This window comes from Chionomys nivalis, chromosome 8 (assembly GCF_950005125.1).
Source record: "Chionomys nivalis chromosome 8, mChiNiv1.1, whole genome shotgun sequence".
Classification (NCBI taxonomy): domain Eukaryota; kingdom Metazoa; phylum Chordata; class Mammalia; order Rodentia; family Cricetidae; genus Chionomys; species Chionomys nivalis.
This window is the reverse complement of record NC_080093.1, coordinates 77715660-77787748: the sequence shown is the minus strand read 5'-3', so window position 1 is coordinate 77787748 and position 72089 is coordinate 77715660. Positions and strand designations below refer to the sequence as shown.

The 72089-nt window shown below is 44.4% G+C and overlaps 1 protein-coding gene across 1 annotated transcript; it reads right to left on the bottom strand.

Annotated features, from left to right (window-relative positions):
- Nucleotides 1-18510: 18510 nt before the first annotated feature.
- Nucleotides 18511-56691, bottom strand: Gpr139 (G protein-coupled receptor 139). The gene is made up of 2 exons (XM_057779927.1): nucleotides 56568-56691; nucleotides 18511-19445 (listed from the first exon to the last, which is right to left on the bottom strand). Exons 1-2 carry the CDS (start codon nucleotides 56668-56670, stop codon nucleotides 18511-18513), a joined length of 1038 nt encoding a protein of 345 aa, XP_057635910.1. The 5' UTR covers nucleotides 56671-56691.
- Between the last annotated feature and the right edge of the window lie 15398 nt (nucleotides 56692-72089).

The following is a 72089-nucleotide window of genomic DNA, read 5'->3' as shown; positions in this document are numbered from 1 at the left end:
TTTCTAAGTTGGGTAATTATCTGAACAGTCTCTGAAAAGCAAAAGGTGTTTAACATCTACAATAAAGGTAAAATGTTAAATCCATTAGTGTGAGAAACATTGCTATTTTAACCAAGGGAATTATTAGTAGCTCAATCAACAGTGTCAACTGTATTGGGATGTTAGGAGAAAGCAAAAGTTTCCCATTTATTGTCCTTAATGGAGACATTTCTGTCACTGAGACGAATTCTTCATGAATTAAGGGGAACTTGAAACCTTTCACCGGCAGAGTTTAAGTCTGAAAACTAGCAAAGGAGATGAAATTGAGACTAGCAAAAATCGCCACAGAGTCCATTAAGTCATTCTGTAGAATGGTATGTAGCAAATAGCATAAACATCCCCTGGCATTACAAAAAGTGCACAACCATAGAGTAGTAGGGTGTGCATTTCTAGGTCAAGTCATGTGAAAAATCTATGCCTTTTGGCATTAGTACTCTCTTATGGATTGCCATGCTCTCACTGAGAGATGCATGGGGATCAGGATGAATCCATCCATTGTAGTGGCAATCTGTTCTCTCTCTCTCTACTGACCCAAATGTCATAAGAACATGACCTTCACAATATATAAGAAGCATAAGCAGACTAGTGAGTGTTTTTAGTAAAACACAGCTATTACTGAAAGACCAACGAGTGATGGATCCAACAAATGTACATTGTGTAAAAGAGCCAGTACACAGCAATTACTGATTTTTCATGACTTCTTTTGAGTCTATTACTTGTTCAGGTACATCTCTGAGAGTTTTGGTATTTGAAAGTGGGGTGCTAGTAAATTAATTAGCTAACAACCCCTCCCAAAAAGCCAAAAACAAAACAAACCCAAACAAACATACAAAAGCACTCTGGAAAATTTAATTTAATTAAAAGTATCTAAATGAATCTGAAATTATCTCCCCCTGATTACATCCTGTCTGCCTTCTTATTTCACTCCAGAGAGTCAGAATAAATAGCAATGAAATTGTCAGGTTGGGAAAAGCATCAGTGCTTGGGGTTTGTGTGGGAATATACAAATTCTTTGAGGAATGACTGCTTATTTTCAGAAAAAGACACTGAAGGAAACGATGAAGTAGCAGGGACTGCTATTATCCAGGGGGAGAGGAAAAATAGACTAGGTGCTGGGTTGAGAGCACCTTGTTAAGCAGGATTTAAATGCTCATCCCACTTTCGTCTTCCCACCGAGTGATGCTGGGGTGTTGCTTTAGCTGGGAGTGAGAAGGAGAGATCCCCTCTGTAAGTTCTGAGAGAAAACTGAACATTGACCCTAAAACCATCTGTAAAACTTATAACTCCAGGTTGCAACAGCTCTAAAAAGATACAAATACTTGGGTAACCTCCATTTTGATCTGACTGCCCTCTTGGGTAAGAGTACCCATGTGGGCTAGTATTCTTTGACTTATTAAAATATTCCTTTTAATCTTCTTAAACTTGCTAGCATTGGTAAGCTGTAACTAATTGGGTAAAGTATATGTCTAAATTTAACTTATATGTCTAGTTTAAATATAACTAACAGGTAGTGGTACCCAATTCTCAAGTGCCTTTAAAGATCTAAGAGTATGGCATTTAACAGAAGAGCTTCTAACACAGAGACATGCCAGCTCCTGCAGCTTCCTATAGCTCCTCCAAGAAGATACATGGTTTCAAAAGATCTTCTGTCTCAAGGCTTGCCTTTGAATATGGCAAAGCCATCCATACATCAAAAAGTGGTCTTCCACCTCATAAGCTTCCTGGATGCTACACTGGGGATCAATCTTCTCATCCTGCTAAGACAGGCAGACTAAATCCTTCCCACCACAGAAAAATCGTCAGGCCTCTTGTACTCAGAAGCTAACAGCAAGCACTGCTTCTAAGCACTGCAAAGATTATGGAGAGACTTGGGATTGCCTGTGTAGCTAAAAATGTGATCTTGTTTCTGCTCATTTATCCCTGCTAGATCTGTCTAATGGCATTTGATGCCTTAAGGTACGGGTAGCTCATTACTTCATTTGTTAAGTTTCCTGCTAAAAATACAAACAGGTGTACCTCTTTCACAGGCTTCATAGTCCAGAATTAACAGGTTTCTTGGTGTATTTTCAGAGATCCCAAATCCTCAATTCCCTTTAATTGTCTTCTAGAATGTTCCTGTTCCAGCTGTCTTACAGAGACCTACAGGTTCTTAAAGGTTCTGCTGCTTTATCAAGAAATCTGGTCTGGCAAAAACTAATAGTCTCCAAAGCCTATTATAACCCTACCTATTTCCAAGCATATTTTACAGGTCAATCCTGCTGTCTGGGTCAAGACCAACTTGCAAAGGGCTCTCCAGACAATACCACCTGTACCAGCTCCTGGGGCTTTACCATTGGTATCAACTCTCCTGGCTCAAGGACACCTACCGACTAAAATCTGGTTTTAAAATGGCATATCTGGCCTGGCGGTGGTGGCGCACACCTTTAATCCCAGCACTCGGGAGGCAGAGGCAGGCGGATTTCTGTGAGTTTGAGGCCAGCCTGGTCTACAAGAGCTAGTGCCAGGACAGAACCAAAAGCTATGGAAAAACCCTGTCTCGAAAAATCAAAAAGTAAAATAAAATAAAATGGCATATCTGTTCTTATGTCTCACATATTCACCTGAGCCTCACCTGTACAGCCAGAGCACTTCTCTGTCCCATTCTTTCTGGCAGTTAATGATTTCCAATGGCTAACACCATTCATAGGGCCAATAATAACAATATATTTTTTTTCTCCTAGTCACCTGCCTTCTCATGTCCCTCAAGGAACAGCTGCCTGAGGGCTCCAGGATGGCAATAAACCAGATGCCTCTCCAGCCACACCTCTTGCTGAACATGAGCCCACCCACTCCCTGCTCTCCCTTATCCCATGTCACCCCATGCCTGCGGGAAGTAGCCAGACTTGAGCTGGCACCCCTTTATCAAAGGAATCTAAAATGTTTGGTTGAGGGGCTTCACCTCAACTTACTGGCACCCCTTTATCCAAAGAGCCTAAAATGTTTGGCTGGGGGCTTCACCCCTGCCCTCTGGCATCCATATATACAAGGAATCTAAAAATATTTAGTTAAAAGCATCCCCTCAGCCCCTACATCCTTATCAAAAAAAAAGCCTGGAATGTTTTGCTGGGGGCTTCACGCCAGCTCCTGGCATAAGTCATCTCCCCTGGGAATTGCCTCAGTCCAAATTCCACCTCCAAGAAAGCCTGCTAAATGATGACCCCTCCCCAGGAAGGGTCAAGAAGTTCACCAAACGGTCACCCCTCTCCAGGGAAGGCCCCTCAGAGAATGAACACATGGTCTCCCAATTTTCTGTGGTATTCCCAGTTCTCTATCCCCTCTCTATGTTTTCCCAGGGAGTACCCGGGAGTGTTGGCATTCATTAAACCTGGGCATCTTCTAATTTGGTATGATTTGGTCTGATTGGGATTATTGTGTTGGCAGTGAGATTTGTTGGTCAAAGAAAAATACTTAACACCATCCATCCCAACGATGCTATTAAGACAAGGGAGATGGGGGCTGGAGAGATGGCTCAGAGGTTAAGAGCATTGCCTGCTCTTCCAAAGGTCCTGAGTTCAATTCCCAGCAACCACATGGTGGCTCACAACCATCTGTAATGGGGTCTGGTGCCCTCTTCTGGCCTGCAGGCATAACACAGACAGAATATTGTATACATAATGAATAAATAAATATTTTTTTTTAAAAAAAAAAAAAGACAAGGGAGATGAAAGTGTGTCTCTTCTTCAATCCACAGAGCACCCAGTGATTCCCAAGAGAGGCTGGTCGGTTTTGAAGTGCGAGAACCAAGGGAGGTAGAGATGGCTTATCCATCCTGGGAATATTTAAAGCCTCAGTCAGATAATCTCTTCACTCCTGAGTAGATAAAAGCTTTGCAGCTGAGTGTGGCTACACACAGAGCCTATTTGCGAGGAATAAGTGATGCCCCATGAGTTGGAATCCCATGCTGGAATCATTTTACCTTTCAGGTCTCACTTCTGACCCCTGCTGGCCTTGGCTGGAGGTACACTCACTGAACATTTCCTCCCCATTGAGACTGGATGGGATATTAGAACAAAACAAGACTCTTTTGGTCTGAGATCGTGGCAGACAAACAAGAGTGAGCTTTCAGAAGGATGCACCCACTTAGTTGTCTGAGAGGAGAGAACCTCAATTTAAAAAAACACCTCCATCTTCTGTAGCCAGGCATGGCCTCCAGGGAGGGGACTTGGGCACCAACCCAGTCAGAAAACCTTTGACCTACAATTTTCCCTTCCTACAAGATGTGCTGAGGTAAAGGTGGCTAACCAATGACTGGTCCAACTTGAGACCAATGCCACTGTCACGAGTGGGAGCCCATGCCTGACACTGCCTTGAGGGTCAAGAACCAGGGGCTGGACAGCCCAGAGATAGAACCAAACACGACTAACAAAAAAGTCAGTGTGATTTCTAGTGATATGATGAACAGCAAATGGAAGTGTAAGCCAAATAACATCCCCACCCCCAAATAAAAAGCAGAGTGACCTCTCTAGGTAGGCTTATCTCCTTAGTGGATTCCAGGAAGACCAGCCTGCCTGAATGTAAATTGTAAACTCTACCTTTACCATCTTCTCAGGAATGCTCATGTTGACAGTCAGGCTAACCAGATCAGGACAAAGAAGACTGGATCCCCTGCTGTCTCTCAGGTCCGTTTCCACTTTTCTTGTCTGATGACCACATTTCCTTGTGACTGCTGGTTCTATGATGACCTCACTGTTTGGGGAAGACCCTGCTCTTTTCTCTCATAGTTGTGGCCTGTCCCTTCTCATAGAGGAGCATTGTACCCCAGACAATCAGTTACACTAAGAGGCACATACACATAGCATCTGGGAGCCATTTCCTGGTAGCCTCCTGGAAATCAGATATTTATAAGACTAACTTATAATAATGTGAAACCCTTGTCTCCTGCTGGGGGATATTTGTGTTCCATCTCAGAGCCTTAGAGACGCACTTGACATAGTGTGACATGGATAGACGACCTGTGTCAAAACTCACTTGCCAATAGGACTACTAACATTTATGTCGTCACTGGAACTCAGTGATAACAAGCCCAATGAGAGAGGCCAGCAGCCTTCATCTAATGGTGACTACTTCACACTAATGTTTAAGCTTCTACTCTAGCTATGAGCAGTGGATGAGAGCTGCTTGAAAGAGCTAGTTTGGAACTGCAGCTGCATCATGACATTGGATAGATCCTGCAGTGATGGATGGCTTGCCTTCTTCCTTCCAAATCCTTGATGCTCTGTCTTTTTCAAAGACTGTCACTGGATGATAGCAATGAATGATATACTTTCTCTGCTTTGGAAGAGGTGGAGATCTGGGACACAGTATAGCTAAATCCTTTATCTTGGAAGTGACATCATTAACTCAAAGTGGACCCAGGTGCTGAGACAAGGCTCTGCACATTCAGTATTCTTGTAGAGGGAAATAAAATATGATGCATTTTAAACATGTCTGTTAATAGTTTCTAGCAATTTCCGACATCATAAATATAATCCAGCTATTTCTATTTGGAGTCAGTAGTGTTGTTATTCCCATCTTATAGATAACAAAGCAGGAATTAAGGGGCCAGAAAGGCTCATTTGACATCCCTCAGTTACATAGTGAAGGAGCCAGGATTCAAACCCGAATCTTCATGGCTCTTTTACAGGTGTCTTATGCTTGCATGAGTTTCAGGGTTCCATGTGTTTGGCTTGGGCCCTGAATTTGTTCACTCCTAAAAGCCATATTTGGTGTTAGTCAAAGTCATTTCAAATTGATTTGATTCAGAGCTTTTAGGAACTTCTGTGAGAACTTGAAGAGGTGAGAAAACCAAGGTCAAGGAATTTCTGTTCCCAAAGAGAACATTTCTTTAGAAATGTCCTTACAGACAAACAATGCTTTGAGGAGAGAGAACCGGGATATTTTCTTCTTTAAGCATCTTTGCAGTATAGGCACCTGACTGCTTCTCTGAGTTGTGAAATTCCTGGACCCATATTTTGTTAGATTCTCTAGACCAGGAGGCACGAGTATGGGATGACCAGGTTCTCCTGCAATTGGTTCTATATTAGCACATTGCAGGAACTATTTGTCATACTCATGAGTTATTTAGAAGTCAATTTATCTCCATCCTGCTCTTTCTCTACAACCTCAGTGGAGAAGGAAGGCCACCCATCACTCCACATTCAATTCAACACTGATGTCCAGGAAGAACCTCGGCAAAAATACCACTTTCCAGGGTTGGGGTGTGGGAATCAGAAAAATAAGTAAAAAGGGTGAAGACATGAATAAAACAATAAAACAGAAAAATAGGATAGCATTAGAAGGGAGTTCCAGTGAATACTGAAATTGCCCTTACAATTACTTTTATACTCCAATACAAAAGAGGGGAGAAGGCAGCAAAAGACTTCTTTAACATGATACAAAGAACAACTGAACAGTTAATTGCTTTAACACTTTGAGACATTAAGCCACTAACATTCTGTTGTTTAAGCAGTGAAGCTACCCTAGACCAAATATCCTGAAGGCAGCCACTCCCCAGGTAACCTACTACAAAAGAAGGAGCAGAAGTACACTTACATATCCTTACCATCTGTCAGGGTGAATGGATCTACCTGTTTGAGCCTTCTTAATGTCAAAAGAACCAAGTCGCCACATCCTGAGTCAGGGTGTGTAACCCTGATTATTGTCATCAAATTTGAGCAAGCTCCAAACTCTCTGACCAACAGACACGTGGAAATAGGCTCACATTTTTGGGCCTCCACACACCATGAAATGTGACTCCCTGTGCCACTCCTGATTGATCTGTACAATTTAGAGAAGGGATGCCATGTGTGTGGGTCAACCCTATTCACTCTCTGTTTCTCAGGCTAGCTTGTCCACCAGAGGGAAGAGTTCATCCTACATTCTTTTTTTTTTTTTACTATTTATTTTTTTTATTAAATTAATTTATTTAATTATTAAAGATTTCTGCCTCTTCCCCGCCACCACCTCCCATTCCCTCCCCCTCCCCCAATCAAGTCTTCCTTCCTCCTCAGCCCAAAGAGCAAGCAGGTTGCTCTGCCCTGTGGGAGGTCCAAGGACCACCCACCTCCATCCAGGTCTATTAAGGTGAGCATCCAAACTACCTGGGCTCCCACAAAGCCATTACGTGCAATAGGATCAAGAACCCATTGCCATTGTTCTTCAGTTCTCAGTAGTCCTCATTGTCCATTATGTTCAGTGAGACCGGTTTTGTCCCATGCTTTTTCAGACCCCGGCCAGCTGGCCTTGGTGAGTTCCCGATAGAACATCCCCATTGCCTCAGTGTGTGGGTGCACCCCTCGCAGTCCTGAGTTCCTTGATCGTGCTCACTCTCCTTCTGCTCCTCCTTTGGATCGTGAGACTTCAGTCCAGTGCTCCAATGTTGGTCTCTGTCTCTGTCTTCTTTCATCGCCTGATGAAGGTTAATATTCAGGGGGATGCTTATATGTTTTTCTTTGGGTTCACCTTCTTATTTAGCTTCTCTAGATTCACGAATTATAGTCTCAATGTCCTTTATTTATGGCTAGAAACCAAATATGAGTGAGTACATCCCATGTTCCTCTTTTTGGGTCTGGCTTACCTCACTCAGGATAGTGTTTTCTATTTCCGTCCATTTGTATGCAAAATTCAAGAAGTCATTGTTTTTTACTACTGAGTAGTACTCTAATATGTATATATTCCATACTTTCTTCATCCATTCTTCCATTGAAGGACATCTAGGTTGTTTCCAGGTTCTGGCTATTACAAACAATGCTGCTATGAACATAGTTGAGCATATACTCTTCCCTTCGGGACACTAACTGTGATATGCTCCAAAGTCAGGCTTCACAAAGATAGTCTGAAGTCTCATCTCTGAATGTCTTCAGTTGACATCAGTCTGGGAGACAGAAAGTCTATGTGCAGTCATCACAACAACTGTTTTCTAGGAAAGCCCAGTCTGTCTGGGTGTTGGATCCAACATCTGGGTTAGTCAGATGGTATTCGATTGACCTTGGGTTCAACCAAGGTCCTCTAATCCATCTTTCCAGAAACAAAGCCCGCCCTCAGCCCCTATCAGTCCATCCTGGACCTAGTTCAAAGCTTGTTATAGATCCAGAATGGGTGCTAGAGAGCTACCAGCTGTGTAATCTGCCCTTGAGCTTCATCTGTGAGATGTACACATATGGTGAAATCTCAGTCAAACACGGAGTATGAGTTGGTAAGAAAACACACAGCAGACTGTTGGGGAGAGTTGCTATAAGCTCTCATGGCTGGCAAAATGTCACTAAGTAGGCAAGAGTACCTCAGTCTTGGCTGGGTATCGGAAAACTTGGGCAAGATCTTGAAGACTCTGATGCCTTGGGTTCTTTTAGAAAGTTTGGATTGATCACATATGGGCTTGGTATCTGGAAGTATGTTTTTAACAGCACCAGGTGAATCTTAAGTGCAGCTGAGGCTTGGGACTCACTAAATATAAACTATGTAAAATCTCCCTGTAATAGATTTCCTAAAGGGTGATTCTTGCTTCCTAGTAGGTGTAGAAGTAGGCAAAGAAGCATGGAGTTGGCTTTCTGACCCTGAACTGCATTGTGAAAGAGCTCCCATACAGTTTCTTATTAGCCATGGTTAGGTGAGGGAAAGTCTCAACATGGTGACAGCAGGCCTTTTCCTCCCAACTTTTGTTTCTTAACTAAAGGTACCAGATATCTGGTTTAGACAATGGTATTTGTTGGGAATTGTCAGCAGCCTTTGTGCATCTGTTCTAGTGATCTCTGTATATGCTGGATAATGCAAACTTTCCTTTTACACCATGACTATAACATTTTGCCTGCAGAAATCATTCTGTTTACAGTAAAAACATTTGAAGAGTTTTAAAGAATACTGATCTCTGTAGCTTGTTCTGGAATTGGGATCTACAAAGCTTCTCAAGGGTGAAGGACCATTGGTTTAAAATGTGCCAGTGCAAGGCCATGTAAGGCCACTCAAGGCCACTGCAGCTTTAGTGCATGGAGGAATCACATGGGGTGTTATTAAAATCCAGATGTTTCATCACTTGGTGTTGGGTCTGTAGTTATAGTCCTTTCTTTCTTTCTTTCTTTCTTTCTTTCTTTCTTTCTTTCTTTCTTTCTTTCTTCCTTCCTTCCTTCCTTCCTTCCTTCCTTCCTTCCTTCTTTCTTTCTTTCTTTCTTTCTTTCTTTCTTTCTTTCTTTCTTTCTTTCTTTCATTATTCCTTTCTTTTTTGGTTTCTCAAGACTGGGTTTCTCTGTAGCTTTGGAGTCTGTGCTGGAACTAGCTTTTGTAGACCAGGCTGGCCTCGAGCTCACAGAGATCTGCCTGCCTCTGCCTCCCAAGCACTGGGATTAAAGGTGTATGCCACCAGCGCCTGGCTAGTTCTACACTTCTTAAAAGGTTACAGGTAATGTAGATGTTGCTGACAAGTACAGTCTCAGTGGAAACGAATTCTATATATATAAAAAATTACATCTTAACTCTTCTGACAAAATTAAATCATGATTAGATCTGGGTAGACAGCTCAGTTTAAACATCTTGATAGAAGTTCAAACTCCAGGAGCCATGTAAAAAGCTGGGTATAGGGGCATGCATTTGTGAACCCAATGCAGGGAGCTGGGGCCAGCAGTATCACTGAGACTCACTGACCAGTCAGCCTAGTAAAGTCAGTCAAGACCCAATGTGAGATTCCCTGTCTCAAAAAACAAAGTGGACAGCTCCTAAAAATGACAGGAGCAATTGACCTCAGATCTTGATATACTCAGGTACACACACACACACACACACACACACGAGAGAGAGAGAGAGAGAGAGAGAGAGAGAGAGAGAGAGAGAGAGAGGTGATGATGATGCTATTCCAGGTTTGTTTTTTTAAATGGGGAGAGGGAAGACAACTTTCTATTTTCATATCTAGAATTTTCTCAGACACTTGCTCTGTCATGGACATTTTCAGAACCTCGGACAGGGACACATCTGCTAGTCTTAAAGGAGAAAGGCCAACTGGTAAAACTGTGTGGAAGCCTTTGTAAAATGATGATATCAAAAATATTATTTCTCAGGATGATTCAAGGAAAATGTAAAACTCTATACTTGCTTTTGTCTTCCTCATTTCTTATTGTTATCTTATTTGCAGTGCTGAGATTTGGTTCTGCCAGATTACATCAAACACACAAATTGGATCGTGAAGAGAAACCACAGGGTATTATGCCTGGATGATTTTTGGCTTCTCATTAATGGAATTTGAGGATGACTGTAGCCTAAATATCAAGTTTGGATGAGGAAAAGGCTAATGGGACCAAAGTGCTAATTCAGGACCAGGAACATCGGATGTCAATGACAACATGTCAAGGTGGCCTGCTGAAGGGGCTCTTGGAAGCAGGCAGGCCTGGATTTAAATACCAACTCATGAGTTACTCATTGTTATTTTGGGGTAAATTTAATTTAATTTAATTTCCATGAGAATCTTTTTTTTTTTGGAAAATAGAGATGAGTTTGTTCCCCTTCAAGATTCATGAGGACAGAGGTGAAATGACCACATCCGTCCCTTGCTTTAGATACCCAGTGGTTTCCCTTCAGGATCTTGACCAGGGCACAAAGCTCTGCATGCTTTGACTCCTGCCACCTTGCCCTGCTGTATTTCATAACATCCCTTTGCTATGTCATGATGCCTCAGCAGTTCCAGTCTTCTGGCCTCCCACTGGTGCTCAAGGTCATTTCCATTTCAAGGCCTTTCCCTTTGCTGGTCCCTATGCCCTGGCTGCTTTTTCTTTTGTCTGGGCTCCAGCTCTTTGGCTACCTACTCCAACAGAGCTTTCTTGAATGAGTTATCGCACATTGTTTCTGCCTGACCTGGGTTACTTACTTCTGTTTTTCTCAGCACTCATCGCTGTCTGCTTTAATCTAACCTGCTTTCTCCAGTCCCATCTCTCTCCATGGAGAATACCGGCCATTAGGGGCTTATATGTCTTGTTCACTAACAAATTACTGACTAGAATAGATTTTGGCACATGATACATCTTAATAAGTATCAGTCAAATGAATAAATGACTAAAGGAATGCCCAGGGCCCAGTGGCTTAACAATGAATGACTGCATTCTATCCTTAGACATATTTAAGTTGATAGTCTGGTCACTGGAAATTATGAGGACTGATAGGAGAAATCTATGATCATGAAAGTTTGAAACAAGCTTTGAAAGGTATATGATGTATTTTGTGTTTTTTGTAAAATGTGTAGAAAGGTTACTGGAATTGTGTTTACTAACATGTAGGTTTTATGCTCTTGAGTAAGGGGAGATTTCTTAGGTCTTAGGTTTTCTTTTTTTTTATCTTTGGATGATATAATCTCAGAAAGCCTCACTGTCCCTTGAAAAACTCAATGACAGTAAAAATAAAACTCCAAACTTTGTTGTTTATTCTTCAGTTGTTTCCTGTCTCACTCTCTTCATTACTTGCTGCATGGGGGGTGGGGTCTGGTCACTGCAAATGAACCAGCTGCCCTCCCTCCCTCATCAACTTCTGTTTGAGTGTTAGGAGTGGAAGGCATCTATATAAACATCAGAGGGAAAGGAAGGATTCTGGGGGACCATTACTTTGTCTCTGGCATCCTACGTCTGACAACAGTATGGAAAAGCCCCTTCCTGGAAAGCCCCTTTTCCAAAATGCCAGCTCACAAGCAACTGCAATTTCATTCTTTTATTCAATGTCAGAGCAGAGGGGGAGGGGCTTCCCGTGTGTCCCAATGGTGCTTTCTGGTTCTTGCTCAGGCCATCGTTAGAGTCTCCCGAGTAAAGTCTCTATGTAGAAACCTCTGAGTGTGACTTGGCTCTCTGTGCTGTAGAGAAGCAGACTCTGAGAGCAGCCACTGAAGCTATTGGTGGCGTGGATAGACATCCTCATGCAGGTTTCTTGTTTGGATTTCATACAAACACTTCCTGCTGCAGTTTGAGCTCAGTTCCTCTGGTTACATCTCACTTGGAAAGAAATACTGTGTCACTGTTATTCTGTAGCTAACAGAGCTCATGTGCAGGGTAGCACCCTGTGCAGAGAGGTCAGGGCAAGGTCTCCCTCTCCCTGTTGCCTTATTTGCTCTCTTTAAATCAGGAAACTCTTTTCCTTCCCTTTGGGGCATCATGGTAGCACATTCTCTCAACAAACCCAGGATTTTCACAGTGTCTATCATCCCCCATACACGCAAGCCTCTGATTCCTCTTGTTGTGTCTGGCAAGTATTTGGATTAATTGCACACCCTCCAAAGAGGCTGAGCCATCGTTTAGCAGAATGTATTAATAAAAGGCTCATTATCTAACAGTTCAGCCTCCATCAGCTCACTCTCATCCTGCCTCTCTGAGGTGGTGAGAAAATTAATGAGGATACTGCGGCATGGCTAACAGATTCTGTGACCCCTTTGACAATTTTGTTCCTGCTGTTCTGCACCTCTCTTCGGCTTTTATGTCACCTTCAGCCTCTAAGTTGATGCAAAGATGGATTGTGATGATAGTTGGTGGGCGGCTGTCAGAATTGACGGTGGGTTGTGTGGGAAAATGCATAGTTTGAGAGCTGATACAATCAACTTAAAGAAAAGTTCCACTCTACAGAGAAATGTCAAGCTGTGTATTTTAATTATGATGCAGTTATAATATATCTCATGCTTGGGTGACCTGGGCTCAAAGAGCTTCAGACCAGAAAATATTCTCCACTCTACAAAAGGGGCATGAAAGATGGTCCAGTGAGATACAGTCAAAAGGGTAACACACTGAGTGACCTGGACTTCATCCTGAATGTATCCATTCACCTCTTTGGGTTTAGCATCCTTACCTGTAAAGTGTTTTACTAGGGAAGCTGTAAAAATTCTGGTACTGATAAGCACCCTCTGAGGTACTTACTGAAACGGTGATCAGCCCCCATTGTGAAGAGGAAGTCGAGACCCAGGGAGATTGAGAACATTGCCCAAGGTCACGTAGCCCACAGTGCTCCACTCCAAACTGTAGGTGTCTCACCACAAGGTCATCTCCATGCCTTGCAGACAAATGGAAAATATTAAAATTTGTAGCTCTTTCAAGATAAGGACAATCCTTCAGGTTATAGTTGTGAAGGGTCTGCTGAAGGGCACACATCTGGACTATAGTACAGCTGGACATGAATCCACAGCTGCCTGATGTGGAAGTCTGAGCACTTTGCCATGTGCTAATTCTTTTTTTGTATTTAATTGCTTCTATTGAGCTATGCACTTTTCTTTGTTTCCCTCTATTTCTTTCCTCTCCTCTTCTACTCTCTCCTGTGACCCCCCCCACACTCCCAATTTACTCAGGAGATCTTGTCTTTTTCTACTACTTATTTAGATCCATGTGTATCTCCCTTAGGGTCCTCTTTGTTGTCTAGGTTCTCTGGGATTGTGAATTGTAGGCTGCTTTTTCTTTGCTTTATGTGTAAAAGCCACTTATAAATGAGTACACATTCTATTTGTCTTTTTGGGTCTGGGTCACTTCACTCGATATGTTTTTTTTCTAGATCCATTTATTTGCCTGCAAATTTCAAGATGTCATTATTTTTTTACCACTGTGTAGTACTCTATTGTGTAAATGTACCACATTTTCTTTATCCATTCTTCAGTTGAGGGGCATATCGGTTGTTTCCAGATTCTGGCTATTATGAATAATGCTGCTACGAACATAGTTGAGCACATGCTTCTATAAAGCAAAGAACATGGTCAACAAGAGAAAACAGCAGCCTACAGAATGGGAAAAGATCTTCACCAACCACACATCAGACAGAGGTCTGATCTCCAAAATATACAAAGAACTCAAGAAAGTGATCATCAAAAGAACAAATAATCCAAGAAAAAAACGGGGTACAGACCTAAACAGAAAACTCTCAACATATGAATCTCAAATGACTGAAAGATACTTAAGGAAATGTTCAACATCCTTAACCATCAGAGAAATGCAAATCAAAACAACTCTGAGATTCCATCTTACACCTGTAAGAATGGCCAAGATAAAACAAAACAAAACAAAACAAAACAAAAAAAAAACACTGATGACAACTTATGCTGGAGAAATTGTGGGGTAAAGGGAACACCCCTGCATTGCTGGTGGGAGTGCAAGCTGTACAGCCCCTTTGGATATCAGTGTGGCGATTTCTCAGAAAATTAGGAAACAATCTACCTCAAGACCCAACAATACCACTTTTGAGTATATACCCAAAGATGCTCAATAGTACCACAAGGACATGTGCCATGTGCTAATACTATTTATGATTATAGCCCTTATTGCCACAAAGACTCACAGAGGATGCAATCACAATAGAACCCAGATTTATATCCAGTAATGAGTAATTTCGGATTACAGCAAACAGAACTTTGTGGTCTAAACCTTTTGAAATCTACTTGGCCAACAAAGAAGCAGGTGGGATTCTGGTGTTTTTTTCTTTTCGCTTCTTTTTTTTTGGTCATGTTTTTTAGTTTTGTGGGTTTTGTTCTGTTTTTGTTTGTTTGTGAGACTAACCTTTAATGACTGAGTCATCTTTCCATCCCAGGATTCTATTTTTGTGCTAACATTTAACACACCATATAAGTAAAATGCTAATTTAAAAATATTTAAAAACTTTCATCAGTATTTTGATATTTGGGGAACATTATACTAAACAAGATAACTCAGCTCCATATAGACAAACATCATATAAAACTAATTATTGTAGAAACAATAACATCAACAAACCACAAAACAAACAAATTGAGCCCATAGAAATAGAGAATGGAATGATGGTTACCAGAAGGTTAGCAAAGTGGGAGCCGAGCAGTGGGGAGTTGTTGGTCAAAGGGAACAAAGATTAGTTTAGACAGAAGAATGTTCCATAGAAGGAGTTCTCTAACCAAAATAATGTATTACAAACTTCAAAATGGACACAAAAGTTTCAAATGTATCAACAGAAGTATGTAAGTGAGGCAAAGTACTAATTTGCTTGATTTAATCATTGCACATTTAATACATATATCAAAACATCACATTGCACCCCATAAATGTATATCATTATGATTTATCAATTAAAAATAACATGAATAAATACCAGCATTCTGCAGTTGATCCAGCATATATGCAAATAGCAAACACCAAGTGTGCACCATATTAGAATTTAATAGAATACAAACTGGTCCAAACACAATATATTATCTAGTTAAGAAAATAAGAGCATTTACTATTTTACGACGGTAGCCTCCCGTTCCATTTTTGAGCAGTAGTAGTCAACATTAGAGTCCTTAATGCACTTTCAAAGGGCTTTCCATGTCAGACAAGTAGGCACCAGCTGTGTAAAAATAACCCTTTTCTATTGCAAGGTTTTTGGAACACGGGTGTTCATGCCTTCACATGGCTTATCCTTTATGGGTTGTCTGCTATGCCCCTCATTTCCTTCCCCAAGCCTCCAGTTGCTAAGAAAAAGACTTGGCATGTACATGTATGGCACTGTCACCATGTTCAAGGACACAAATCATACAGCAATGGAGGTGATAGTGAACAGTCTTTGAAAGAAGCACCACAAAAACCCAGGCTAAGGTGCTTGCCCTTAGCAGCAGCTGTTTATGTGACAGGCTTCAATAGACAAGGCTTCATTTCCAAACCTGGCCAGAATGAAAAGGCTCATAATTTTTAAAGTTAAAAAGAACTTCACCATTGTCCATTATTATTATTATTATTATCAATAATAAAATGAATTTCCCCTCTGTGATTGTAAATAAACTTAAACTTTAGGTGATATATATATATGTATATATGTATATACATATATATATATATCTTTTGGGTTAGGTTGATTGTATATATTTATATTTATTTATATCAGTCTAACCCTAAGGGTATCCATGTGCATTTTAAACAGAAGATGCAGCAACTCTCTGGAGTGCCTTCATGGATTAGCTTAAAAGAGAAATAGAAAATGTAGTCAGAAAAGAGAGATGCTGCCATCCTACCTAGTAGAACCTCTACTGTTAAGAAAAGTAGTAAATGAGTGTCTGAGGAAAGCATTCCCAGGTGAAACACAGCTTTTAAGCAATTAATTATTTTCAGTACAATTAAAACCATTGAGCAGCCAGTGTTGAGAGTCAAAGACTCACTCTCCACCTTGTGTACGTCCTCAAAAAGGAATCGCTTGACTTTTAAATATATTGCACTTCGAATTGCTTATGTATAGCTCAAACTAACATTTCCAGAGATATGCACTTTAAAAATAAATAAACACACATATATAATACATATTCAGCATAGGTAGCCTTTGGTCAGTGTTTACTTATGGGGGTGCCGTGGAACTGGGTCATACACATAGCTAATGAACATACATTCAGTTGTACATGCTCGAGGGGAAAAGGAAAAAATGCAATTCAAGAGATGTGGGGGATTTTGCTCACATTTCACTGACTGAGCATATACTCTGGGGTGGGGGGGGCAAGCGAGATGGAAGCCAGGACTCTGCTGATCCCTCACGTGGATAACTTCTGCAAACTCTTCAGGGGTCGTGGCTTGCTGCATCCAGGTCCCGATGTTCTCAGACACACCCCGATGATGCAACACATTCCCTTAACACCAGCTGACTATTATCTTCAACCACAGTATCAGTAACCTGTCCCAACACTGGAGAAAAATGTAGCTTCTTGGGTGTTCAAAGGTCTTCTTTCCCAAGGGACTATGCACAGGAACCACGGCCCCATAAGGTCATTCTCTTTTGTATTGACTTTAGAATCTAACCATAGGTTCTGGTGAGACTCTCCCATAAGCCATTTAAAAGGGATAAAAACGAACACCGTCAGGAACAATACAATCCCAAACCACACTGAGTTAGTACTGAAGGGCCTTGGACAAAGTTTAGCACTTGTGTTGGCCCAGGGACCTTTACATCCCATTCCATTGCCGAGGAACCCCTTAAGATGACAGAGACATGCCTTCCAACTCAGGGAGAAAATGCAATAAAAATCAAGCCTATGGAACCAAGTGTTCCAGGTAACTATGTTTAATTTGGTCACCAAAATGTCATGCAGTTTCAAAATCATTTTGGAAGATTTCTTCCAAACCAGGAATGGGTTTAAATACTGGGAATCTGGAAAAGGGACACAAATAAAGTGGAAAACAATAGGGACTCTGGCGTGGATATTCCCTTTAAAGGGCACCACAGGCCCAGTTTAATATAGTCATGTTTATATGTGTGCACTCTATGTCTGCACATAGACAGGGTAATTCTCAGGGTAGCCCCTATCCACTGCATCCTAGATTTGTTCTTACAAATCTAGGCAAAGGGAGGATAATAAATTTTTTATCACCTATGAAGCATCTGAGTTTGATAACAGGCACCACTTGACTGAGTCACTTACATCAAAGGACAGACCAGTAGTTGGCCCAGTCACCCCTCCATGAAAGTTGTGTTTGTATTTAGGGTCTTCTACGGCCATGCCAGCTTGGGCTGTGGTGGGATCTAGGCAGCCCTTCTCAACAGAAGAGCTACAGTTTCTGACCCCTGGACTAGTATCTCCAGTTAAGGGGTCACTTCATGGAAAGCATTTGGCGAGGGCTTGAGCAAGCAAGGATTCAGGGCACACAGAAGGCGTCTCCAGGAAGTGTGTGTAGCGCTCTAGCAAGAAGTGATGTTGAATGCAGATATCACATACAGCTCACACAGGGATGAGTTGAAACAGAGGCAAGAGTGGGCTTGATTTTTTGTTTTTCTGGGCTCAAGAATTCCTCCTTCCCCCTACACATCAGGGTCTTTGTTTTAGAGGAGACATAAAAAAGATCTACACATTATGGCAAATAGAAAACTACACCTTAGGCGCCAGGTCTAAGGGACATAGTCATGTTTGTTTGGAACCTCCCCATAGACTTTCCAGGGACAGTTTGGATGATATTTGACACTTCCCTCTCCCCACACTGTCATTCTGTAGCCAGAGTTGCTAGGATCACTGGGAGAACACAACCCTTTCTAGGACAAAGGGTATCTTGAAAAAAAAAATCCCAAATGAGTCAGTCCTGTTGGCTGCTGGAAAGTACAGGGAATCGATGGGTAACCTCAGCTCTTGGAAAAAGAGTATGGCTCAGCTACACACTGTGGTGGCTTGGTGGACCACAATTCGAGCGGTTGGTTCCTAGTAGCTGTAGATGGTACCAGCACTAACTACTTCTCTACTGTGGTCTTTATTGGTCACGGTATTACGGCATTTATAACATTTATAACTGCCAATGGCATCTTTAAGCCAGCAGGCACCGTGACTACCTTTGTGAATTTGTGAAAATAAGTGCACAAAGAAAAACAAGATGTATTCTCTCCTTTCTTCTCTGTCCTCTTCTCATCCTGCCAGTCTGAGAGCTGCTCAGTCTGTGGAGAGAGGAAATCAGGTTAGCACTCTTGAGGAGAGCTGTTCAGCCAGAGCATGGGACAACCTCTCATCTGGAAACAGATTACACAAAAGGCACAAGTGCCAGCCCTATAGGGTCACGGGGAGACTTTTATAGGCTTTCCGTGTTTGTCGTACTGGTACACCAGCATCTTGATGCAGTGTGAGTTTGCTGGAGAGATCCAGGGACTACTTGTTATGGAAAAGTTATGGTTGGTGTAGAACTGCACAGGCTGCTTCTGGCACTTGAACAAGGCCTTGAGTGTAGCCGCTGCCATGGTGCGGAAGCGCTTGCTGATAAAGCAGTAGAGGAAGAAGTTGATGGCTGTGTTCAGAAGGGCCAGCATGTTGGCGACATCCAGCATGATGTGAACCAGCCAAGGGTTCTGGATGGGCGATCCATAGAGGTGGTAGAGAATCATGATGATGCGGGGGGCCCAGAGGGTGGCAAAGATGGAGGTGATGGTGAACAAGATGGCAGTGGTCTTCCCTGTGGAATAGCCACGGAGGCGGAAGTTGCTCTTCCTCCTGAGCTTGTAGACAATGATTGAGTTCAAGATGAAGAAGATGGAGCAGGGCACCAGGTACACAGTAAAGCAGTGGATCCAGACAAGGACATGATGCATGGAGGTGCTGGTGTAGTCTTCAGTCCAGATGTTAGGCCACCAGTAGTAGGGGATGCTGGTCAGGAAGCAGGTGATGTAAACACTCACAATGACTTTTCGGGTCCTGGCTGGGTAGGAAACGGTGTGGTATTTGAGTGGGTGACAGACAGCGATATATCTGTCAACAGTTAAGGGGACTGTAATCCAAATGGAGGTGTGGATGGAGGAGAACTCCAGCACTTCTATAATCTTGTCAGGGATCTGGGGCATCTGCACGTGCAGAATGAAATCTTCTAACAGGAAATCCACGAAGACGATGAAAAAGAGGACCAAGATGTCGGCAGCAGCAAGTGCCAGCAGATAGTTGTAGGAGGACTTCTGTCTCCTGGCCACTAGTTGAGAGAGGATGATGACTGTCAAGATATTCGCTGTGGAGATAAGAGAATCAAGGTTAAACCCAAGGCAGATGTGACTGTTGGCTACTAGTGAGGGCCTGGGCTTGAGGTTTCTAGGGTGCTCCAGTACACACCAAAGGATCAAATGGGTGTTTCTGTGGAACACTCAGCACCACAAATCACACCTCAGATGGACAGCTGGATACAATATGAATATATACTCATGTACCTCATGCAGCTGTGAGAGGTGATGCGGCTATCACCCAACTATAGGTGTGAAACTGGATCCCTGAGTGCTCAGGAGACTCGGTGTTGCATCCCTGAATCTCCATTTTCATTGTCTGTCTGACTGACTTGTAGAAATATGGGTGTGATGGTTAATGTTGATCACCAACTTGGCAGGCTCTCGAATTGCCCAGGAGACAAGCCTACAGATTTGTCTGTGAAGGAGACCTTGACTGAATTTATTGAGATGGGGAGGCCCACCCTAAAAATGGGTGGCACTGTTCCTTTGACTAGAATCCTGGACCAAATACAAAGGAAAAAGCCAACTTAGAATAAGCGCTCATCTCTCTCTACTTTCCAACTGTGGATGCAATGTGACCAGCAGCCTCTTGCTTCCTCTGCCATGACTTTCCCTTCATGACAGGTTGGACCCTGAAAGTGTGGGCCAAAAGCAAACCCTTCCTCCTTCCAGTTGTCTTTTTTCGGGCAATTTATTACAGCAACAAGACAAGTGAGTGATTCAATGGGGCTAAGAAACCTTTGCCTCCAAGGTGCCTGAGCTGCACACCTTCCTTGTTGTGGTGTTAAGAACAGAACCCAAGATTTTGGCGTATTGACAAATGCCCTACTGCTCCGCTACATCTTCAGCAGCATGACTTCTTTTTTCTTCTTTTCTTTTCTTTCTTTTTTTTTTTTTAAAGATTTATTTATTTATTATGTATACAGTGTTCAGCCTCCATGTATGCCTGCAGGCCAGAAGAGGGCACCAGATCTCATTACAGATGGTTGTGAGCCACTATGTGGTTGCTGGGAATTGAACTCAGGACCTCCGGAAGAGCAGTCAGTGCTCTTAACCTCTGAGCCATCTCTCTAGCCCCAGCAGCATGACTTCTTAAGAACTTTCATGGCACTTATATTCTAGGACCTTCCTTTCAGTGCTTTTAAGGGATGACCTGCACATCAATTTTAAACTGATTTTTGGAGCAAGTGATAACATACAGTGTGTATACTTAAAAACAATAACAAAAAAAGAAATTTCTCATCTACTTCTGTTCTCTAATCATCTCATTTCTTTTTCTTTCTTTCTTTCTTTCTTTCTTTTTCTTTCTGTCTTTTTTTTTTTTTTTTTTTTTTTTTTGATTTTTCAAGACAGGGTTTCTCCGTAGCTTTTGGTTCCTGTTCTGAAACTAGTTCTTGTAGACCAGGCTGGCCTTGAACTCACAGAGATCTGCCTGCCTCTGCCTCCCGAGTGTTGGCATTAAAGGCGTGTGCCACCACCACCCGGCTTCCCATTTCTTTTCTCTCTTTTTTTTTTAAATATTTATTTTTATTTATTTATTATGTATACAATATTCTGTCTGAGTGTATGCCTGCAGGCCAGAAGAGGGCACCAGACCCCATTACAGATGGTTGTGAGCCACCATGTGGTTGCTAGGAATTGAACTCAGGACCTTTGGAAGAGCAGGCAATGCTCTTAACCTCTGAGCCATCTCTCCAGCCCCCATTTCTTTTCTCTTAGGATCATCATAGCCAATACATAATTGATATGCATATATGCCCAATTTATCACACATATAATATTTATACAAGTAATGGCAAAATATTCTTGTTCCCAGGGTTAGATGGGTATTTAAGACACACACACACACACAAAAAACACACACACATACACACACAATATCCCCAATCAGTCTTATAAATATGGATCTCCCAGAATAAGACACATTTAGAAAGGCATTATGGAATAATTCAAAAGCAATAAGTAACCCAGTGGATGATAGCTAAAAGTTGTTTAGATAAAACTGATTCTCATTCATTTTTACAATTCATACTTTTTTTGCATTCATATTGTACAATCCTGACACTGTCAATCTTGCTTTGCAAATGAGGGTCTCTGAGAGCTTATGTCCTTTGTCTGAGGTGTAAGAACAGAGCCAGAATCTGATCTCCTCCCTTCCCTCTTCCTAACCCCCCACCTGCTACCTTTCTTCCTCCCATTTCTTACTTCTCAGGAGCCATTTCAGACATTACCTGAGACTGATATGGTGTTGTGTGCCTATAACCCAACCCTAGTATGAGGGAGGCTAAAGCAATAACAGGTAAACGGGGAAAACATGTAGGAGAAGACATTTCAATAAAGGAAACAACATGTGCAAAGGCCCAGCGGCGGGAATACATGAAGTGCTGGGTTTATTAAGGCAAAGAACGCTTATATTGATTTGTGCTTGCTCTGTAAGTATTTTGCATTTAACAGCTCTCTTTTATTAAACAGTGTTCTTGTGTTCCCTTGAAAAGCATTTCGAAATGTTTTATTCATTCGGAAATCCTCTCACCAAGTATTTAGCATCTATATTTGCAGGCAATGACCCGTGTATGGGCTGAAGGTGGGCACAAATTGGTACTGTAGATGTCAGGGTCTCCTCTCAGAGTGTGTAAATAGTCTGCAAATGGCTACATGCTGAAGAGATGAATGAGAACGCACACTGTGGGCACAGGAAAACTGGCGAGCAGGCGTCGAGTGGAAGGCAAAGTTTGGAAAGGACACCTGGGCCAAAGGGCTGCCTTGTGGTTCTTGCTTGCCCCGACTTAATCTCATACAATTAGAGTTCCCTAGGAATCAGACCATAGATTCTGATGACATTAGGGGCACAATAGCCAAGTCTGCGGGGGCTGGAGTGGGACTTCCCTGGGGTTCCATCCTTGCTCTGTTGCTGGTTCATAGATTTGGGGGCAACTTTACTCAATCACTTTGTGCTTTAGTTTCCTTCTTTATAAAATGAGACTAATGAGAACATCCACTTCATGAGGCTGATCTCAGATGGAAGAATAATTAAACAAGACTGTGTCACAAAGAGAACAGTATCCGACACATGGTAAACGCTTGGTGACTGAGATGTTTTCTTTCATTCATTCACTAGTTTTCTCAAAGCTAGACGTTGCATGGAGTGCTGAAGACATGGGGATTAGCAAAATGGACCGGTTTATTTCTATCATGGGGATGACAGAGTCTAAGAAGAAGACTTAATAAGCTAATGGACAAATGAACACACAGCAATGCACAAGAGAATCCCAGCTCATGACACCATACAGAGTAAAGGCAAGGGATGGGAAGTGACATTTGAGTTCAGTCAAATGAGAAGAGAGAGTCCACCATGATGGAGAAGGAATTCTAGGCAGCGAGCATGGCATGTTCAAAGGTTTGGGAATGAAACAGGTATGTTCAAAGAACAAAATGAGAACAGCCTGTCATTGTATTGATGAGGAACCTGAGGCTGGACATTTGGATTAGTTCTCCAAAGAAACCAAGCAAGTGAAGAAACCAGGAAGGCGTTCTAGCTCTTTGTGACTTTGCCCCACATTAAACTCTTCATTTTCTTCCTCCGTCCCTCCTTCCGGCCTTCTTCCATGGGTGTGTGGCTTGGTACATGTGGTAGATGCATGTAAGTGTGTGGGTGCATGCCCGTGTAAAGCATGAGAGAGCTAGAGCAGCTCATTTTGAATCTTCTGTTGTCTGTTCTTGTCTATTGCCTTGAGGTAGGAACTGAACTAGACATTGTCCATTTCAGCTATGCTGGCTGGCTGGAGAGCTCTGGGGACCCATCTGTCTCCTCCCCAGAGTGCTATGGTTATAGGCACTGCAGCTATATCTGACCATTTATTTTTATATATGTGCTAGAGATATGAACTCTCATGCTTGCAGAGTAAAGGCTCTTACACATTGAGCCATCTACTTGGCCCCTGCTTTGCTGAGTTTTGGCCATAGGAAAGGGTTTTCAGCCAGACATTCAAATTTACAAGAGTTGTCTTGTCGCTTCTCACAATGTCTCTTTACTCACTGAGCAGTGCACACCTTTTCTCTATTCTTGTGGCCTTCATAAGTATCAGGAGGCAGGGATGGATAAATTCCAGCGTCTCCCTAGGAAATGTTCTGTAGAATGACTTTGTCCCTGCTTCTTCCTCCCCAGATGAACCCAGTTTCAAGCAAGGTGCTAAAAATTCTCCAAACCGAAATGCTGCAAAAATATTCCAGACCCACCTTAATGAATGCTTTAAGTCAAGCAAGCCATCAAAGTCAACAAAATTGCCAGGTATTCATACTTGACATTTCCTGAAGTTTCTAGTAATTGCCTCTCTTGAGAAACTAATCCTTGACACCGTGTTTCTCGTTTCTTTTGTGTGAGCAGAGAGAGCAGCCCAATCCCAGGCTAATATCAGAGACACTTAGGAGACCTTGAGGTGAGCTTGGGGGAACTGACGGGAACTGAGTATTGATTTTCTAGAGAAGCAATGGGAAGGTAGGGACATCAACTCTTATGACTTGATGTTGCTTTAACTTCCCAAATGAAAAAATCCATCATTTCTACTGTCACGCATTTTCCCACAAAGGGAAAGTGGAGCCGGTACGTCTTTGCCAGGGGTGAACGAGAGAGACCCCGATCACCACTGCCTGAAAATGTGCTTCACAGATTTTCTCTAAGGCCAACTGGCTTAGGGTTCTGTTTGGTCTTGGTGCCATTGGATGGCTCAAGCTCTCAGGGAACCAAAGGTCCCTGCTTTGGGATTGAAGAGCATCTCTGATTTTCCTGGGAGGATACTTTTCCTACATGTACAGCTTACAGTCCTCTGACTTGAGAAGATTTGGAGAATGGAAGGGAGAACAGGGTCATGCTGGTTGTCAGGCCATCCCACCTACTGGTCTACAGGCTGTGGATAAAGGACCAAGGTCTTCCAGAGATGTTTTTAGTGTCTGCAATGACCACCATGTCCCTGTAGGTTCCTTGGAAGAGAGCTGGATGAGGAGACAGAACACTGGAGTTCTGAGTTTATTTCTTGTAGTTTGCTGTTTTTTTTCCAATTTATATCTTTAACAATTAATTTTTCAATGACTTAATTATCCTAGCATATAATAATAACTAACACATATTCTTTCATCATTTACTATGCACTGGGCATTTCATAATATATCTTTTAATCTTAACGACCCTGTGAGGGCAGTAGTATGGTTTGAGAGCTTTGAGACTCAGAGAGATTAAGTCCCTTGTTGATGACACACAGCTAAAGGGTGGGAGCCAGATGTCACTAGACATTTGGTATCTGAGCTTACATATCTAATTAATACATTATAGACAGGTATGGTGGAGAAGATGGCTTAGTTGATAAAAGAACTAGCTGTACAAGCATAGAATTCAGGTTCCCAGAACCCTTTTAAAAAGCCAGCCATGCCTGCATGTGTCTTTAATTTCAGCATGATGGGTGATGGGGGAGACAGGAGGATTGCTGGGGCTAGCTGGCCGTAAGCTAGCTAGAGGAAGGCAAGTCTCAAGTCAGTATGGAACAGCACAGAGAGAGGTGCTGAAGGACAGCCGCTATCTTCTCTAATCCCTACAAGTTCCTATGCCTGTGTACTTCTACACAGTGTGCACATATAATGCAGACACACACACTGAAAAAGAAACTAGATAAAGTCTGTCATCACCCCACCATCACAATAATATGGCAGCTAGTCTCTCCGACGGCCCCCAATAAACCAAATCCCCTGGTGTCTATGTCCATATAGACGCCTTGGCTTGTCCTGTGATATTGACCTGAGATGATGTTCGGAAGACTTTGCGTGGCTGTTGACACTATGTCATAAAGGAGCTTTTGAACACCTGTTTGGGGACCATGGGTCTTTCTGGAAGCCCAGTTTTCAGTCTATGCTCTCCACATCATTTGGAGAAGCCATGTGTAGGGACTCCTAACATCAGTGGTCACCTATGGAATGAGCCTCCATCTTTGGTGCTCAGATCTATAGAACTTCAGGCAATTGCAGCTAGACCTGTTCCGTGGAGCTCCATCTGCCCACGGCCCGGGACAGGTAACCATAAATCTCAGTTTTGAGCTTCCACGCCATGGAGGTTTTTAATTCTGCAATAGATAGGCAGAGCAGGTGTTTGCTAGTGTCTCCAGGATGTTTACACATAAGATAATAACATAATTAGTAATAACGATTAGTGCCACAAGATGGGAGGATACAGCAATACCATTGCTCAACTTGAACATTTTCAGTTAGAGATGGGTCCTAGAGTTCATTTTTCTCCAGGTCTATAAGACATATGAATCATCCTTCTGTTGTTGGATGCTGTTAATTACTGTTATTGCTTGGGGCAGGGGAGGATCAGCATGGTGCTTCCTTAAACATTTTATGTGTTTATGCAAGTTGAATCCCACTAAACAGAGATATTGGTTTAAAGAATAATACCCCATCCTACCTCTTGCCTCCTTTTCCTTCCCTCCTACAGGCAGCTAAGAGACTTTGTAAGAAGGAGAAGAGATCAAGCCGCAGATATAAAAAGACTAGGTTAGATACCGAGAAGAACTTTTTGGAAGCCGCAGTGATTATGTGAAGGCCGGGGCATTGTAAGGACTGCTGTCTCATCCACGCAGCTCTCAAAAATTAGGGGAAAAATTTATAGAGAGAATTGCTGTTCTGGGCTAATTAAATTCCTGGCCTAACCTTTCACAAATCCCATTGCTCTGCATCCTAAATTACATCCTTGTGAATTTCCAGAGAGGCAGCACCCCCTCTTTCTGCCACCGCTTAAACGAACCCCCAGTTGTCTATCTCTTGTATGAGGAGTGTCAGCTTTTGTGCCGGGCTTGCCTCTGACATTTGGGCCTGCTCTGGTGGTGTGATTGCCTGCTCCTCAAAATTCCCAAGATTGGGTTCTTAGGAAGAGCAATCATGCAGCCTCCTGGGTGGGAAGCTGACATTGACCTTGCTCAGAGCTGGTGAGGTGAGCAGTTGGAACTGAATGCTGGGTATTCTACCCTCCTCCTGATACTGATATCCTCTGTCTTTTTGTGGGGGTGTATGGGGTATTGGCGAGAAAAGAAAATGTAAGATGCTTGTGAGACTTGGTTTTCAGTGTCTGGGGAAGGTTTTGGAAGTTTCCAGGATTTGCTCTGGACTCCGACAGGGTCTTTACAAGAGAAGTAGGGCAAGAACTCTCAAGAGTAGTTGTCCCATCCTTTATCTCCAGTCCCAAATGTGGCCAGTGGCCATCTTTGTTTCTCATGATTCCACTTCTTCCCAGTCAAGAACTCTGGGAAGTAGAGCTTTCTCATAAAATTAGTTGTGGACCAGTGAAGAAACAGTTGGGAATGAAATCTACCCTCTAGGGCTGGACAACTTTGGGGGACAGCTTTCCATTCTCCAGGAAAGACTCTGAGAGGTCAAATGACCTTGTTCTCTCTCTGCAGGCAGAACCTCACCCCAAATACCAGCATCCCTAAGAATCTTTTCTTAGGGGAGGGGGGAGTAGACTGCCTACAATGAAATCCCAACAGAAAGGCTTCTGTAATGCTGAGTGTCCTAACCCTGGAGCTTTAGTCTCAACTGTGAAATGGGTATCCCAGCTGTGAGACCCCTCTTAGCTTGTTATGAGGTTTATGAAACAATGTATGCATGGTATTTGGCATATTTCCTGGCACAGAGCAAATACCGAAACAAGTAGCTATTGGTGCCTGCTAAAACCCAGCCAGTTGGTGTCAGTTAACAATCACAGAGCACATACAAGAGGCCAGACCTGTGCTGGATGCAGAGATGAGTAGGTGAGAGTTAAAGTGCTCAAGGGAGGAAGAAGGGAAGAGTTGGAGCATCCCTTGGGAATCTTCCTTAGGGAAGATTCTGTTTCCTTGGACCATTGCTTCTAATCTCAGCCACCAATTGTAGCTGATGCAACCTCTGTCCTCTTTTGCTTATGCCCTTGGTAGAGAACATTGATGATTATCTATAGAACTAAGCCCTTAAGAGCCATCACTGGGTGGCGACTCCCTTAACTATTGTGTCCTATGATACAATATTTTTTCTTTAAAAAAAATTGTTCCTGGAGAGAAGTAATAGCTAAGGAAGCTGTCAGCAGTTGATGCTGTTAGGGGAGGGAGATGCAGCTCCTGAAAGACACCTTGACCCCTACAGGCAGCACTAAGTGGATTCAGCAGGTTTAAAAAGAGAGGGAACATATGAGGTTGGGAGGGTAAAGTGATTGGATGGAGACGGGGGAATTGGAGGGGAGAGAATAGGCAATGGATTTGATCAAACACATATGCAAGTATTAAATTATCCATAAAAATGCAAAAACAGTTATCTTGGTAGCTTTTAATTTTTTTATAGTTTCTTATTTATTTACTTCTATTTATAATGTTCTTTTCTATTATTTCTTTGTGGATATGATACACTTACATACCACTAACATTTTAACTCTTGAATAGATTATTTTCATGTTTCTACTTCCTTTGTTTCTATTTTTATACGTGGGAAGTTTCATCTGAAATCTTTCAGTAGTGGCTACCTGGCCACCATGATGAAAGTATTCTTTCAGCTACAGCTAAGCTCAGTGAGTCAAGGATGTATTTGTGATGTCTGCTAAGGCAGAAGAGATGCTATAGATTTGGCGGATGGATCTTGAGTGTGGGATTCATACTACAACCTCCTTGGCTTGCCCCTAGAAATGAAGCGGTGGTTTCTTGTGTAGAGTAGACTGGCAAGTCTCCCTCTGTGGATTAATAGGCAGCAAGAGGAAAGATGGCTGCTGTCCCGGGAAAGGTTGACTCAGGGCATTGGAGCAGTGAGTCAGCATCCATGCTGCAGACAGGAGTCTATCCTGCTAATCAATTGACCTTCTCTTGACAGCAGAATTGTTTTTGACTTTTTGACCAGGGCCAACTTCCTTGGGTAGCCATGGAAACTTCAGACTTAGATAACAAAGCCATGTTCAAGGCAGCCAACAGACCCAAAAGATCCCAAAGGATTCTTCCACATGTGCTAATGTCTGTTGAGGACCTGCTGTGTGTTGTTGGCTTAGTATAGATGAGATGGTTTTATGAAATTTATTGATGGATATTCTTACCTAGGAAGTTATAAACATAGTTAAATTGTTTGTAAATTTATTAAAACTTTATTATAAAGAAATTGCAGGAAAAAATTCTACACTGCAGTGAAATTAAACAGTCTAAGGGTCTCAGAGGAATATATTTTTTTTTTTACGTAAAGCAATGGTAAATGTTTGCTTATGAAATAAGCCCAGCTTATTTGAGAAGAGACTTGATACATGGGGAACTGTAGGAAAATGACAATACAGGTAGAATTCAGGCCCTGGTCTTCATGGACAAAGGAGAAACTTGATATTCAGAGAGAAGATGCCACCTGGCCAAGACAGCACAGCTGGAAAAATGAAGGAGCATCTTGCGAGCACTTACTGATGCCATCCTGGGTCAAGTTCTGAACGGAGTGATGGATGCAGCTGTGCCTTCTCATCTCTGGGAGTCTGTCAGAAAGACAGATGGGGCAGGGCCTTACAGGCACCAGTCTTGGGCAGGCAGGTGGCTCTGCAGTAATCACCAAGTGGAGAGTTACCAGAATGGCTAGGACATTCACAATGAGAGACGTGTGCACTCTAGATTCTGGCGTATCTGGTTGATCTCCTAAATCCTCAGTTGTTAAAACTCAACATTTTTGTCAATTATTTGAGATTTGATGTAATAGATTTAAAACATAAAATATATACATCTCTTCTCTGTCATTTTCTCTTTTAACTACTCTCTCTATCCCCCATTCAACTTTGAGATTTTTTTTTTAATTTCTATCATCAAGTCTAGTTAGTGCTGTCTAGTTAGTTGTGGAAGTGGGGCCTGACTTTATGTAATCAGACTGCCAGAGATTATATTATTAGAGAAAACCGACTTTCCCCCACCCAGCTGTTTTGAAATGCCAACAGCTCCTTAGTTACTAGTGGGATCTCTATGCTGGGACTTTGTCTGGCTTGAGCTTGCTGAGGTCTTGCCTGTGCTGTCACAATCTCTGTGAGTACCTGGTGGAGGAAGGTCACTGGTTAAAAAATAAAGAAACTGCTTGACCCTCATAGGTTAGAACATAGTGGGTGGAATAAACAGAACAGAATGCTGGGAGGAAGAGGAAGTGAGCTCAGATGCAGGGCAGCTCCTCTCAAAGGCAGATGCGATGAAGCAAGCCACCAGGTCAGACATGCTGAATCTTTCCCGGTAAGACTGATGCTACACAGATTATTAGAGATGGGTTGATCGGGATATGAGAATTAGCCAGTAAGGGCTAGAGCTAATGGGCCAAGCAGTGTTTAAAAGAATACAGTTTGTGTGTTGTTATTTTGGGTTATGAGCTAGCCAGGCGACCAGGAGCTGGGGCGGCAGGAACACAGCCCGTAGCTCCTACTACAAGTACCTGCCCTACTGCATCCAGAAAACAGTTTCCTCCAAGTTTTCCACCACCTTTGACTCTTACAAATCTCTCTGTCCTCTTTCTGCCAAGATTCCTGAGATGTGTGTGCTTGTATGTGTGCGTGCATGCATGTGTGTGTGTCTGTGTCTCTGTGTGTTGCATCATTTAGAGCTGAGTACCCCCAAATCTCTTATTCTCTGAGCATTAGAGCAGCTGAGGGTCTGAGTTAGTTGCCTTCTATTCCAAGGGGAAGATTCTCTGATGGCGGTTGAGAGGTGCTCTGATCTGTGGGTACAACAACAAGACAGGGGACATTTTAATACTGTAACCACTTATCAGAATAATTGTATTGGGTTCTCCTTTAGAACCTATGACCTTTGTAGGATCAGGTTCTTGACCCCTTCACCAGTGCCAGGTGTGGGATCCATCTCATGAAGCTCCAAATCCTAATTTTTCTAGTTGGCATTCTTGGTCAAGTTATGCAAACACAAGTTTCACATACCCCATCAGCAAATGAGAGCAAGGGTGGCTCCTGGCCCAAAGGACTGCTGTGAAGATTACAGCCATCTTACATTAAAGCTCTTGGCTAGATCCAGGCTCAAGGAAGTGTTCAGTCAGCAGTCACACTTGGCAGATGTAACTATCATGATCAGGTTTCCCAAGGAGAGACATTGAACAATGGGAGAGTCCATGAGGCATCGACCATCTTGATTTGAGTTTTCTGGTCTGTGGGGCAGGACAACTAGCTCTGGAAAAGAACTCTCTGATTCTGGGGTCAAGTTCAGTCAACACAAGTGTTCTTAGACCCCTGGAATGCCGCAGGAGATGCCTCTGTACTAGACTGGGTTCCGATGCAGGTTCCAGGTGCCCAAGGCAAGCCCTGTCCATTATCAGGTTTTCACTTTGCATTTCTCTAAACAGATCAGGATAGTAAGGGAGTTGTAACCATCAATGTGGTATCATAGTTCACTTGGAGGGAGGATATGGGTTTCATTGGCCCATGCAGAAAAATAGTCAACACCATGGGCCAAAGAGACTACGAGGCAGGAGATGTGAAGATCTCTGCCTTTTTCTCAGAGCAGCTAACAGTTACAGAGTGTCAGGTACTGAACTTCTTCACACGCAATGACTGTAATATGACACACTCTCTAATACTATACTATACTATCATATTAGTTTGTTTTTTTCTCATCATGGTGACCAAACACCTATAGCAAAGAAATTAAAGGAAGGATGCTTTGTTTTGGCTCATGGTTTCAAAGTTTTCAGTCCATCATGAACCCTGGCAAGTATGGCAGGCTAGGAAACAGAGCAAGACAAGAAACAGGCAGGGATATATACTCCCAAGAAGCCACTTCGAATGACCTCCTCCATGTAGCTAGAAACCACCTCCTGAAGTTTCCAGAGACTCCCCGGATAGTATCATTATTTGGGGAAGAAGTGTTTAGGTTATGGACAGGGGATGTTGCACATTCAAACTAGAACACCAATAGGAAGGGGCTCTGTCACAATATGTTTCTCTCAGTGCCTTTCAACTTTACGAAGGGGCAAAGATGATTATGCATTCAGCGGGAGCCATACTTTAAGGTATGAATTTGGATAATTTTATGGTCTAGTGATTTGAAATACAATCTTGTCTTTTAATGCTGAGGCCTGACAACACCTACAGTTCTCAGGCAAGCCTGGTGCTGTGAAGAAACACAGCCAAGGAAGTCTGTGCTGTGCTAGGTTGATAAGAGAAGTCTCTGTGGATTGGCTGTATTAACCCATTAACAACTTCCCGTAGCTTCGACTTACTGTGGACGTCTCGGGTCTGTCAGGATGCAGCACCCTTGTAAGTAGAGGATCATTTGCATTTAGCACTCAACACATACTAGTGGAGTGGGTAAGATTTTCATCCACTTCAAGATAAAAACTGCAAAGGTCTGGAAATCTAATGCCCCAGCCAGCTTTCTCATCCTCTGACACGAATCCTACAAGAGTTAGGCAAAGCTGAGACATTTAAAATAGTGGGTCCCAAGGGCTGGAGAGTTTGCCTAGCATGTCTATCCCAGCACCCAGAAAGCCTCTCTTTATTGATTACTTATTGTATGCATCTTACCCACTGAAGGTTTAATATGTATTGAATTTAGCCCTCATAACATGACATGGATACCATAACTATCTCTGTTTTAAAGATGAGAATATGGAGGCTCAGAAGGGTTAGGTAACTTTCAAAAGTCAACCAACAAGAGTGTGCTGAACCCTGACTTCAAACACAATTTATGAGACCCAAAAGTCCCTTGTTCATATGCTTTTTAATCAGCTTGGGAAAATGGGCCATTATGTATATATAATTAGTCCACTTTGTCTTTATTTCCCTTTTAGGTTGGCAGTATACATCAGCAAACATGTGTGTGGCATGAGAGAGTTGAGGGAAGAGTGCCTTTCAGAGGAGCCATATGGCCTTTGGGGACCCCTGGGAATAGAAGGAGGAGGAGAGGATAAAGGGGTCTCTGGATCTAATGACTTTGACGAACTCCACTGCACATGACTGAGGTAACCCCATTGTCTCTTTCGGTACCTAGTGATGTTCCCCACTGGCCACTCTCCATGGCACTTGTCCCATGAGTTTGCTTTCTGCCTCCCCTGCCCATCTGCTCCAGCTGGTGTCTGCCTTGGGCAGAGGATGGTCATTTATTCTTTTGCTGTTTTGCAGACCCAGGGCGATGGTCACTGGGTGCCAGGGGACTAACAGGAAGTCAGAGGCTTCCGGGCTGTTCATCTGGAGTTCACTGGGGTGTCAGAGGCTAATTGTGGCTCTGCTTGGGTTGTCGCTGTTTGATTAAACATCTTGAGCTAAGCACTATTCATCCAATGGTTGCCAGGGGTACGTATTTTTAGCAGTGGGCAAATAGCTTATCAATTGTGCATATAAAATGCACCAAGAGAAAGCCATCATTTTCTGTGACCCTGCCTTGTTCTTCTATGAAGGCAAGGACAAAAGAAGCAGTAAACAATGTTGCTGTTCACATATCCATTTAACAATCCTTTCCTGATCTGCCTACCATGCAACAGGCACTGTCGCAGAAACAAGGATGCAGTGGAGGACAGACACACAGTACTCCCTGTCCGCAGGGATCTCATATCCTACGCTGTAGGGCTGTGTTCTGCTACCCACCAGCTCTGTGGCCCTGGGTAAGTCACATGTCTCTGGACTTGCTTCTCTCATTTGAGGGGCATATGTTGAACATGTGTCTTGTTCTGTTCATGCACTGAGGACAGAAAGGACACCGGGCATGCAGCAAGTATGGCTCAAGAGATGCAGTCATTTTTTCTGGCTCATGGTCAGGGTCCAGGGAAGCCTTCGAGGCCATGGAGAAGAGAGTCAAAAGTTCCAGAACAGCCTGAGCAAAGGCATGAACGCGTGACGGTGAGAAGCACGCGCAGTAAAGAGGAGCATGAGGAATACAGGAAAACTAAAGTTCTCCAGCAGCTGACTCAAGCTGTCTTTCTAGCCTTAAGGCTATGGCTCTCAGGGGCCGCTTCCTCAAGACATCTCACTGCCCAACAACCAAGGCTGTGTGTAGACTGCAGCCATCCGTCCGACTTCAAACCCCAGCTGTTTTCTATGTTTGCATCCAGCATCCTCAATAGCAGGAGACATTAGGGGGGAAATGATCTGGTGTGAACATGCTGCTTTAGACTCCTGTTTCAGACATTGCAAGAGCTGACCATGAGGGCCATGGATGGACCCCATTTTCATGGCAGAGAAAGTCACTCAAGGGCTACTGGCATTATCCCAGAAAGGCACATGTGACAAGTAGAAATGGGGGGCCTCTGCCACTTTCTGTCTGTGTGGTTCGGGGCCATGGATCCAACTTCTCTGCGCATTAGTTTGCTCACGGGTGAGAAAAAGAACGATGCGGTACTCAGAAGCTTTTGTGACGATCTCATGGATCACACAACACGGGGACAGTGCCTACAGCAGTGCCCGGCACATAATGTGTGTACATGGCTATTAGACGGGCAAACAGGCTCAAAGCAGACTTATCAGAGCTAATTTGCTGATAATTATTAACGTGACACCAATTTTTGGTGCTCAGTCAGTGCTCTCTGCAGACACACAGAAGGTCTGGTGTGTTGGGAACGCACTGGAAAGTTTCCAAGGGTTCCCGTGGGAAACGAATTGGGTGACATAATCAAATGTGCCAGTGACTGGTTGGAAATTAAGTTGATATTGTGTTTGATAGGGATTTTCTTGAGGCCATAATCTTCTAATCCAAAGGATCCAGTTTAACCCTAGCATTCTTCCTCTATGCAAAGGAAAATAACATCTATTGAATAGAATGGGGGAGTTTAGCACATGTGCAGATGCTGTACCATGTCCGAAGCGCAAGACCTTCGGCAATGGGCTTCCTTTCCCTGCGAGTGTGAGTCTCCTTTCTGGTAGAGCAAACTTTCTGTAAGTGGGGACATGGAGATCATTGATTCTGAAACCCACAAGTTAGATCTTGTTTGCTGAGCCTTACTTTTGGGATCCTGGCTAAGTTTCGTCAACAAGCTGCACCTCATAGTTCTTCATGTGTAAAACGGGGATGGCAACACCTACCTTTCAGGGTTTTTTTTTTGTGTCAATTAGATGATTTGACACCGTTTAAGTGCTTAGAAGTGGTTCTGGTTATTCAATTGGGTGAGGGAAAGCTTGTGTTTTTCCTAGGACACTCTGGCAAGCCTCCTTGCTCTGCCTTCAACACAGATGCTGCCTCTGCTTTGCTTCCAGGCCTTCACTATGAGCTACTGTGTTTTAGGAGGCCTGAGGCTCCGAGTCAGGTGGAAAGTCAGATAGATACTCAGAAAGGTGCGCCACTGCGGCAGAAGGCAGTGTGTGGCGGAACTGCTTCCAAAGGGAGCAGACATCTGACCCAAGAATGGTGAAAGCATCCTGGAGGAAGAGCCGTCCATGCAGCTGTAGGGAGGAGGGGCCAACTAAATTCTTTTCAAATTGGCTATTTCATGCCCAGGTTAGGATTTGAGCTTCATTTGAAAATCAGATGGGAAGGACCAGGGAGATGGCTCAGCTGGTAAAGTTCTAGCTGGCCCGCAGTCCTGACCTGAGTTCCACTCACAGAACCCATATAAAGAGCTGGGTGGGGTGGTGAGCACCTGTGATGCCAGCGCTCCTGCAGCAAGATGGGAGGCAAAGAGAGGAGAATTGCCTCGACGCCTGTGGACCCCTAGCCTAGCGTAAGCAGAGCAAGCAACAGAAACAACGAAAGAGACCCTGCCGCGAGGTGGAAGGCAAGGATTTGGGACATCAGAAAGTTGTTCTCCGGCCTCCATGCGACACACAGGAACTCATATATACACAAAATTCATACATTACAAAGAGAAAAAAACCAGAAGGGCAGGTCATGCTGACAGCACACTTCCATGTAGGGTTACCTTCCAGTTCAAGCTGTCCTCATCAGGCCTCCTTATCTATGGCATCTTTTCCCCTTTCTTGGGGCAGGGAGGTGGGATGAAGAGAGGAAGGGAGAGACAGAAACAGAGATAGAGATAGAGAGACAGTGGCTGGGAAAGAAGCGGAAACAGTTCTTCACTTCAGTGGTCTTGCAGCCACTGGAGGGGCTTTATCTTTAGGCGATGGGGTGCCATAAAAACATTTTGAGTATTAACGTGTTTACTAAGTATAAAGCTTATTTGTATCAAACCCCAGGTATTTCTGAAGGGTAATGAGGTGTGTGTGTGTGTGTGTGTGTGTTTGCGTAGCAGAGGCTCTGCCATGCATATCAACAAAGCCAGTGAATACGGTCAGCCCTGGAGCTTCCTCATCCTTGTGATGCGAAAAGAAAGGCAGGCTACTGAGAAACTGAGAAATAACCTCTTCCCACGCAGTGCGCGCTTCCTTGCCCCCTTCTCGGCTTTGCAGAGGAGGGATCTGAGGGATCTGGATGTCCGGGAACATTAGAAAATGTCCCAGCATTCACAGCCCAGGTGCACGCCCTCCAAGGCTGCCCTCCAGAATGTTCTGTTCCACACTGGGACCTGTGTTCAGATACACGGTTGAAGTGGTGTTGTCTGTGCTGGGAGATGTGGACAGGCAGGGAACAGGCCATACCCAGAGGACAATGCCTAATTTCCTGGGGACCTTGGAAAGCAATTTTCTGTGGTTGGAGAAATTGGATTTTTATTTTGGTGTGTGTATGTGTGCGCGCATGCATGCTTCCAGCCCAAGTACACAACTGAATGACATGTAGGTCAAGGAGGCATAATTATATGGAAATGGCTTTAGTTTGGGAGCTTCCAAAAACCCTCCTCTGGACCCTGGGAGTGATGGAGAGAAGGGAGTTTTGGGTCTTCCCAAACTGAGATGAACCAGGGGGAGACAGTTTCCTTGGAATGTTGGAGCAATTTGTTCCTTTCTGGCTTCAGGACACAGCATGTGTGCCATAAGGGAAGACGCTGTGCCCTTCCTGCTCAGCAATGATGGTGTGCATAATGGCTTCAGTCCTAAACTATGCTTGCAGTATGACTGCTACGGTTTAGATAAGGCTGGTTGTCCTGAGGGTTTGGCCTCCCCAGAGTGGTACTAAAAGCTTATGGAAACTGTAAGAGGTGGGGCTTGGTGGTTGGCAGTTAAGTCATGATGGCTCTTTCTGTCTTTTATGTTTATTTATTCTGTCTGTGCGCATGTGTGAGGCAGCACGCCATGGCAGAGATGTGGCAATGTGAGGTTTGTGTGGGATAGGAGAGTCGGTTCTCTCCCACCATCATGTGGGGATTCTGGGGGTTGGGTTTGAACTCAGGTCTTCAGGCTTGGAGGCAAGTGCCTTATCTGCTGAGACATCTCACTAGCTGGTGCCTGTTCCTCTGGGGAAACTGATTCCTGTCTCACAGGAGTTAGCTCCTATGACAAGCCCAGCCCCTCTGGTCTCCTTTCTTCTCCCAGCATGTGGCTTCACTCTTCTGAATGCACCTCCTTCTGTGTCAGTGTTTGCGTTATGTCCTGACACAGCCAGGATGCCCTTGCCAGATGTTGGCGTGGTGCTATTTGAATGTAGCAGCTACCAGAGTCATGCGCTGACTAAAATCTCTTTTCCTTATACATCACCCCACCTCAGATATGTTCTAGCGACACAAACCAGTTTAAGAGGGTGACCTTGGAAAAGTTAATGAAATTTCTGTCTGTTGAAGAAAACTGATTCTGTTTGTAGAGTTGGACATGGATGGTGGGCGTGGCTGGGATTTTGCCTCTGCTCAAGCATCCTTCTGATTTTACTCACTACTTTGTCTACTCTATGGGGAAGTGAAGCTCTCCAAACAAGGCACCCTGTCTCCAGCCCTTGGCCTTTCTGTGCACGCCTCTTTTCCTGTAGTCCTTCTCACAACCCGCTTATCTGAATGACTCTTGTCTGTCCTTCATGAATCATCTGGTCACTCACCAGCAGTGCCAGCCTGATGTCCCCCAGACTTGTTATAACCTTGCCGATGACAAAGCAAACTGTCTTCTTTAACTCTGAGCAAAAATGCTACATTCAAGACAGGACACTAAGTGTCTATGGGGAAAGCAATCTCTGTCCTCCCAGAAATAAGGGAAACAGTAAACAGTTACTGCAGGAGTGGTAAAAAGGAGGACAGTGTCAATAAATGATTCTATACCCTTTCCTGTCACAAAAGAAGTGGTCACAATCATCCCAATGGCTCCCATCTGGCAGTCTCTTATTACAAGCTAGAAATGGTGGAAATAGCTTCATACCCAATGATTGCCGCTCTGCCCCTCACGTTGAAGGTGGGGTTCACTAGACCAATCCTGTAATGTTGAGAATATGGACTTGGATTTAGTGACTGCCCCAAAGTCACTGCTTACTAAGTAACAGAGTCTGGATTTGAACCCATGTCTTTCTCAACTACAATACATCAGTTGCCACGATTCTTTGAGAAGGGACCATTGCTTCCATCAATAGTCACACAGTCTGCAAGTCAGAAATTTTGCTTTCTGTTCCGCTGGGCTGCTCCTTATCATGGGCACCATCTACCAGCTGCCTACAATTTCAGGGGACCCCGCCCTTTCCTTGCTTTCAGATTCCCCAGGATGAATGAGACACTCTGATCAAACCAGGAAAGGGTGGTGGAGTCACAAGTGCAAAGTCACGGAAGTGTGAACACGTGTTGTGTTTGCAGAACTATAAGATGACAGACTTGGCTGCTGTGTGGACCGCAGGGGAATGAGGGATGAGAATTCAAGAGCCCAGTGTGATAACCTCTATGAAATTGCTTTGCAAACTTCCAAGGTTGTTTTGGGGAACTGCCGGAGATAACGCCCGTAAAGCAGCCTTGCACACTGGAAGAGGGTTAGGCAAATGTTAATTATCAGGAGATATTTTGGAGGTAGCCTGATTGGTATGGGGAACGAGATAGCAGAAAATTAAAATAGCTGCTAATTTCTCTTGAATCCACATTCTCAAAAGCATTCATACATGAAAAGCTCTAATTCCAATGCTCTCATCTCTCCCCATTCTCAGATAAATAGATTATAAGAGATTTTAGGAGCTAATAAAAATTCAGCCTGTTTCCTGGTTATTATTGATTTCACAACCAGGTTTAGCAACTTAGAGTAATATTTTGTTTTTTCCCCGTAAGAACACACTGAGTTAATTCTTTACCGAAATACTCATATATGGATGGCTGCGTCTCGTTTCTTGGCTGTCATGGCATTGGGCTGTCGTGAGGATAACCCTGTGTCCTTTGTCTTGTTTATGGTGGGGTGCTTAGTCTGTGCCACGATACCTGATGCACAGCAGAACTTGGACACATTTCACAGGAGTTGCTGTAGGGACACCTTTACTCTGTTTTGGGTCTGCTGTCCTCAATGCCATTCTGTCTGTTTGGTCAGAAACTTAACCTATTTCCCCATTCTAATAATGTACTGTAGGTCAAACTAATTTCCTGAATACATAGTAATGTCTCTAATAAAGAATCCAAACTTGCATGCCAACTGGAGTCATATGTAGGATCAAAAATAAGAGGTGGAAGCTACTATAATTATGATAATTATTATTAATTGCAGAAAAGATAGCTATGTTTTTCAAAACCCAGAAGGATCAACTGAAAAGTTACAAGAGGAATAGGAAAAAAAGAGGAACAAGAGTTGAGTACATCAGCTGTGACCCATCAGGAAACAGGAGAGGAGGATTCCCTGCACACGCCCTGACCACTTACCAGAGAACACCTACATTCTGAGTAGGGCAGGGACAGGGCTTTCTTCCTGTCTTGGTTTTATTTTGTCTCCTGGGTCCTCAAGTAGCTTGGCTGGGAGCCAAAGTCTCACAGGGTCACTCACATCTCCACTGTTACCTCCTGGCTCTTACCAAGGTGAAAAGTGTGCTTGTAATCCTATCAAGCGAATGGGGACATTAAAAACCACTCTCCCTGTCACCCCTCTCAGAGAAAACGTTTCTTCCTGGCTGGTGGAGATTCTTCTGCATGGCCACAGATGGAGTCTCAACTTCCAATACCCATGTCTGAAGAGGGGCTACGGTGTTAATGGAATGCCCTTTTGGGTGATGTTGGAACCGAGATCGGTGCTTCTGGAAGCAACACTAACATGTACCTTCTGACCTCCTGCCGCAAAGAAGAACAAAGGGTACGATGCCGGGTGAGTGGCTTGGAAGCATGGCTTTGCCACAATACCACTGTGACCAGGAACCATTTACACCTAATTTTGTGCTTCTGCTTTATTAATAATTTCTGCATCAGGGCTGGAGAGATGGCTCAGGGGTTAAAAGCACTTGTTGCTTTTGCAGAGGACCCAGGTTCTGTTTCCAGCACCCACATGATGACTCACAACCCTCTGTAACTCCAGTCCCAGAAGATCTGACACCTTCTTCTGGACTCCGTAGATAATGTATACGCATATTATACTTACATACATATACGTGAAAGACTCATACACAGAAAAATAAAAATAAACAAATCTAACAAAAATCGTGTCTATTTCATGGATTTTGAAGGATTGCACAAGTCAGTTCATGTAAGGTACCTTCGGTGGTGCCCGGTGTAGAATAGGCATTCAGTTAACATTAGTTATTGTGATGATTAATCTTAACTGTCATGTGACAGGACGCAGAATCACCTAGAAACTGAGGCACACTTCTGCACAGTGCGATTCCAGAAAGCATAAATGAATAGAAGACCCTCTCTGAATGTGGGTGGCACTATCCCATGGGTTGTGGACCTGACTAAGGCCAAAGGGGGAAAGGAGAAAGCCGGAGAGCCCCGGCACGTCCCTTCTCTCTGCTCCCTGGTCACTGTGACGTGAGCAGCTCTGCTGGCCCATGTCCCACTCAACCGCAACGGATGAACCCTCTGAAACGATGAGCCAGAGCCAACCCTTGGCTCACTCGTTTCTGTGAGTTCTTTTGTGGCACTGATGCAGAGTCTGGCTAACTGAGCTAATGTGGAGAGCAATGGAGGAAGGAGGAGCCACTCTTTTGGGCTATGAGATCATCCTGAACTTTTTCTCTACTGTATGGTAAGATGCAATGCTATCCACAAAGGGTGTTGTAAAAGGTTAAAAGGGACTAAATATTGACTATTTCACACACCATAATGATAGTTTGTCAGTTTACTTCTTTTGCCTACCGGACAGGACATGACTTACAAGTAAGGACCAAGATCATTTTTTGTTGCTTAGTGATGAATCTCATAAGAGAGCTACTTGGCCTATGTGTGATGACACATGAATTTGTGGTCAGTATGCACAGATCATAGTGGGTCTCTCCCTAGCACTGCTACTAACCCACAACTGTACTGGCAAGGCTCATCTTTGGTCCATGGACTATACCTTCCTCAACACCAGCTCTCACTGTCTCTGCGGCACCAGTAACTAGTAGAAAATTCTCAAGGGAATGGACGATGGAAAACCCCCACAAGATTCACTGGGCGGGCCCTGTCAGGGAAGGTACAGCCCTGGTTGTGAAGTCCTGGCATACAGTGCAGTTTTCAACTCTGCCTTCTAGAAGTAGCTTGGGGTAGCCACTTAACTCTGCCAAGCTTCCGTTACATAATGGATGAGTTCTTTGTAAGTTTTAATTCACTGCCTATCGGTCAGCACTATATTAACATTAGGGATTGTTATTGATGACTCAGTAAACATTAGGAATAGCATCTTGCATGGACTGGGTGGCCAATCAGCATTCACTACATGAACTGGATTTAGAATTCTGGGTCTTGGCTGACACTGAACGCTTTCATGGGTGACAAGGGAAACCTAGGAAAGGTCAGGATGAAGAATTTTTTTTAGGAGAATTGTTTGATCACAACATTCTAGTTTATGGGAAAAAAGAAGCAACTCAATTTCCGTTTTTGTAACAGTATGGGGTGGAGAGGGAATTCACCTATGTGTCTTTGGTTAAAAAATGATTTCAAGTAATTCAACCATCTGCTCAGAGAGAGAGCAAAGGGGGCATTGGGAGAGTCCTCAGTCAAGAAAGAAAGATATAGTTCCTTAGAGTGTCTGCAAAGACCAGGATAGGAGAGCCAACCAAGTCAGAGGTCAGTAGACACAGCATTTGTCTTGTCCCGTGCCCTGAATGCCAACACCTGCAGCAGGGCATGGGCAAGCACAAAGCATGAGCAGTGATGGGCAGACCTAGTACACCTCAGCTCTGCTGCCTGCTAGCTAGATGACCTTGGGAAGGTCACTCTCTTTTACAGCCTGCTTCCTTATCTGCAAAGTAGACGTGATGGAAGTGCCAGGCTCCCAGGTACAGCTATGAATATTAAGTGAGGCCGTGTGAAGCAAAATGCCTAGCAGATATGAAGTGCCCAGGAAATGGTGGTGCTGATGAGGAAGATAATTCTGATGATGATGATGATGATGATGATGAGAAAGATATTTACAATGGCAATGTCTCAAGTTTCTTAGAATATTACACTTATAACATTTGGAAGGCGATCACCTATCTGTCTTTTTATCTCTATCTCTATCTATCTATCTATCTATCTATCTATCTATCTATCTATCTATCTATCTATCGATCTATCATCTATCTATCTATCTATCTATCTATCTATCTATCTATCTATCTATCCACTCATATGTCCATCCATCCATCCATCCATCCATCCATCCATCCATCCATCCACCCACTCTGCCAATACCTTCTAACCCATAGCTACGTGCCAAGGACTAACAGAGAGCATTTGCATGTAGGATGCTTACTGTCAAGGCATCTGTTGTTGCATTCTCAGACAAAGACAAATCCTTTGCTTTTGAGTTCCCCAGGAATTTGGACACCTTACTCCCCCAGCACTCTCACCCCTATTGTAGAACATGGCACCTATTGTTATGATTTTTGACTTGGCTTCTGGTCTTGCTAGTACGTGAGGTTTTAAACACACATTATGTTCATTTTTGTTTCTCTTTCTTTTATTATCCTCCCTGACTCAAAGTTGCATCGCAGATACACTGAACCCGACTCTTCACGAAGTAGCCTGAATAGCCCAGTTTGGGAGATAATAGGAAATCCCAACCTGGCTTAGGAAAGGGAGGCTTCTATTTGGTAAGTGTCTGTTGTTTATATTGTCTCCTGGACTGGCCTCAGCCAGGTGAACATTCTCCCTCATTTTACAGATGATGACGTGGAAATTTATAGGTGACAGTTACACACAGGCAGGAAGTCCAGATGAAACCCAAACGCAGATATTGTAACTTCCATTTTTATAAGATATCCATTTAGGATAGCTGAAGGAGTGTGATTAGGCGTGAATGGATGAGTATGTGTGTTCACGGGTTTACATGTGATGTACATAGTCCATGTAGACAAACTGGAGGCAGGAATGAAAACAGACAACTTAAATTCCTTTAGAGGCAAAATGAGGGAAAAACAAAACATTAGTTGTTTAAAAAAAATCTGTGTGCTGGGAGGCGAGGAGAAGAGGTGTGGGTGACCTGTGTAGCATAAGCCTGGTCTCAAAGACACTATTGGTTTTGACCCCAAGTTTTTTTCTTTTCTTTTCTTTTTCTTTCTTTTTTTGTGACAGTTTGGGAAGACTCGCCTGGAGAAATGCAGATATCTTTGGAGGCTATATCCTGCTATGTGGTCCTGCTGTCCTAACCTTGAGCTTATGCTCCTCACGACAACCTCCTAAATACCGTCAAGCTTGCGTTTAGAACCATGGAGTGTTAGGCTTAGTCTACAGCTGTTTCTTAGGGGAAGCTGCTGCTGTGGAAGGAAGCTTAAGCAGACATTTCTTATGATCCAGAATGTATCTTCTGGTTGTTGATGGACAAGGGTGGGGGGTGGTGCTGGTTCAGACCACTTCAGAAAAAGAAGAGAGGCTGGCTGAGAGAGTGGTAACCAGTGTCCATCTGACTAACATTTTTTGGGATGTATCTAGTTCTGGGAACAACAAAAAGTCTTATCTCAAGGGACAACCAGGTCTATGCCGAGAAGACCCAAGAAGCCTTGGGCCCCGTCCTTTCCTGAGCTACATCTGTTCATACAAGATGTTCTTGGAATTTCTACCTGAGTTGTGTGGTAGACATTTCTCACCAGATTTTGTATCATCAGAGCTGAATGCAGTCATGGTGACAACGCCTGGCTGTCCAGAATGCCATCCCATTCATTTGTCAAATGACAGCGCCGAAGGTGACCTTCTTCATCCTGCTCACCTCTGTCAGACGACAGTTCAGCTCAGGCTCTTGTTTTCTCACTGCTTATGATTCTGGCCACCCACAGCTTGATCCATAGTCACAGTCAAGATGTCAGCTCCCCCATGTGCCATGGGAACCTAGCCATAGCTCCCAAGAGCAAAGCAGAAGTGTCCTTGGGGTCCGAGGACATTGTGGACCTGCCCATCCCTCCTGGCTGTCTCTGCCCTGGAGTCTGCAACTGATGATGAACAGAGCAAAGTCAGGATGTGAGCCGCTGGCTATGCTGTGACTTCTGACCCTCACTCCTGCTGCGTGCCAGTGGCTGTACTGTGAATGCTGTGCACAGGTCTCTCTTCCCTCCCTGTGCTCTTGAGGTCCCCTTTACTGCAACGATCTGCACCCTCTTCTCTGTCCTTCTCCTACTATGGTCCAACACTTGATATCTCCAGAGAGCTTTGAATGGCAAGCTAGACCAAGTCACCTGCTCTAAAGACTGTGTCTTCTAGCAACACTCACAGCAGCATCCAGCTGTGCAAAGCACCTTCATAACTCAGCACGGACGCTCATCTCAACCACTTTTTCTTGCTCAGTGTGATCCAGCCACACTGGGTTTGGGTGCTGCCTCATTAATGTCTCTGGGCTTCCAACCTGCCTGTTCCTTCTGCTTTCCATGCCCTCTCCCGGTGTCCCTGCAGCCAGCTCCTTCTCAAACTTCACTCAAGTATCACCTGTCTGGGCAACTCATTTCTGGCACTATATTATGTATCTCCCTGCCACCTTTCCCTGTGACATTATTGCCCAAGTGCACATCGGTACCTCAAATGGTTTTGTTTATACATTTACTTACTGGCTTGCCATTTGTCTCTCAAGTAGCATGGAGAAGTACAGGGACCTCCCGGGTATTCTTTGCTATTCCTAACATACAGAACATGCCCAGTGTATGAAACACGTAATGAACATGGAGGAAAGATGATATGGGAACATATTCTATAAGGGACAGAGCTATGGACTTGGGGTTCCTTTAGGGATTGCTCAGTCTTGTCCTGCTCACAGCCCTGCTCCTTCTGGAACTTCCAAATGCTATACCAATCTATACGTTTTAGGGAAGCCACTGTATTTCTTCACAGAAGCAGGGAGTGTGTGGTACTGAACTGTGGAGGTGAGGCCTTGAGTGCTAAGGTGGGGAGGGAGCTGCAGCAAGGGTAGAGTCACAGTTCATTCTTTGCCTTTGGCAGTGGCGTGTGTGTGTGTGTGTGTGTGTGTGTGTGCATGCGCACGTCTCTGCCTGGTGTGCGTCTATATGTGTCTCTGTGCGCGTCGCTGTGTGTTTGTGCATCTGGCTAGAGTCCCTCGGTTGAAATGATGGGGCTGATAGCTTGCTTTGCACTTAGCTGAAATGATAAGAAATGTCTGTAGCGGAAAAGCAATTCCCCCAGCTCTGCTGACTGCCAAGCGCTCTGGCAAACAAGCGGGAGAGGAGTCACTGGTGGATGCATTGGTTCATACACTGGAAAATGGCTTGTCCCAGCTCAGAGCCGCTCACCTGGCCTTTGTAAGAGGCTGGCTTTCTGTGTCACTTTTCTCGTACCCACTTCCCTGTCATTCCAGATACTCTGGCCTTCTTTCTGTCCGGATTTATGTATACCAATCCCTTCCTGGCCCAGCTTGTTTTCTTTCTCCTTTCCCTTCCCTCCCTCCCCTGTCCTCTTTCCCTCCCCCTTTCTCCTGTGTCTTCTCCTTTTCCTTACTTCCCCCTTCTTCTTCCTTTCCCCTTCCCTGTCATTCTAACTTGAAGTGTCCCTTCTGGAGGGGAGGTTTTGTTGACTTTTTATTCTGGGTCAAGTTCTCCAGTGATGAACTCTCACAATATCATGGCATTTGCACAGCTGCATTTGAGTGGGTTTCTGCTATCGTGTGTGTGTGTGTGTGTGTGTATGTGTGTGTGTGCGTGCATGCGTGCATGCTCATGCACACTAACTTGGTGGATTTGGTGGTATGTTAATGTCACAAAGAAAGGAATAGCTCTTTTGGGATTTGTCATGCAGCTGACACAGTGCTCAGCACCTGGCAATGCTGAGGACCTGGGTGGATAAGGGGCAGATAGAAATGTGACCCAGCGAAGCAAATCAAGTTTGATAATGCTTTTCTGAGTTGTCACCACCCCTCAGTTTTTCTGGGGAAAAATGACAGCAGACATTTGGGGGAGAAAAGTCCTTAACTTTTTGTCATGTATTTCAGCTTATTGTAACCTTCAAGCCAGGCTACTCTGCATCCAGAGATGTCCTCTTTCTTTAATCCCATGGAAGATCCACCCTTTATGCGACTTCCTTTGCATTTTCCCAAGGTGGCACAGGTCTTGGGGTGATATAGGTGTTGAAGGTTGGCAACCATTTCTTGTGCTACCATGACCAAAGCACACAGGATTTGAAGTTTTAGGGCCCAACTGTATCAGGCTGGAGAACTGGCTAGATCTTTTAGTGAACAGTTTTCCATTCAGAGTATTGCAATTGGCGAGTGTCCCCAGAATTTAAACATGGTTCTGTGTGGGGGACTGAATGCCTATGTCCTCATATGTTTATAAGTTGACCTCTTCACCCCAGTGGGAAGTACTAAGGGTCAGGTACTGTGAGAGATGAACATGTCAGAAGTGAATCAGTCTTAGAAAAAGGTCACAGTGAGCTCTTTGCCATTTCTTCCTGTGGAAACATCCCACAAGAAATGGGCAGTCTGCAACATGCACAGAGCCCTCCCCAGAGTCAGAGCATGCTGAGACAATGACCTTGGGTTTTTAGCCTTCAGAACAATGAGAAATAAGTTTCCGGTGTCACAAGCCCCAAGACTACAATGTTTTGTTATAGCAACCCAACCTGCTGAAATACCACGAACTTTATGATTTTTGCTGCATTTAAAGTGTGTTTCACCTATTATATTGTTTAATTTGCATTTTGTTTGAAAATGACTTGTCTTTTTTCCTTAAATTTATGTTTTTTTTAAACAGAGAGAGATATATATAGAGAGAGACTCATTTTATAGTTCAGGCTTGGAACTTTCTGTGTAGATCAGGCTGGCCTTAAACTCATAACAGTCTTCCCACCTTGGCTTCCTAAGTGCTGAGACAACAGGAGTAAGCCACTATGCCTACCTCATAGATCTACACATCTTTTTATAACAATGCTCCCCAATATAAATATAATATGAATCATATATACAGTTTAATTTTAGCAGCTACAATAAAAAATAAAGAGAAATGAAAGTTTAACATTATAGTTTAACTATACACGTCCAATGCATGTAATCCTCATGAGTTATTAAGATATTTAACTCTTTTTCTTGTGCTGTCTTCAAAATTCAGTGTGAGGTTCGCAGTTGCAGTACATCTCTTTGTGTGTGCTGAATTTTTCGTGACCTCTATTTAGAGGTCATAAAACAGAGCTGAATGAATAAATTCATACCCAAGTTGTCCAACCAGACAGTTACTTTCTAATAACTGAACGATCAGATTTTAATTGCAAATTAATTGAAATGAAATGAAAAATTCAGCATCTCACTTGTACTCGTCCAATGTCAAGTACTCAATAGCCTTACATGACTGGCGTCACCATGTCAGACAGCACAGGACCCTGACTTCCAAGCCAGCCTCCTCACAATAAAGAAACGGTAGCCTTAGAAACAGACACAGGAAGCCCGGGGGTGGTGGTGGCGCACGCTTTTAATCCCAGCACTTGGGAGGCAAAGGCAGGCGGATCTCTGAGTTCGAGACCAGCCTGGTCTACAAGAGCTAGTTCCAGGACAGGCTCCAAAGCTACAGAGAAAGCCTTGTCTAGAAAACAAAAACAAAAATAAAAAATAAAACAAAATAAAAACCAGACACAGGCCCAGGTACATCTCAGTGGTGCAGCACTTGCTTGTCTTTAAGACCCTGGGTTTTATTCCTAGCACTGAGAGAAATATGTAATAGCAGAACAAGGGTGGTATTAAATTCGAGTCAGATGCTACTGCCAGGCAAGGGGCGAGGCCCAAAACATATACTGAACGTCCTGAAGAAGGTGTGAAAGACATACACTCTGCCAAGCTGAGATGTTCCTTTGTTGGCATCAGGAAGATTAAGAGAAGAAACTGATGCTGCACACGGGTACCATTAGGCACATGGGTACCTAGATGCCAGCAGGACAAAATCCCAAGGCTGGGTGGTTGCTGAGCACCAGCTCCAGCCTATCCACCCACCTTTACTCTCATCACTAGCCTGCATCTGGAGATCAACAGCAGTCAACTGAGCAAAGGAAGCCAAGGTCAGGAGGGCTGAGTTCCACTGAAGACTCTGCCCTTCCTGGCCCTGCAACTTCAGAGAGGTCTTGATTCCCTCATTTTGTAAATTAGGGGTGTCTAGGCTCAGCACAGAAGGCAAAACAAAACCCAAATCCAAACCATCCAGAATCCATGGACTGATAGATACTGTGTCTTGTGCTAGCCCTGAGTGATCTCACCTCACCCATGCCATAAACCCTGAGAGTAAGGCATGGTATCTATTCTATGGGATGAGCATGGAGGCCACTTGACAAAGTCCTGTTAACATGAAGCCATGAGACAGTAATTTAAAGCCAGGCTGGGGTCTACTGTGCCCACATCCCAGTTCCCCATACGGGCAGATTCAAAGTATTTTTCTATTTCCCCAAAATGTTCTATCTGTGTTCCAAGACCTTGTCAACATGCAATTTGTAGTATTTGTTTGGAGACATTTCTTTTAGCTTATGATAATTCCCTGGATCTGGGAGTTGGCGCGCCTTCTCTCGGCCACTTATTTCCTTGGGTTTTCTGAATTATTCCCTCCTTCTCCCATCTAGATTCAATGCTTTGATTTCTACTGTGATCCACACTGGTGTTTCTTGGTCCTCTTGTGGCTTCCCCATCCTGAGGTTTACAGCAAGTCCGCAGACACATCTGCTTGGTTTGGCTCAGGAAGTGTTGGCCCACAGGATGTTTTTAAAATTGTTCTGAATTAGTTGCCAACATGGAAACATCAGCTATTCCACATAAATCTGGATCTCTAGGTTTTGGAACAATTTGGCAACACTGAGCTGTTAGCCAGAAAGTCAAGTGCAGAGGGCTTTCTGACACCCAGGCCCTGCCTTCCTTATGATCACCTCCACTGGAGTCCCACTTGTCACCTGTCATCTTGGTGCATGTGCCACCATTTTCTCATGATAAAGCTGGTTAACGGCACACATGGCTGTGTGAACTTGGGTAGGTGACCCGAAGTTCTCACCAGAAAATGGGTGATGATCTATACATGCCCAAGACTCCTCATAGGAATTAAATGAGTTCACACATTAGAAGTGCCTTAAAGAATGCCTGGCACACAGTAGGTGTTACGTGAGAGCCAGTGATGACTAAGAGCAAGGAAAGGTTTGGGGATTTGGTACATTCATCTGTCACTGAGGGAAAATGAGAGAGATTAACAGTCATGTGTTTTCAGTAAAACACCAGGGAAGCACGATTTCTAGGAGATGGGAAACATTTCTTCAAACTGGACCACTATGTTCACAGACATTATCTGACTGCTTCCTTGAGCAGGTATTTGAATTTATGACACCTGCATCCCGCTTCTCACCCAGCATTACGGTCTCTGATTGGTTGGCATCCTCTCCCAGGCTTTGCCTATACCTTTTAGCTGCACATGGTAGTTTGCTGGAGGGGGGGGACCCTTTCTTTTCATGACCCTAGATACTTTCTCCAGGCAACCGAATGTGGCACTCACTCATGTTTGCTGGCTTCAGCTGAAGCCCACTGTGTGTCCTGCAAGGGCACTTATGCTGAAAGTCTCACAGAGACCTAGGCCAAGCCTTTTAGGAAAGCCCATTCCCTAGGTTTATGAAGGGGTTTATTGCTAACTCATGGGCTCTTCCAGGACTTGTTAGGGCACAATTTTATTACGGTTGTGAATAGAGCCACATACTACAGTAAAGATGCATGTATGGCGTGTGGCTACAGGACATAGACACAGCTTGAAAACATGGACATATTAGATAATGAAACAATGTCGGTTGTTCTTGGTGGAGATCCTACCATGTGTGAGCGACTGTGAGAAGCCATTGTATGTTCTATTTCTAATCAACACAGAAACAGTCTAGGACCCAGAAGGTTAATGACATCACCAAACTCTTACTCCATGTGAGAGCCATCATGCCAAAAATGGGAATAAACCTCTTTACAATTTAATTTATTTTCAAAATAGCCCTTTGGAACCAGCACTGCTAAAATCCCTGTCATGGCTGAGGATCAGATAGGGTAAGAAATTTGCCCAGAGTAACAGATTATTAAGCAGAGGAGCCAGGGTTTGAATTCAGGGTGTGTGGTATCAGATACTTGCTAAACTGATGGCCTTGCTATCTCACGGTTGGGATGAAAGAACCGAGGCTCAGAGAGGTGAAGTCTTGTGCTCGAGGTCACAATAGCAAATGGGATGCAAATCCAATTCCTGTTTGTACGCAACTGTATTTTACACCCAACCTTGAAGAGCAGAACTGAAGTGATGGTTACAGGAACTGTAGGAGGGGAAGAAGAAAGCAATTGCCCTGGACTCCATCTCAAGGCTGGGATAGGCGGCTTGCAGCAGAGCCGTACCCTGAGTTTTTATGGCTATCTTCCACCTAAGGGTCATGTCTCCATCCAGAGCTCATGCAGAAACAGCCTTTTTTGTGACTTTGATGACCCCATAAGAAACGACCTCTCTAAGGTCATACAGTGCGTTACTGCCAGAGGAGGCTGGGATTCATAATCCCAAATCTAGTGTTCTTTGTCCGGCTCATATATGAAGGATCCTATGGTCCAATGTGCCTGATCACAGCACAGGCTGGATATAGGGTGCATTAGTCGCAGCATGCAGGGCTGTTTAGAATTGGAGTGCTGTGTGCTTTGCAGGAAGCAGCTCACATGAGTTTGGATCAAAGGGTACAAAGGAATGCTACACAGCCGTATAAAGGAGCAACAAGTTCCAAAATTCTCTACAAATGGCTGACACCATGAAATGAAAAAGGAAAGTCAAAACACTGTATCGTGTGCTCATTTCAGTCAAGATAGAAACAGAGAGTTGAACTTCTCAATATATATTTGCTTAATGGACTAATAGACCTTAAATGAGAGTCAACAAGAAATGAAGGCACAGTAGGGTGGGCCCCTGCGGGATGAGGAATTAAAGACTGGCGAACAGGAGAAAGTGGCAGACTGAAGGCGCCCCAACCTGTGCCAGTTCTTATTTTGAGGGTTTCAGGCTGCGTGGACGTCATTACCTGTTTCAAGGGAACCCACAGTCCTTCAGCTCCTGGAAGGTGCCACCTCCGGGAATGAGCATTTCCATTCTTCTGGTTTTATAAGGGAACTTGGAATTCTACTGAAGTTATTCTCCAGTTTTTAATTTCAAATTGCTCATTGATGGTGGATAGAAATAAGAGTAGGGTTTTTACATATTAATCACATATTCTGCAAACATACTGTAGCCACTTGTTAGCTCTTAGGAGGTCCTTTGTGATGCTTGTGAAGTCCTCTCTGAAGGCTATTCTAGCATCTATGAATAGAATGATTGGATTTACTCATTTCTTGATACCGTTGTTTCTTTCTTGCCTTAGTCCACTGGCCAGAACTTCCAGGACTATGCTGAGGAAGAGCAAGGAGGGCAGCTCTTCCCGCCTGACTCCAGATCAGGGGGATTAGGGGAGCACTCAGCCTCCAGCCCATCAGGGTGATGGCAGTCCTGGGTTATTTGAAGATCCCATGTTCTTTGTTAAATAAATTCTCTTCATCATTTGTTTAATGGTATTTTACGATTAACTATTATTGAATGTGTTTTCCTCATCCACTAAGATGTATCCCTTGGATTTATTTTTCAGTTTGTTAACGTAACTGCCAAATGCTTAATGAATTTGGCATTCCTGGATAAACCCAAGTTCCCCTCTTAGATGCTGGCTAAATGAATTGGCCATTTCTGGATTTTGTGTCTATGGTCAAGAGGCTTATTGGTTTAAAGTTTTATTTTCTGATATTCATCTTACTTTGGTGAGAGGGTAGAACTGGGGCCATCGAACAAATTGGGAAATCTCCCCACATTTCAAACGACAATGTAACTCACAGAGTGTTCACCGCGTTCAAAGGGCTGTGTTTGGTGCTTTGTTCAGGGTTCACGTCAACCCCACAGCGCAGGGACTGTCACCATCACCGCCCCGTTTTTAAAGAGAGGGAAACTGAAGCATGGGGAAGTTAATGTCGCTTGTCCACAGCTGCACAGGGTATGAGCATCAAAGCCACGGCATAGAATCAGGCCCCACATTTCCACTCTCAGTCTGCTTACTCCACCTTCTATGATCAAAACTGCTTGTGGTTTAAAGAGAATACTTCTGCAGGGTCCAGCACAGTCACCGGGCGACTCGTATGATAGCCATGGTAACTACGGTGTGCCAGGCTCCCTCCATCTCATCCCAGCCATCAGAGGCAGGTCTCTTCACCCTCGCTAGTCAGCTATGAAAACCTTCCTTCCTGTAGGGTGGGAGCCATCGCAAACTATCATATCCTTCCTCACCCCGCTTTCCTTCATGTCTGAGACACTTTTCAGGAAGCAAAGCCTTCCTTATCAGGGCAGCTCACCTTTCACCCCCTTGTGTCTCGTCCCCAGGCGTTCAAGTTCATAGCTTCCTTCCTCTTCTGCCATTTCTTTATACGGCCTTGTCTCCACACTAAGCCAATCAGCATTAGCTCTTCCGACTTAACTCCTGTGTCTTGAGAAGGTAAAAACCTCTCTCTCACTTAAAAAGGAGTGGGGAGAGAAACATGGGATTTTATGAAGGGCAAGAGCACTGATATTCTTTGCTAAGTCTTTAGCATTGAGGGACCATGGTTAGTTAAAATGGCTTTTCTTGTGGAAGGAAGGAAACCCAAAGCAACAGAAAGAGCAGGTGCATTTGTTCTGGTTTGGCTCTATGGGTGTGGGGCATATGCAGTGCTTCTCTGCATCTCAGTTTACTCAGCCTTAAAATGGATTCAAGATGCACATGTAGGTCATAGGAAGGTAGTAGAGATGAAGCGGCGGCATGCGGGTGAAAGGATCTGCTGTGAAGAAGGCACTGAGGAACACGTGCTTCTCTCAGACCACATATGTTCTGAATGTTTTGTGGTGTGAGGTTTTACTACACTGCCTAAGCTGGCCTTCAACTTCTCATCTTAAGAAATCCTCCTGCCCGGACATTGGAGCACTGGACTGAAGTCTCACGATCCAAAGGAGGAGCAGAAGGAGAGTGAGCACGAGCAAGGAACTCAGGACCGCGAGGGATGCACCCACACACTGAGGCAATGGGGATGTTCTATCGGGAACTCACCAAGGCCAGCTGGCCGGGGTCTGAAAAAGCATGGGACAAAACCGGTCTCACTGAACATAATGGACAATGAGGACTACTGAGAACTGAAGAACAATGGCAATGGGTTCTTGATCCTATTGCACGTAATGGCTTTGTGGGAGCCCAGGTAGTTTGGATGCTCACCTTAATAGACCTGGATGGAGGTGGGTGGTCCTTGGACCTCCCACAGGGCAGAGAAACCTGCTTGCTCTTTGGGCTGAGGAGGAAGGAAGACTTGATTGGGGGAGGGGGAGGGAATGGGAGGTGGTGGCGGGGAAGAGGCAGAAATCTTTAATAATTAAATAAATTAATTAATAAAAAAAAAAAGAAAGAAATCATCCTGCCCTGGCCTTCTGAATAGCTAAGACCATAGGTATTACTTGAGCTATTTTTATATAGAGAGTATCTGAATTAATAGATGCTTCTTGGGGAGGTAATTATGTATGACTTCTACCCATTTTACTGATGGGGCAAACTGTGAAACTGCCTGCCTACAGATTCCGAAGTAACTAGCTCTGCCGATTCTTCATACTGGAATTCCTTGGACACATGCCAGGCCTGTTGCACTGGACCACACAGGCAATTACTTAAAGTGAGGGGCTGGACCACATGGCTTTTTTCAAGCCCTTTCTGCCAACCTAGGGGTGTGTGTGGCCAGAGACACCTGCCACTTTCCTGTAATTGCTGGATCCTTCTTGGCAAGCACCCAGGCATTCCCTACCCATCTCTCTATTTCCACTCACATCGCTGACAGCTCTTTTGGGGGAGGGGCTGGAAAACTTGGAGTGAGTTCACTGCTGGGAATAGTGATTCAATTAAAATCTCAGTTTTCAACAATACTAGCAAGGCCTGTTGCTATGGCACACCTCACACGGCTGTGTCTCTCCATCAACAGAGGTGACGAGGGCTTGCTGATTGATGGTGACTATAAGATGAGGCCATCGTGGTGAATTCTCAAGGCTAAAGTGTCAGGCTGAGTGCATCCCTCCCGGACCCTCTGCTGGCTCCCCAATCATGTTGAGCAGCCCCCTTCTCCTGGCAACCCCATGGGATGACAACTACAATCACGGTCACACAGTGTCAATCAATGCAGGTGGCGGCCACCGAGCTGCATGCTTAACCTTCACCAAAGCTGCCATTTAATGCTACTAACCTAGGGATAGCGACTCTCATAATGTCCATTTTATAGAAAAAAACTGAGGCACAGAGCCCCCCATACCACCTGACACTGGGGGAGGCTGGGTTAATAGTCTGCACTCTCATTTGCTGGGATGTGTTTGCTCCCCTGTGCGGCTTCTAAACAGTGATCCCCAACCTTCCTAATGCTGAGACCCTTTAACAAAGTTCTGCATATTGTGGTGACCCCGCCCCCAACGGTAAAATTACTTTTGTTGCTACTTCATAACTGTAATATTGCTACTATTATGAATTATTATATAATTATCTGTGCTTTCTGATAGTCTTAGGTGACCCCTATGAAAGGGTCATTTGACCCTCCAAAGGTCGAGAACCCACAGGTTGAGAACCACGGCTTTACAAGAATAACAAGGACCCTGCCTTTGAACCAGCCTTCCAGGTTGCTAACAAAAACGCTTTTGGCTCATGGGTTTGGGTAAGACTGATCTCCTCTTCAGTCTTCTCTAGGAACTTGATCCTTCTGGTTCCATTGGCTGCCTCTAAAGGCATATGCTTCCACAGTGTTCCCCTGAAGACTCTTGGGATCCCTTTGGCACATTCTTAGTGTTTTTTTTTTTCAGTAGGTGGTCAAAATTGTTAGCTAAGTCTATAAACACATGCACACCATCTAAGTTCAAATTTCAGCCCTTCTCTCTCTTAAATCCCTAAGTCCTGGGCTAAGCCTATGCCAAACACAGTGCCTAGCATACAGTGGGTGCCACAGCTATGGCTGGGAAAGACTTCAGCTGTTCAGGAGAGTTAGACTATGGAGGTTCAAGACACTTTGACTTGAGGTCACTGACAGTCTGAGAGTCCCTGTTCTTTTAACCTCACGTCCTGTTTTGGGCTCTTGGAGGTCATCCTCTTTGTCTTTGCAGCACTGCCCCTTAGAATTTGTAGAGAAAATGCCTGAGAGAGTGAGTAGCCAGCACGATCAGCAGGGGAGGTGGAGAGGTCAGGAAGGGGGTTCATTGCGCTATGATAGGAGTGCTGTCAAAGAGAGGCTCTGGTTCTTCACTTCAGCAAGCATCACACATATCTAACCCCCTCAGAAATTCAACTCCCAATAGGGAGCTCTGGGAACAGACTCTGGAGGGCAGGAGGGGGAAATGCAACCTGAATGGGAGTCAATTTCAGCTCCAGGTAATTACCGGAGTGCCCTGTCTGGTAGGGTACAACAGAGGTGGAGCCCCTCTCCTAGGGAGGGATAAGTTAGGGGGAGAGTTTGCCTTCATCGGGGACCGCAGGAGCTCAGGTAGGGAAACTTGTGCTCGCTTGTGCTGGTTAACTTGGGAGTGGATTCCCTAAATGTTTGAGGAAAGGATCTTGGAAGACTAAAGTCCAACCTCTCAGCATCCTAAGATGCTCAAGTCCTCAGAGCAGAGATGCCAAGTGGTGGAGGCTGCGATTCTTTCTTGGACAGGGTTTTTTTCTCTTTCTGAGTCTTTCTGTCTTTAGCCCTCTCTTCTGCCTGCAGGTGACTCCAGGAATGTACATGACATTGTGTGATGACAGGATTATCCAAAGACCCAAAACTGAGGCGACGACCCCCCCTCCACCGCGCCCCACCGTCTGTTCTTCCTGGATTCAGTTGTTCTCCCACATAGTTCAGGCAGACACCCATCCCTTCTCCCTCAGCAGCTCATCTGTCTTCAGGAATTCACTAGAAGTCTCAGCTTCACTTTCCAGAGGACATTAAGATGTGAGACCAGCCAGCCACTCATCTGCCTCCTTGGGAGCTGCCCTAGAAGGGAGGACTAGGGTTGACCTGGAGGTAAAGCCAGAGGAGACAGACATAAACTCAAGGAGACTGTCGTGCCCTGAGGTGGTAGTCCTGGTAGCCAGTGAGCTTCGCTGTACAGTTGCCCCATCCTTCCCATACCAAAGGGCACTTCTTGACTCTTCCTGGACATAAAGGGATACCTTACTCCCTCAGGGCAGATAGCGGATAGCAAGGACTTATCCCATTGTTCCTTGAACTCGAGTGGCCAGTATCAAGGTCTCCTTATGTAGCATTAGGCGGGGAGATACAGAAGGATAGGGTGGCAGAAGTGTTCTCAGTGAGGTGACAGTGTGGGGGAAAGGTAGGGGAGGAGCCTTCTTAAAGCTTTCGCCGAAAAGCTGCAGTTAAGTCTCACACAGCCCTTCTGGGACCCCTTAGGGTCGCGAGGAGAGAGAGAGAGAGAGGGAGAGAGAGAGAGAGAGAGAGAGAGAGAGAGAGAGAGAGAGAGAGAGAGAGAGAGAGAGAGCGAGAGAGCGCTTTGGAGTGAATGCACACCCACAAGTCAAAATGCCCCGGCGCCACACAAGCACTGTCCCCACCAAGCCACGCGACATCCTTTCATCCTGATCTAAAAACCTCCACAGTAGCCACCAAGGTTTAAACTTCGTTATTTTTCCAAGCGGGCTCCAGGGCACTTCCCGAGAAGGTGCCTGGGATCCCGTAGGTTACCACAACTTGGGGCTTCCGGCTTCCCTCCCTCTCCCTCAGGTCCCCTCACCTGGTAATCCAAGGCACAGCAAAAAGCTGTAGTAGACCACCGGCACGAAGCCCAAGCCGCAAGCCGAGCTGTTGGCGGCGAGGTGGGCGTGCGTGTGCTCCATGAGCGCGCCCCTAGCCGTGCTAGACTCGACACAGCTGCCAAGCTGGTGGGGACCAGGTAGCAGCTGGGGCGGGATCCCGGATCGCCTCACGGCGGGACCCACTTGCACCCCTGACCGTTGTCCTCAGCCGGCTCCGCACCTGCCTTCCTGGATCCGCAGCTCTGCTCTCTAGCAGGGCGCAGGGGACGCGGGAGGGGCTCTCTCGGATCCGGAGTGTGCACCTCCCTCCTAGGACCGCTCAGCTCCCGCCTCAAAACCCCGGTCCGGACGCCGCTGTCCGCAGCCAATCAGCAGCTGCCTGCATGCTCTCTCTCTCTCTCTCTCTCTCTCTCTCTCTCTCTCTCTCTCTCTCTCTCTCTCTCTCTCTCTCTCTCTCTCTCTGTGTGTGTGTGTGTGTCCACGAGCGCGCGCACGCGCTGGGGGTGGGGGCATCGGGTGGGACGTTCCAGCAGAGCCGGGTCCCAGCAGCGTTTTCTAGCTCCAGTTTCTTGAGGAAAAGACCGGGTTAACTTGGGAAACCCAGAGGAAGACTGGGATGGAGATTAGACTACCCTGGGTTTCCAACCCTTGTGGGAGAGGCGTGGTGTGGAAACGACATGCTTCTTCCTTAACCCTCTTCTTTACCCCTCTAGCATGTCCTCAGTTTTCCCTTTGACTCTCCTCCCAGCTGCTTATCCCCGCTCCCCGCCAAAGCCTTTAGTCCATCTTCCTGTAGAGGATTCTACATCCCAGGGATGGGGGGATGGGGTCGCGACTTTGGAGCCCAGAGAATGTTTTTTTTGTTTCTTCTTCTTTTATATTTCATTTATTTATTTAATTTCGCTTGCCTGGATCAGAGGGCTGAACTTGTGGGTCTGAAGGAAGACTGTGAACATCTTTGCGTGTGCCACCAGGTAGATGGTGCTGTCCCTGAACTTGGTAGAGATGCAGGCTGGCTAAGAGAAGCCATCCACACAGCCTTCAGCCTGGGATAAAACGTCTCAGCCACTGACATACACATTCACCCACACGCACACAAAGGCACACAATGCCCAGCCATGCGGGTGCACTCTCTCTCACACTCACGCACGCGGATGCTCTCATCTTCCACACCTAGCTCGACTGGTGAAAACGTGCAGATACCCTCATCAATATGCAGGAGGGCGCAGCAGGCTCAGGCGGTGCCTCGAACAAGTACACAAATGCATGTAGGGGGCTGGGAGGTCTGAAGTGTTTGAAGGTTGTGTGAAGGAGAGAGAGTACGGGAAGAGCAGGTGGGATCCCTGCAGCGGAGGGGTGCCCGCTTTGCAGGAGAGGCAGGCAGAGCGCTCAGAGAGCTTCACTTGTCAAGGGTACCCAAGAATCAGCTCGGGAGAGACGTCTGCCCCAGGCTCAAGTCAAGCTTGTACATTAAAGGCAAAGCAGGAGCAGAGGCAAGCCTTTCCAGGAGCGAACTGAAGCAGATGCAAGCGAGGGGCGTGTGGCTGGCTCTAAGATGTTGGAGACACCTCCCGCTCCCCGCCCCGCGAATACACACACTCCTCCCCTAACATCTGTTCTGGAAAGAAGGAGTTGGCTGAGCTTCTTCTGGATATCCAGCAAGGGCCCAGTGTCCTGTCGCCACCTCTGTTGAGAGCGCCCCCGGGACAGTGCGTGGAGGAGGGGAAGGCTGAAAATGCAAAGTTCTGGAGGGATCTTCTGGTCTCAGCTGGGTCTGTGGTGGACAGACAGGCACCCAGACCCTAAAAGGACAAGGTTGTTACAGAGTCCCGTGGGCACTCTTAAACCCAGTCTTATATTTCAAGCTCCATTAGATAGATATCAAAATTCTTTGTGACCTTTTTTGCTGTCTAACTTTTTGCTTTATTTGTATTCTCGATTGACACACAGCGTCATGCATATTTCTGGGGGTGTGATGATATTTTGATTCCTGTATTTGATGTGTAATGACCAAATCAGCGTAACTAGCATACTTGTCACCTTAAGCACATCATGTCTTTTGTGGGAGTACACTCAAAATCCTCTCTTGGGGTCAGGCGTGTCGCTTAGTTGTCAGAGTGCTTGCCTAGTAAACATGAAGCCCTGGCTTGGACCAGCAGTGGCACATAAGACCTGGCTCAGCGGTTCAAGTCTGTAGTCCCAGTATTGGGAAGTGAGGACAGATGGATCAGAGATACAAAGGCATCCTTGGCTACAGAAAATCCTCTAGTAGTGATCTTGAATGTGACTACCCTTCCCATAAAAGTCTAAAGAACACAACAAAACACCTCTATGGTGCTAGATAAAGTAGCCCCCAATTGCTGCAAAAGGTCAACACATAATTGCTGTAAATCTAGAGACTGGATTGGCCTGTAGATTGTGCTGTATTGAGATAAGAGGCTGGGGTGGGGGAATAAGTGAGGTCTGGCAAAACCTCCAGCCTCTTCTCTTCAGAGGTCCCTACAAAATAAGCCCCAGAGCCTTGCATAGGCTGGGATGTTCTTCTGGAAGCTTCTGCCTCCTCACCTCTATGTCTCCTTACTCACAGCTCACACTGTCTCCTCAGTCTTCACATTGTGTATCATTGGCAATTCTACTTACAATTTGACATCTCAATTATTCTCCACCCCAAATCTTGCACTCCCTCCGTCCTCCTCCCCGAAGGCTTAGCACCATCATCCTACCACATAGGATCTGATTTGTCTTGTTTCTTGTCCATTCCTGTCTTGGAAGCTCAAGGTCTTTCAAAGTCTGTGGGGTTCCGGTTGTATCCTCAGTTTTTCACTGCAAACCAACACTGCATTGTCAAAACACATGGGAAGAATGAAATCTGCCACACCCACTGGTGGAGGCTGTTGAGCATAAGTTTATCTTCGTTTTTGCAACACAGATGGGTTGGTGCTGGAGTTGGGGACCCTGCCGTAGGTTCAATATGCAATGATTTTATTTGCCGACACTTCCAAAATGATTCAAATTCTTAGGCCCATTGTTAGAAACCCCTCCTAGAACCTGGGTGGGCGGCGGGCGTGCACTACATAGGGAATATTGAAGGACATAACATTGACTTCTTCATTTGTAAAATGGGATGAAACAAAGTAGGAATGCTGTTGTCCCTGAATGCTGTTGTCTCTCTGTGCAGAAATAGTGGGGGTGTGATGGGATAGGGGGTAGACTACAAACCCAAGTGATGGAGGAGTTACCCTCTATCACCTGCTGCCCCCTTGGGACACTTGGCAACTGGTTGCTTATAATCTGTCTCTTGGGGAGGGGGGTGGAATGCATGCTTGCATGAAAATGTGTTTAATGTTTTGAGTCTGGCTTTGGATGCTATCAGTCTTAGGGGAAGTATATGGTGAGTTCCCACAGTCTACTTGAGTTGTGTGGGGGAGCATGACTATAATCCCTGCACTGGAGAGGCTAAGGCAGAAGAATTGTCAGTTAGAAGTCATCCTGGGCTATATAGTGAGATCCTGTTCCCCAAAGAAAAACCTAATCCCTCAAGGTAGAATTTGTTCCAAAACTGACTCTTTTGGCTGGCTCTGAAGGACAAAGGCATGTGTAGCTGATACAAAAGGGTGGGGACATCCATCCATTCCTGGTTTCAGTAGACTTTTCATAGCTCTTCGCGTGTGCTGGTTAGAGCCCAGTGCTAAAGAAAATGTGACGTCCTATGTGCAGAAATTATTAGGTTTTTAAAAATGTCAGTAGTGGCGCACGCCTTTAATCCCAGCACTCGGGAGGCAGAGGCAGGCGGATCTCTGTAAGTTCGAGACCAGCCTGGTCTACAAGAGCTAGTTCCAGGACAGGAACCAAAACCAAAGAGGAAACCCTGTCTCAAACCCCCCCCCCAAAAAAAAAATGTCAGTAGCAAAGCTTTAAACTGACTATGGCACCATTGTTGGTGTGGGGTTCTGGGTGACCACATGGCTAATACACCTTGCTTGTGACTGGTCCTGCCGACAGTGCACAGATGTGAGTGTTGTGGTCCGATATCCTGTGTGTTGAGGGCTTATCACCAGGCATTTGTTTGAAAAGTCAGCCCTATAATCACAGTGCGAAGGAGGGGAGTGTTGAGCTCTATTCCACAGATGAGAAAATTGACCCGGAGAAGTTCAGCAATGTTGTGGAGATCTCCTGATTGGGAGTTTGCCCAAGATACTCTGATACCTAAATCTATGCTAAAGTTTCTGGGGTACTCAGGCTGGTGCAAGCATAGGCACATAGGAGGATTTTCATTCTGGCATGTAGTCCTGGTGAGTCTCTGTCTGTCTTGTCTTCACCTGAATTCTCAATACAGCATCAGACAAGTGTCCAGAAATAAATCCTGAATGAGTTCCTAGGTGACGGCATGTAGTCCTGGTGAGTCTCTGTCTGTCTTGTCTTCACCTGAATTCTCAATACAGCATCAGACAAGTGTCCAGAAATAAATCCTGAATGAGTTCCTAGGTGACGGCAAAAGGAATATAGACATAATATCAGAGTGGGAGCAGAGAACCCAAGGATCAGCATGTCCGGTGTATAGTGACCGCTGGTGAGGCAGAAATGGTCCTCTTTCTTTCCGTTCACAAGAAGTGTGCCGCCCCTCATGTTACTGAGAGCTCTGGGCCATCTTCATCTACACTCCATTGCTCTGCCTGCTGGTATATGGAGATGATCTAAAGGACAATTCTTTAACAGAAACAGCAGCACAAACATAAGTTAGCTCAACCAAGACTTACTTAGAGTTGGGAACACAACAAGGAGAGGTGGGGGTTGGAGCAACTCAGAAATGTGTGTGCTGGCCGCTTTAATGGGTTCTGAACAATCAACTGTTTAGGAAAGTTAGAACGGTCTCTGTACTTTCAGTGATGAGAATCCATGCATCGCTCATAAAATTGGACTAACTGGAGCTGTCATAGCCCTTCCTCTGCTTTCTCCTTACTTTTGAAGGCTTCTCTTAAGGCTCACTCCATCTGGAAGCCTTTCCTGTATGACCCATTTCTCCCTGACCCAGACCTCTCTCCTCTATGGCATCTCTTACCACACCATGTTGACACAAGGAGGTTGTCTGTCACCAGCCCTTTCAGATTCAGATTACCACCTGGCCAGGGTGTACTGCTTTATTTCGGACTCTTTGACATAAGGTCTACTCGCAGCATGCCCTGTGTCATTATCAGATATAGCTTTGACGCCCTGCTCAGTTCCCTCATAACTGCATGTGTCTCAGTACCCTCTTGAGGGGATTGTTAGAGAAGGGCTGTGACATCTCCAGTTAGCCCAATTTTATGAGTGATGTATGCATTCTCATCACTGAAAGTACAGGAATTTGCTTGATTTGAGCCTGGTAGATTTCTTGTCTCTTTCTATGGGCAGACTCTGCTTCCTCAGGATTAACCACACTCTTAGCAGGTGCTTGTAGCATAATGATGGGATAGACACTGGCACCCCAGGTCTGCCCTGCTGGCTTAATAACTGAACCGAAAGAGGATTTCAGTGAGAGTCCCAGGGAATGCTCTCTGTGTTCCAGCCTGGTTGAGAGCTTGTCTTATCCCAAATCACCACTTTCAGATGAATTTCTGTTGCCAGTAAAAATGGGCAGGAGAAGCATGGCTCCTGTGTCTTAAATGAAATCAAGACAATGGATTCCAAGCATAGCTCCTGTGTCCAGAGATAGAATCAGGACAATGGATCACAAGCATAGCGCCTGTGTCTAGCAGTAGAATCAAGACAATGAATCACAAGTGTGGCTCCCGTGTCCAGAGATAGAATCAAGACAATGATCACAAGCATGACTCCTGTGTTCAGAGACAGTATCAAAACAGAGGATCAATTCTCAAACTATGTGAAATGTGAGAAAAGGTAGATCATTTATCCAAAGGAAAATGTGAATTCCACAATATAGGAATGACATAGATGCTGGGTGGGAGAAACATGTGGCTACAAGCTGAATTTGGGCACTGGGATGTCAGACTGCCAGTGCTCTGTTAGATCTCCTTTGTATACTCTATGTAAAACTGTCTTAAATAGATGTTATTTTTCCACCAAGGTTCATAGCAAAATTGAGTAAAGGATATAGAATCCTCATACATCCTCTGCCTACACAACTCATAGCCTCTCCTTTTTATCAACATCGTGCTCCATAGTGAACAGTACATTTATTTATGTATTAGTAAGCTTTGTGCTACTATAACACAGTACCTGGGGCAACTAACTTGTAAACAGGCAAGGTTGTTCTCAGAGATTCTTGTTCAACTTGCTTTAGGCTTCTGTGAGAACAGTACCTCATGGTGGGAGTATATAGCTGAGCAAACCACCCTCTCATGAGCAACAAAGAGAAGGAAGAGGAGGGGAGGGGAGGAGTAAAAGGGTGAGGAATAAGAGGAGGAATGGGGAGCAGGAGGAAGATACCTTATAATTTCCTTTAAGGGGATGCCTGCAAAAGCCAAAGTACCTCTCATAGGTCCCTCCCTCCTAAGCATCCACAGTATGTTCCTGTAGCATCACCCTCGGGATCAAGTTTTTAACACATAGAGTCATAGTACTTTGTACAGATGATGTACTTACACACGACATTAGGGGTATCATGGTGCCGTGCTCTCTTTGGGTTTGGACAATTGTACATGAACCCAACACCAAGGATCATCTGGACATCCTCCATGCTCCGCCTATTCATTCCTTCCTCAGCTCCTCTATGCTTTATTAGTTTTTATGTGCAAATAACTTCCAGGGACTGTAGAAATACCTCAGTTTAGGTAAAGTGCTTATTGTGAAAGCATGATATATGGGTTTCACCCCCAGAGCCTGCATAAAATATCTAGTTGTACGGAGGAGACAGAGACAGAAAGAATTCTGGGCCTAATGGCCAGCTAGTCCAGCCATGCCAAGGAGCTCAAGGTTTCAGAAGAAGAAGATTGACAGCACCTGTAGAGGAATGGCACAGAGTTTTCATGTGGTGTCCACACACATGTACACAGTCACCTGCACACATATACATCACCCCCCACATACATGTACACATATATACACACAGATATCTTCTGTATTCAGAACAGAGAAATGCTGATCTCCACCTCTAGTTCATGGTGAATCTCTAGGGTGAAGAGTGGAATGGATCAGAACTTGAAAGTGTCGGTGTGAAGACAGAACAATGGGTAGAAGGTGGGATGTGCATCACAGAAAGGGATGCCAACGTCAGACTCCGGGTCCTGTCTGGACAAGCTTTCAATGGAAGGATCTTCAGCTTTTATGCATGCTTCACAATTCTCCTCTTAAAACCCAGGGAAACTATGTTGTGTAATGGGTCTTGGTCAAGGATGTTATTACAAGCAATTGAAAACAACATCTCCTCACGGTGTCACAGTTCTTTAGAAATTCAACCTTCGGAGCTGTTGCAAAGACAATTCCTTCCCTGCTATTAGACTGTCAGAACGCTACTGATATTTCCCCAGATGCTCCGGTCCTCCGCTGACCTTGGCCAGCCCTGTCGGAGTGTTTCCAGTTTGTCTTTGTCGGCAGGCTCTTGTTTGCTTTCCAGTAAGAACAACAGCCTGCTTCTCCGCTGTGCTTCCTTTACTCCTCAAGCAAAGCTTCTCGTGGAAGGGGTTTTGGGAGCCGCCAAGGGTTTATTTTGGCAGTCCTTGTAACAGTCACTCACCATGGCCTGTCAAATCTCAGAGACTTTGGAGTAAGCCTCTGGTTGTCTGTCACTGACCTGTCAGAGTGGTCAGGAGCAGCCACTGAGCATGATGGGGATTATTCCACAATTGCACGTTTCTTGGCCTTTAGCATCCCCTCGCAGGGAAAGGCTGAGAATCTATGCTGCACCTGGGTAAATTTCATCAGAACATGAAGAGCAACTGCAATGAAGTGAGGAAAATGAAGGTTCTGCCTGAGAGGAAGAGGAAAGCAAAGGCTAAGGTCGTGCATGTGTTTATAGCATTTGTCTATGTGCTTAGATATGGATAATCATGTGTGTGCATGTGTATATAAACATAATATGCATGGATAAGTGTGCACACGTATTTATGATCGAACAGGTATGTATGTCTCTCTATATAAATATGCATGGATAGGTGTGCATGCATATATACTTTAGTGCATAGGTGAGCATGGATATGTATGTGCACATGCGTGTCTCAGTACATACACATGCATGGATAAACCTGTGCACATGCATGTATGCAAGTTCATGCATGTATGTAAATATATATGAGCATGAGTTTACACATGCTTGTGTCTAGTGTGTATGCATGCTTTTTGAGTGTATATGCATGTACATGTGTATATTTATGACTGTATATTTACTCATGTGTATATAGGCAAATGTGTATGAAAGAATAATGCAGAATTACATGCATGTATGTGTACATATGTTCAAATATGTATCTATGCATGAAGTGTATATAATACACACATATGTCTTTATGTATGATGTATATGTGATACACACTTGTGTATTTATGCACGAGAGTGCATGCATGTGTGGAGAATGAAAAGTTGAGAAGAGAGAAGTATGTATGCATATACATATATATTAACACTTGGGTTTGTATGTGTGAATTTATATATGCATGTATAAATAGGCGTGAGTATGTTTATGTATGGGTATATGTATCTCTATGCTTAAATATTATGCATGCGTATCTGTGCAGGCACATATGTATTATTATATACATGAGTATGTATGCGCATGCACAGGTGTATATGAGCAAGTACATACAAATGTGCAAGTGTAAATCTGTGTGTGCACGGGTGGTATTATTTGGGAGGGTAAAACTCATTCGGATGCTGGTATTACTATAAACAGTCTTTCTCCCCTAGGAGATAAAGACTCTGGAGTACCCTTCACGTCTCACTTTGCTCTGGAAACTGCCTGGCAGAGTAGGGTGAGGAGACAGAAGGGGAACTGAAGAGTATGAGAAAGGAGAATGGAAGAAAAGAAGTGGAGATGAGGGAAGAGAAGTAGAAGAAAAAGGGAGAATGGGGAGAAGGAGACAGGTGACAGACAAGAAAACCCTCAACAAGTCACAACAGCACACATCACTAAAGAACCGTGTCTGTAGGTGGGGCTCTGTAGGGCAAACAGCAAAGCAAACTAGGACCCCTGCAGAGAGAGGGCTGTCCTGATTATTTAACAAATCTCTGAACAGTATTGATTTACATTTTGGGGATGTTCAGGATTTTATTCTCCTTCTTAAGATCAAAATTTCTTTTGGAGTGTGACCTCTTTTCCTTGTGTTGTCTTAAATGGTTAGTGAATCCAGGCACCTGCCGTCCTGAAGCCATGATCCTTAAGTTCAGACCATCAGGGGAGACAGGTAGGTATCCTAATCTCGCCAATTAGAGACCATCTTCTTGGGTTTAAAATCTTGAATGAGTGAAATAAGGAGAGCAGAATTTGTGAAGCTTTGTTTATCTAAGTGAGGCTCACCTACCAAGACTCTCTATCCTGGCTTTCGCTGTTTCCCATGATGTGTGGCTCCATGATGTGTGGCTCCGTGGTCCTTTGTGAGACCCTAATGTCTCCTCATCCTTGTTTTTGATATGGCATTGTTTATGACAGCCAAGATGCAGACATAATCTTAATGTTCATCATTGGATAAATGTACAAAGAAAATGTGGCACAACTGTGCGATGGAATACTATTCAATATGTAAAAAAAAAAATCTTGCCATATACAGGAACATTGTTGAACATGAGGAATATGCCAGTTGAATCAAGCCAGGCACAGAAGGTCAGCTTTTATTTCTCTAGAATTCCTATGGTATGAGGTATAAGAATCAAAGTCATAGAGACAGATGCTTAAATAGTAGCTAGCAAGGCTGCGGGAAGGAAACAGAAAGCTACCACTGCACAGTGGAGGACTAAACTTCAGTTAAGCAAAAGAAGCATCTCTAGAGACCTGCCAACAGCAGTGAGCAACACTGTGCTGTGCCCTAGAAAACAGGAGAGTGAATAATGTGTGAAAATGTTCCCGCTACAACCCTCAATGACACATAATACAAAGGCATACCGCGCATGCACAAACACACACACACACACACACACACACACACACACACACACCAGAGGAAACTCTAAAGGGATAACAGGAGCATTTCTCCAAAATAAATTACAAAATCCTGTTCGTATGGGGCTGGTAATGCAAGGATGTGCGTTGATCAGGGAGTGACCCTGTGTTTGTTAGTCTCGCCTCTCAACTGGTAGAGCTTCACTCTGAAGAAAGGATGGCCATGTGGATTCTTACACTTCAATCTTATTATTATTCACATGAAGTGACCTGGGCAAACATCTTCAGCTCATTTGACAGATGGGAAAATCCACAGCCCAGAGAAAGCAAGTAATGTGTCAAGGATCATCTGCTGTTTGAAAAGGGAGACTCGTGGAAATGATAACACTCAAGCCTCCCATTCTACAGCAGGGGAAGGACAGGAACTGAGGCCAGGGAAGATCTGTGAGGTGTCTCAGGTGACCCACAATATCAGAGTGGCAGCACAAATCTATCTATTATCTACTATCTATCTATCTATCTATCTATCTATCTATCTATCTATCTATCGTCTATCTATCATCTATCTATCTATCTATCTATCTATCTATCTATCTATCTATCTATCTATCTATCTCTACTGTCTATCTACTATCTATCTATCTATCTATCTATCTATCTATCTATCTATCTATCTACTGTCTATCTATCTATCTATCTACTATCTATCTATCTATCTATCTATCTATCTGTTATCTGTCTATCTATCTATCTATCTATCTATCTATCTATCTATCTATCTATCTATCTTCATCATCATCATCATCATTATCTATCTATCTATCTATCTATCTATCTATCTATCTATCTATCTATCATCTATCTCTATTGAGTGTGTGTGTGTGTGTGCGTGTATGTGCAAGCCGGATGTCAACCTCTGGTTGTTGTTCTTCAAAAGTGATCACCTTGTTTTTGGGGACAGTGTCCTTTATTGCCTGAACCTTGAAGATTAGTCTAGATGGCTGACAAAGGAGCCCAGGGATCTGCCAATCTTTATCTCCCAAGAAGCACTGGGATTGCAAATATGTATCACCATGCCTAGGACTTTTCACATCAGTTCTGGGGATCAAACTCAGGTTCTCATGCTTTTCATAAAAACACTTGATTGTCAAAGTCATCTCAGGCCTTGGAAATCTAACTTTTATAATAAATCAGACTGTAATGCCTGGGCTACTCATTGCGTAAGTGAGAATGGACTTCTAAAGTGGTAGTAAGAATAACTTGCTATTGGCTTCCTGTTTGAATGTGGTGTGGATAAAAGGTTAATATATTTCATCGCGTCATTTCTTCCTGATTACTATAGCATCAGAAGCCAAGAATTCTTACACTCTGTATCTAACTCCTAGAACATTCTAGACATTCAAGTAATCAAGCCAGAAGAGGGAAAGTTTGGATATTTGCTCCACTCAGTTAATCACAAGAATATTCCCTGGTCCTTGAGGTTTTTCTTTCTTTTTTTTCCTCTTCCTCTATTGCTGCACCACTCTACCTGCCAAAAAGTTCAATTTTCTTTAAGAGCCCCAGAAATAGTCCTACAAGGGAGGCATGGAGCATTAAGAGTCCGAGAGTGAAGGGGGTTACCAGAATCCACCCCGCGGGGATAAAACATTGGAATGCACAAAAATGTGACTCATCAATGTTCAGATAAAGCCAGTTCTGCCAAGCTGGAGGAAGATAAAGGCAGCACCCTGGAGAGGCCAGCAGGTAGGCAATCTAGCCCCGGTTAGGAGCTGGGCGATGAGCTGTCCTGCTCAGTGAAGCACACCAGAAGTCTCTCTTGAACAACTCTGTCTTCTCCAGGATGCTGACAATGCAAGGTGGGTTATGAGGTCAATGTGACTCTCTCTGTAGCGGAGAGATCCAAGGCCAGCTTATAATGCAAGGTGGGGTATAAGGTCACTGTGTCTCTCTCTGCAGCCGACACTGTTGGGGGTCAGGAGAAACAGCAGGATCATAGGAAAATGCCTTTTGGATTTCATCCAAGCCTCAGCAGAAGAGTCTGAATCCAGCAGGTCGCTCGGGTATCTGTACCATGGTCTGTCTCCATGGTGTGGTGTGGTTCCAGGTGCCTAAGTCATATTGACCTGGGTTTAAGAGACCTATATGACCTTGGTCAGGCCACTTCTTGTGGTTCTCTTACAGTTTTTCATGTGCAAGTCTGAAACAAAAATGGCAGCTAAAAATGGTTGCTCTCAGGGTAAAAGAGCTAACTCACTGATCCGTGGGATCTAGCCATCCCAGCACCACGTACGTGATTTTAGTCACTTGCAATATCACTTCCATGGCATCCTGTGTAAATGGACTCTGGCAAAGTAGCTCTATTAAAAATAACTGTTAAAAATTTATTTAAAAAATTAAATTTTATCATATATATGCAAACTGGTCTCTCTTGGTCTATAAAGAAGGGAACCATTTAAAAAATCATAAGAATAAAAAAAAGTCATTAAAATTCTAGCAAGTGCCTCAGTCTGCCAAGGCTCTCAGTGTCAGCTGTTCACTCTTTGTTGAAAGCAGGAGTTCGCAAATGTTAGAGGGGCGTTAGAGGCATGTTACGCACTCTCCTGAGACTTCCCCGGGATGCGCTATGTGAAGGGGATGAGTTCTCTCGCTGTGAGTCATATTATTTCACCGGGGGTCTGAGAAGCACTACGGTGATGTCCTCCTTGGCATCTCTTGACAGTGTTAGGGGCAGCATTGTGACAGTGCGTAGACCTGGCCTGGTGCTTGGCCCGTTCAATGGGGTCATTGTGAATTTATTCTCCTTCCCTTCTCCCTTTGTTGCTGCTTTAAGGGGAAATGTTAGAGGCTCAAACTTGGTAGCCATGTATTGATGGGTGATTATAGAAGTCCTACTTTTTCTATACAGTTCTGACATTTCAATCATCGAAGGCAATCATCACTGCCTCAGAGTATTAAATGGAAAGTTCCAGAGGGTGCAATACTCAAGCTATAAATTTCATGCTGTTCTGAGTAGCAAGGTGAAATCACACGGCAACTCACCCCATCTCGTCTGGGGTGTGAGTCATTTTTGGTCAGTGTATCCAGGCAGGGTATACTGCCCACCATCAGCAGTCATCATGGCTCTCACAGTGACTGTTGCATTATCACTGTATTCATGTTTAAGTTGCCTTTATTCTATGTATCTTTCCTTTCCTTCTTACTCTGTGGCTGGCTGTGTGACTGGGTGACTGGCCCCTGGTATCCTCCTCTCCTCCTTTTTTCACTCCTCCTTTTTCCCCCTAGATTTCTCCTCCTATTTATTCTCTCTTCCCGCCAGTCCCTCCTATTTCTCTCTCCTGCCAAGCTATTGGCCATTCAGCTCTTTATTAGACCAATCAGGAGTTTTTGGCAGGCAACATAACACAGCTTTACAGAGTAAAACAAATGCAACATAAAAGAATGCAACACATCTTTCCATTGTTAAACAGTCCACAGCATAAATGGATGTAACGCATCTTAAACTAACATTCCACAACACTCATCAAGGAAGCTTCTCTCTCTCTCTTTTTTTTTTCAGCAAAGACCATTGCAGAAATCCACAGCTATTCAAAAGGAAGAGAACAACTGACAGTGGGTTGCTCAGCCCTAACTGATACACTGACTTCACAGCCTCTATGCCTAAGGCTCAGGGAATACAGTGGAAGATGGCGTGGAAAGGTTGTAAGAGGGTGATGGGACAAGACAGTGAAGAGGTCCCTCCATCTTTATTCTTGCTGAGGCCATTTTAGGTTTAACTAGAATTTGGTTTCCTTGATGGGAAGCCCCTTGGGAAAATTACCCAGTTTTATTCTAGGAACCTGATGTAAAGATGCCCCAAGTTAACTTTGCTTCTGTTAAAGTGCTTGCTTGCACAAAACCTCTCCCAGCAGCTGCCAAATGAGATACCAGGATATGGTTTGTGCCTTTAAGATCCTCTTCCTCTAAATACTCAGCACTTCACTGGAGTTCTGAATACCTGAGTGTCGTCCAGCCAGCTGGAATAAAGACTTTAAATTGGTTATGAATTTTCAGTTGGTTAGGAGTGGTCATCTCTGTGGGCTCCCTGTAACAAGGGGGACAGGGAGCCTGCCACAAGATTGTGTGTTCTAGCTATGATGGGGAATTTACACTTGAACCTGCGACAATATGACTGCTTCAACAAGACCCGAACAATGTCGTCAGTTGAAATGCCTGCATGGATGGGGGCGGGTCACCCCGGCTCTATCCTAGGTAAAGATCCACAGGCAACTAAAGACTACTCAGAGAGGGAGAATCAGTCTTCCCCAGGGATGAGCATCCCAAATGGTTAACAAACCAGCAGCACTAAATGGACTTGGCAAATAATTCCGCATATATATTATTAAAAATAGAATGTCATGAATTTGAGACGGATTGGGGAAGGCATGGGAGGGGTTGGAGGAAGAAGAGGGAAAGGACAAATGTTGTGATTATACTTTAATTAAATAAAAAATATTACAAAGCATGCATAGCTAAAACATGTTCAAAATAAGACAATATGTATTTTCAGCTAATTTTTGTCAAACACAAACATATTTGATATCTGTGTAATTTACTATCTGTCTATGAGTGTATTACAGTTCTTATATTCTGGAAATAAGTTTAATAAACTTTTATAACAGATTACAAAAAAAGAATCATTGTACTTCAAAACCTCCGGCCAACACCTCTCATTTTTGAGTAGGAGAAACATCTAAAGACCAACAACTGTGGGGGCTTCCCAGGCTTAGTGCCTCATGGCCTCACCAGCTCTCCTTTCTTGGGCCTGGCTAACATCTCCTGGTCTTAATGTTGTTCCATGAACACACCAAGCTCTGTCTGACCCCAGGACCTTTGTGTTCCCTACTGCCCCTGCTTACCTGTCCTTCCAGTCGCTGATGCAATTCTACATGCTGCCTCCAAAGCAGCTCTACCTGTATGACTGCTTGCTATTGTGCCACTATGTGTCTACTGCCTATCTTTTATCATCTATGCCCTCCTACTTTATTGTGAGCTCCATGACAACATGGATCCTGCTCACCAACAGAACGCCAGACTACAGTGTCCTCATCAACTGGATTTTATCATTTCATTTCTATGTTAACGGGTCGGTCTGAGCATTTTCCATGTTTTATGAGCAAGGAAGTAGAGAGGCAGGGTTGCAAAGATGGCCCGCTTGTTTGTCCCTGCCGCCCAGCTAGCTTAACCCCAGAATAATCACACAGAAACTGTATTAATTAAATCACTGCTTGGTCCATTAGTTCTAGCTTCTTATTGGCTAACTCCTATATTAATTTAACCCATTTCTATTAATATTTGTATATTGCCACGTGGCAGTGGCTTACCAGCAAGATTTTAACCAGCGTCCATCTCAGGCAGAGGATCCATGGCGTCTCTCTCTGACTCTGTCTCTGATTCCACATTGGGCCAAGGCAGAGTGCTTACAAGTGGCATCTCT

What these genes read in the sequence shown, in the direction of transcription:
- Gpr139 (XM_057779927.1), bottom strand. Translation starts at nt 56,670, where the DNA reads ATGGAGCACACGCACGCCCACCTCGCCGCCAACAGCTCGGCTTGCGGC. An exon ending in GCTGTGCCTTGGATTACCAG is followed by an intron (nt 19,446 to 56,567) that starts GTGAGGGGACCT and finishes TTATCTCCACAG; the next exon opens with CGAATATCTTGACAGTCATC.